Consider the following 72,089-nt stretch of genomic DNA (forward strand, 5'->3'; position numbering starts at 1 on the left):
TTTTCAAATATGCCGGCTTGTGCAGTATACGGATCTACACAGAGGAAGTATAATAACGGAATAACTTTTCATAGGTAGAGTAGTAATTTGTTATAAATCGTAATCAGTGTGTCATTTGGAGGGACTGGTTATAGGGACACCCTAGCACATGTTATATTCGTGCAAAAAAAATTCTCCTGGTAAAGGGCCACTAAGACAGACATCATGTTATGAGAATCCGGTCCTCAACATTCAGAGTTTCTATTTATTTAATTATTTATGACATTTATAGCCCCCATTAAACATGAATTAGGTGGAAACTTGAGAACATAAAATCTTTTATTTTTCCTGTGTCTAGATCAAAAGAAAAAGATTAGATGTGGGACCTTGAGTGGAGGAGTAGCCTAGTGGATAGTGAAGTGGACCTTGATCCTGGACAACTGAGTTTAATTCCCACTGCAGCTCCTTGTGCCTCTGGGCAAGTCACCTAACCCTCCATTGCCCTTGGTAAAAAATAAGTACCTAAATATATGTAAACCGCTTTGAATGTAGTTGCAAAAACCTCAGAAAGGTGGTATATCCCTTTCCCTTTTATTTTGTGGATTGCAGTGGTATATTATTTATTTATTTATTTATTTATTTTATTGCACTTGTATCCCACATTTTCCCACCTGTTTGCAGGCTCAATGTGGCTTACAGAGATCTGTTATGGCATCGTTGTAACAGAGAATAAATACAATTGGTGTTACAAAGGGATAAAGAAGACAAGAGGATCAGGTTATGCAGCTATACAGTGAGACATTCTGAATAAAGGAGTGTAAGGGGTTGTGTTCTAGTCGTTATGGATTCTCGTGGTAGGCTTTCTTAAAGAGATAGGTTTTCAAAGCTTTGCGGAAGCTGTTTAGTTGATTGTTTTCAAGTGAGTTGGTAGTGCGTTCCACATCTTCGTGCTCATGTAGGAGAAGCTGGACGTATATGTAAGTTTGTATTTGACCCCTTTACAGCTGGGGAAGTGTAGGTTGAGAAAGGTGCGGGAGGATTGTTTGGCATTTCTGGGTGGAAGGTCCACGAGATCTAGCATGTAGGTCGGGGCGTCTCCATAAATGATTTTATGAACAATCGTGCATATTTTGAACGTGATACGTTCTTTCAGTGGGAGCCAGTGTAGGTTCTTTCTTAGGGGTTTGCACTTTCATATTTTGTTTTTCCGAATATGAGTCTGGCTGCTGTCTGGAGTTTCTTGATGGTCTGTTCTTTACAGCCAGCGTAGAGTGAGTTGCAGTAGTCTAGGTGGCTTAGTACAAGGGATTGTATCAGGTTTCGGAAGATGGCCCTTGGGAAGAAAGGTTTAACTCTTTTGAGTTTCCATATGGAGTGGAACATCTTCTTCGTTGTATTCTTCATGTGGTTTTCGAGTGTAAGATTTCGGTCAATGGTGACTCCCAGAATTTTCATATTGTTTGAGATGGGGAGGGAGAAGTTAGAGGTGGTTATGGTGGTGAATTTATTTGTATTGTGTTGTGATGTGAGTATAAGACATTGTGTTTTTTCTGCATTGAGTTTTAGCTGGAATGCAGCTTTGGTTGATTTCATTGGTAATTTCCTTTAGGTCTTGTTTGAATGGGATGTAGATCGTGACATCATCTGCATATATGTATGGGTTAAGGTTTTGATTGTCTAATAGCTTGGCTAGAGGTATCATCATTAGGTTAAAGAGGGTTGCTGAGAGGGGGGATCCTTGGGGGACTCCGCATTCAGGTATCCATGGGTCTGATATCGCCATATTAGTTGTTACTTGGTATGATCTGGTTGTCAAGAATCCTCTAAACCAATTAAGAACATTACCTCCAACTCCAAAGTATTCCAGGATGTGTAGTAGTATTCCGTGGTTGACCATGTCAAAGGCACTGGACATATCAAATTGTAGGAGAAGTATGTTATTGCCAGTTGCAATTGTTTGTTTACATTTATTCATTAGGGTAACTAGTACTGTTTCTGTGCTGTAGTTCGATCGAAATCCTGATTGAGATTCGTGCAAGATTGAGTGTTTATTTAGGTGGTTAGTGAGTTGTTTCGTGACTGCACCTTCCATAAGTTTGGTTATTAACGGGATAGATGCTACTGCGCGATAGTTGGTTAGGTCATTTGTACTTTTCTTCATGTCTTTAGGTAGTGGAGTAAGTAAAATATTTTCTTTCTGCTTTGGGAAAAGGTTGTAGTATGTAATTCAAGTGATTCGTGAGATCTGCTATAAATTGTTGGGGGGGGGGGCGCTTCTTATCAGGTTACTAGGACAGATGTCTAGTTTGCAGTGTGATTTGGCGTATCTTTTGAGTAATTGGGTGATATTTTCGATCGATAGCGCATCAAAGTTGGTCCATGATCGGTCTGCTGGGTATTCCCCATGTATTGGGTCTAGACATTCAAGGAGGTTTGCATAGTTAATTGTGTTGCTGGGTATAGTAATTCGTAGTTTTATGATTTTCTCTTTGAAGTAGCTGGCCAGGTTGTTTGCTGATGGGGTGTCACTGTTGTTGGACGTAACCGGCGTGGTATTTAGTAGATTGCTTACGGGTTGGAAGAGTTTATGTGTATCCTTGTAGCCTGGACCGATTTTAGTTTTATAATATGATCTTTTGGTCTGTCTGATAGTGTATTTGTATTTTCTATGTAGTTGCTTTCAGGCGTGGAGTGTAGTGATATTTTTTATTACTATTATTACTATTATTTAAAAGACAGATATTGAATAATGAGGGCAGAGCTAACTTCATGCACAAATCCTCCAGAGTCAGTCTAAATGTGCCAACATTGTCCAGTTCAGCACATTATTAGCCCTCAAGTTTATTCAAAGGGCCCTGTTTACTAAGCTGCGCTAGAGGCACATTAGCGTTTTTAGCGCATGCTAAGCAGTGCACGCTAACCATGTAGACACCCATAATATTCCTATGGGCATCTACACAACGTGCACTCATTTTTAGCACACGCTAAAAATACTAGATCACCTTAGTAAACAGGGCCCAAAATAAATCTGTTGGCTCAGGCTGCTTGCTAAGTGGCTATTCCATCACTGTTTCATTATTGCTACCAAGTATTACATATTAAGGGCATTTTCTTTAAACTTTGTTTTAATTCATTTATCCAGTCCTTAAATGCACATGGTTTTGCTTTTTAAACCCAAAGGTCAATCCTAAGGGTGGTAGAACAATTAGGTATAGACTATGTTGTTTCTGACTACTTGCTTTGGGTCCTACTGATCTGAACATCTGCTGTCTGGAATTTTGGAAGATGGAAATGAGAAAAAAAAAACATAAGTTTTGGATGTATTCTGTAGAAGTTGTTGTTTACATAAGTGTTGCCATACTGTGACAGACCGAAGGTCCATCAAGCCCAGCATCCTGTTTCCAACAGTGGTCAATCCAGGTTACAAGTACCTGGCAAGATCCCAAAGCGGTACAATACATTTTGTGCTGCTTATCCATTTTAATAATGGCTTATGTACTTTTCTTTTAGGAAGCTATCCAACCCTTTTTTAAACCCCGCTAAGCTAACTGCTTTTACAACATTCTATGGCAATGAATTCCAGCATTTAATTACATGTTGAATGAAGAAATATTTTCTCAGATTTGTTTTAAATTTATTACTTTGTAGCTTCATTGTGTGCCCCCTAGTCCTAGTATTTTTAAAAAGAGTAAACAAGTGATTCACATCTACCCATTCCACTCCACTCATTATTTTATAGACCTCTCTCATATCCCCCCTCAGCCATCTTTTCTCCAAGCTGAAGAGTCCTAGCCGCTTTAGCCTTTTCTCATAGGTGTTATGATTGGGGTCAGAACCCCTCTCAAACTTACCTCTTTCCTGGGGGTCAGCTTCTTAGCTGGCTTCTGTTTCTTTTCTCTGTCCTTTCTGAGCTGGCTCTGTCTCTCTGTGCTGGCAGCTTCCAGCAGCATGGGGTTAATTGTTTTACTTTACTACAGCTGTGTGGGTAGACTGAGTTAGCTCTACCTCTCTTTGGGTGTACTGGCTTCAAGTGCTTCACGGTGTTGCATTGGTGTGGGTTGGGCCTCTCTGGGTCAGTGTGCTTTTGCCTAGGTCTAGGGAGTGTGACATCATCAGGGAGGGCCTTGATAAGGAAGTGGTGTTGTTTCCTTCAGGGCCTTGGCAACGGTGGTGTTTGCTTTAGGTAGGGTGGTGCAGTGTGCACTTCTGACTTTGTGTCTTGTTTCCCTGCTTGCTTTTGCTAAGGGCCAGGTTAGTGTTAGTGCAGTGTGCACTGGTGACTGTGTGTTTAGCTTTCCTGCTTTTCCCTCTTGGTTTTGGAAGCATTGCTATGTGTAGGGCTTTTGAAGCTCTGTTGTTGATAGAAGTACTTCAGGGTTTGGTGTTGTTAGGAACACTGCAGAGTTTGCTGTTAGAAGTACTTCTGGGTTTGTGCTATTGGGAGCATTGCAGTCTTTGCTGTTGGTGTTTGGTGATTTAGAATCACTTTTGGCTTATGTGTTAGCTTCCCTGCTTTTTCCTTGTGGCTCCCCTGTCTTCCCTTTTAGTGCTAGGAGCTCTTCTGGTTGCTTGCCAGAGTAGTGCTTAGGAAGCACCTTGTTAGTTGTATCTAGCTTGCTAGAGCAGTGCTTAGGTAGCTTGTTAGTTTTGTGTTTAGCTTATTAGTGTAGAGCTCTGCTTGTAGCTTGGTGCTTAGTAGGACCTGTGTTAGCTTTGTGTTTAGTTCCCTGCTCTGTTAGTTTAGGGATTAGGAAGTCCCTTTCTTGAGCAGGGCTTAGGAGCTCCTGTTTAGTATAGGACTTAGGAAGTCCTTTTGTCAGTTTACTGTTAGGAACACTCCTGCTGGTTTAGGGCTTGGGAGCACATAGATCAGTTTAGATTTAGGAGCACTTCTGTTTCCAGTCCTGGTCCCTGTGTCATCCGGTATCCAGTAAGTCCTGCCGGCTACTCGAACCCAGGAGCTCAACTCCTGGGGGGCTTAGTAGCTAAGTGCAGGTGAAGCTGTGTGGACCAGTCCGGTGTGCTCCAGTCCTGTGTCCTCCAGTCCGGGGGATTCCAGTCCAGTGTTCCAGTCCGGGGGGTTCCAGTCCTGTGTCCTCCAGTCTGGGGAATTCCAGTCCAGTGTTCCAGTCCATGTGTTCCGGCTCGCTGGGCGGTGCCTGCAGTCCCTGCCGGTGTCGGTGTGCTTGCCCAGCGTTGGTTGGTGGGTTTTGCCTGCTGCTGTCGCTCCTCGTCAGCAGCCCAAGGGCTCACGTTTGCTCCAGAGCCCGGCCCTGTGGGCTCTGAACCTGAGAACCTGACAATAGGGAAGTTGTCCCATCCCCTTTATCATTTTCATTGCCCTTCTCTGTACCTTTTCTAATTCATTATATCTTTTTTGAGATGCAGTGACCAGAACTGCACAAAGTATTCAAGGTGCAGTTGCATCATGGAGTGATACAAAGGCATTATAACATCCTCATTTTTGTTTTCCACTCCTTTCCTAATAATACCTAACATTCTATTTGCTTTCCTAGTCACCTCCATACACTGAGCAGAGGGTTTCAACATATCATCAAGGCAGATTACAACAACAGTGAAGATGAACTCATCAGGAAACAGGATATCCTCACAGAAATTTGGCCATCTGTATTGTATAGAACAGTGTAGAAAATTTAACACAAAATACTGAGTTTATAACTTTTTGCTACCAGTACCATAATTTTTGAAGATGTTTTAGTGATATTCAGTTTTTATTTCATGATATTTATATCTAGATATGGGAAGCTTTTATAAAGCTTTCCAATAAGTAAAAAAAAAAAAAAATCTTTTGTCCTCCACCTTTTAAGGCACTGCCTATCCAACTTGAACAGCTTTAGACTTATTATAGATGGGTTATGCATATGTAGTCCCTTATTTCTAATAATCTTTTGCTATTGTTTTCAATAGCATTTGATATTGTTGTGGTGTACTAAAACTGCAGCAAGCTTCACCTACTGCCAGCAAGCTCTGCTTACTGGCTTCAACTCATATAGGGCCCCTTTTACTAAGCTGCAGTAAGGGTTTAACGCATGGTTTGGTGTGCGTAAACAGTCACTGCAGGTGCACAATAGTTCCAGATGCGGTAAAAATGGGATTAGCATGCGCCAATGACGGTGGTACTGGATACTGTATGAATGGGCAGAGATGAGCGGAAGGTAGGTGTGCCATCAAATGAGTGACAGGACTCAGCGCTAATGGCGCACCTTACGGATGTTGTTGCAGATGTCAGTAATGCCAGGGTAAAGGCTGGTGTTAACAGATTTCAAGGGTATGTGAACCAGTGGCGTAGCTACGTGGGGCCAGGGGGCCTGGGTCCCCGTAGATTTGGCCCTGGACCCCCCTACCGACGACCCTCTCAACCCCCACTCCCACTGCCAACCCTCCCTCGCCATCACCGTGGGCTAGCTTTGCTGGCGGGGGACCCCAATTCCCGCCAGCCAAGGAGGTCCTCTTCTTCCCGCGAAGGCTTCGTTCTGTTTCTGACGTCCTGCACGTTGTACGTGCAGGATGTTAGACTCACAGAAACAGAATGAAGCCTTACAGATCCCCTGCCACCAAAGGTAGGCGACGGCGGGGGAGGGTTGGCGGCGGGATGGGGGATCGAGAGGGTCGCCGGCAGGGGTCGTCAAAGTTGGCTGCAGGTCAGCAATGGCAGGGGGAGTTGGGGTTGGTGGGGGGGTCGATAATGGCTGGGGGGGGGGGTCAACGGTGCCGGGGAGGGCTAAAATGTGCCCCCTCACCTCAGGCTCTGGACCACCCCCCCCCCCCCCCCGCCAAAGTCTGGCTACGCCTCTGATGTGAACGCATCTGAGAAGGGTATGTGAACGAATCTCTAGTCCCACCTACAAACATCTGTCACCCAATAAAAGGTCAGCATTATCCTAGCATGCTCATATGCTCAAAATGGCCTTTCTCTATGCCCCAGTGTGGGCAGATATTGGGGAAGAAGACCAGTTTCAGACTCAGCCTCAGCTGCAGCCACGGGGACAGCATGAAGCACAAGTTCAGGTTGTGCAGGTTGTTCCAGCACAGCAGGAACCTAAGCAGCAGCCGGGCCAGGGGCACCAATGTCCTAGAGACCAGAGGTACGGCAAAGGTGCCCATGCATTTTCCAAACCTGCACCATCTTGCTAGGGCAACCTGAGGACCCAGTGGTGAACCTGTACCGGCTGAGCTCAGCAGCCATTATGAGACTCTATGAAGAACTCAGGGCTGATGTTGACCCCTTCACAGACAGGTCCCACACTATAACTGGCCTCGTGAAACTGCTGAGCACATTACATTTTTTCACCTCCTGCTCATTCCAACCATTTATGGTCGCAGTTGGTGGGATAGGGTTGTCTTCCGCCTCCAGGTGCCTCCACAAGGTACAGCATGCCATGATGAAACGGGTTAAGAATTACATCACCTTCCCTAATGACAGGCAACAATGAGCAGTTGTGAAGGAACACTTCTATAACATCCATAGGCTACCACAAGTAATAGGTGCAATCGATTGCACCCATGTGGCACTCATTCCACCCAATGTTAGAGCACATGTCTATCGGAACCATAAGCACTTCCACTCCTTGAACGTCCAGGTGGTCTGTGATGCCCACATGCACATTATGAACGTGGTAGAGAGTTTCCCAGGCTGTGCCCACGACTCCTACATCCTATGTCACTGTCGCCTCTTCCGGTCCTTTGAGGGCATGGATGACTGCTGGGTAAGTACTGACTAGAAACAGGCATTTGTCCCATACGTACTCAGTTTCTGTTTTGTACTTCTGATACTGGCCATGTAGGCTATTGCCTTGTTCAGGGGGGAGGGGTGGGGGTGTTTTGTCTCAGTGTAAGTACAGAGCGGCTAAGTTCACTATCCCAGGAGGTAAAAGTGTGTTGCGGTCCAGGATCTTGGCCCACATCATCAAATTAACATTATGAGGTGCATTTTTCAAACCACTTAGGCTTACAAACTTGCTGATTCACCTATCGAACATTGTAAGGCTATGTGCTTGTCAAATGAGTCTCTATGCCATCCACAATACTCATCTGAAAGATTGAAAAAAAACTATAGTGGTTTGGGAAGTTATCTTCCAAACAGAAACAGCCTGAAATTCTTACTCCACGATTGCTGAATGTTTAATACCTGTATATAATGGAGAGATGACAAGTTACCCATTGGCAGGCTGTACATTGTAGCATAGTCCTGTTTTGCAAATAACATCTTAGAGCAGTGTGGGATTTGTAATGATTTATAATGGCTTTCACATCAGTGGTACAAGTTCCATAATGCTTACATCTTTCAAATAGAGATGCTTGGTGGTGAGACACAAGCAAATAGCTACACAGCAAGGGGTCAGGTCATTGCCTGTATATGTTAGGTCTCTCTCCACCATATAAGCGTGCCTATATCTCATTTGGGCAGAGTAGGTTGCAAGCAGCCTCCAGCTGATTTAACTGAGAGTGTATAAGGTCTGTTTAGACACCTCATGACTGTCATGTGTGTGTTCTACTAGGGTTTCATCACGTGTCTTACTCAAATGATGTGCGTGTGTGCTGTTCACACAGGCTAGGCAATCTATTTGCTTGTTTTGTGATATGGACACAGCCAGGTCAGGCCCCTAAGCATGGAGATGTCTATTTATGTTTGTATATGTGCTTCTCATATTACAATAAGTATTTGCTCATGTTGGGGGTTGATATTAGCTTTTCATTCCACTGTCAGTCTTGGGCTGGGGTCAGTAGGGTGTATGCATCAGAATGTCCACAAAGGCATCTTGCCCACTGTAATGATGATCAGTTCAAGGAGGAGGTTGATTGTAGTTTGCATGGCCTCACAGTCACCAAATATAAATTATACTAGGAAAAAATGCCCGTTTCTGAGTGCAATGAAACGGGCACTAGCAAGGGGCCCCCTCCCTCCGTCCCTCGGAGCTACTTGTGTTACTTGTTCGGGGTTCGCGTTCGCCTCGCATTTCGGCCATCGAGTGTTATAGCTCCGCCCTCGACATCATGACGTTTTGACGCGAGGGTGGTGCAGACACTCCAGGGCACACCGGATATCTCGGGCGCCTCAACTTCCGTGGAGGCTTCAGAACGTTGGGGTTGCCATTTATATAGAGAGATGATGACTATGCATAAAGGATCAGAAATGAGTTACAGAATGGGTGATCAGGCTTAATCTGCCTAGTGAGTCCATGTACATAGGTTGGGTTGTTTCACACATGGTAAGGGAAATGTGATTGGCTCCTCAGATAGCTAGTTTGGGTCCCAGGCATAAGGCAACTCTGAACTTGCATCACACTATGGATAGTGTCTGCCGATTCTAAGTGGAAGTGGCCAATTAGTACTGATGTCAGGTGGAGCACCTTACTTATTATCTGATGGTAACAATGTGCATCATTCATTTTTTAGGTGATGCAGGATATGGCTTTCGAGCCTGGCTTCTTTTGCCAGTACGTCATCCCGCAACACCTGCAGAACAGCAATATAATGAGGCACACATGGAGGAGCACTTTCGATATGACGTCTAAGTCTGAATTTGGATGTTTTACACAAAAGTCCAAATCCAGAACAGGAAAGAAGGTCATTTTTGAAAAAGAAAAACATCTTTTTTTTTTTTTCCGAAAATACTATGGACGTTTTGTGACATGGACGTTTTATTTTTTGGTCCATTTTCAATCAAACAACATCCAAAATAGAGGAGTGGCTTAATGGTTAGTGCAGTGGGCTTTGACCCTAGCAACAGGGGTTTGATTCCCACTGCAGCTCCTTGTGACCTTGTTGGGCAAGTCAAATGCACAAGGGGCATTTTTGGATATGACATCTGAATTTGGACATTTTTTGTAAAACGTCCAAAATCAGAAAAGGAAAGGTAATTTTCTAAAAAAAAAAAATGTCTATCTTTTCCTTTTGGAAATACTGCTTGGAAAAACATTTTGTGATGTGGATGTTTTATTTTTTGGTCCATTTTCAAACAAAAAACATCCAAATGCAACATGTACAAAATACACAAGAAAATCCACAATAGAGTGAAACCATTCACATGTTCTATGTGTGGTAAAAGCTTTGGTTGTAATGTAAATCTAAAAGTGCATCAGAAAGTCCACACGGGAGAGAAACCATTTGCATGTATAGAGTCTGGTAAAAGCTTTGGTCAGAAGATAAACCTCACAATACAGCAGAGAATACACACAGGAGTGAAACCATATACATGTCCTGAGTGTGGTAAAAGCTTTGGTTAGAAAGAAAGCCTCACACGGCATCAAAGAATCCACTCAGGGATGAAACCACTTACATGCACTGAGGACATAAAAGCTTCAGTTGCATTGGGACAGGTAATTAGGAAATGTACACTCTTGCTATGAAGTATGGAAAAATAGCACTCTGGTATTTAGATATATGTAATGAGACTTCCTTTTAATCTATGGATCTGAATTCAAAGCCCAAATCTAATGATAAACAATAGACACAAGGCTCAGGTGTTATTAAAAAATATATAGAAAGCTTGGCATCAGGTAAAATAGAGAAAAAGTGACATCCCAGGAAAGCAATATGGCATCCTTGGGGGCACTGCAGTGGACTTTATAAAATGCTCCCAGGTACACATCTCACCATTGCTCTCTTACCTTGTCTGCTGAGCCCCCCCCCCCCCCCCAAAACCCACTACCCCCAACGGTATACCACTATCATAGCCCTTACAGGTGAAGGGAGCACCAATATGCGGGTACAGTAGGTTTCTGGTGGGTTCACAATTTCCTCCACAAGTGCAACAAGTAGGGGGAGGTAGAAGTCTGGGTCCACCTATCTGCAGTGCACTGCACCACTACTAGACTACTCCAGGGACCTGCATGCTATTCTAATGGACCTAAGTATAACATCTGAGGCTAGCATAGAAGCTGGCAAGTAATATTTTTAATCACATTTTTTGGGGGGTGGGAGGGGGATAGTGACCACCGGGGCAGTAAGTGGTCATCTGGTCATTTGGGGCACCTCTTGTGTGGAGTAGAGGAGTAGCTTAGTAGTTAGTACAGCAGACCTTGATCCTGGGGAAGTGGGTTCAATTCCCACTGCAGCTATTTTTTTTTTATAAAAACAGGTCTTGCTCAAAACGTCTAAGTTTTAGTCCTGGACATTTTTGTTTTGTTCCATTGTGGTTGAAAAACATCTAAGTCTTAGGAACACCCCCTTGAGATTTGGACAGACTTCAGACAAAAACGTCTAAAAAGGTTTAAAAAAAATACTGATTTGGAAGTTTTTGTGAGAAAAACATCCAAATGGAGACTTTGAGGCTCATTTTCAAAGCACTTAGCCTCCCAAAGTTCCATAGAAACCTATGGAACATAGCCTCCCAAAGTGCTTTGAAAATATGCCTCTATATATCACTTTTTGGACGTTTTTCTCTTTTGAAAATGAGCCTTAAAGGTTATCAATAGAAATCAAACAAAATAAAACATGGAAAAGAAAATAAGATGATACCTTTTTTATTGGACATAACTTAATAAAAAATGTATAATCTTATTTTCTATTCCATGTTTTATTTTGTTTGATTTCTATTGATAACCTTTAAGAGTGGACTAACACGGCTACCACACCTCTTTACTGAAAATGAGCCTGATAGTCACTTGCTCCATCAAGTGCACCTTTGGCCTTTTAAAAAGTCACTTTAGGTGTCTGGATAGAACCGCTAGTGCCTTACAGTACGCCCAGGGACCATCGCTGAGATAGTGCTGGCCTGTTGCATGCTACACAATATTGCTCTCAGGCACGGTGTCTCAGTGGACATTAATCTGGATTTACCACCAGATCCACCCTGCAGGTACGCGGGAGAACACACAGGCTGGTACTCAGGTGCGGCGGTTATAATAAAAAGGATTTTAGAGATTGCTTTTCAACTCTATCTGCCTTGACCAACAAGTGCACTCGGGGTCTGTATTTGTGATTAGAAGTAATTCTGTTTAGGGTGGTTGAGGGAATTCAAGGAGCATGGAACGGAGAAGAGATCCTGATCAGATAGGGTATTAAGCACAGGGGTGTGTGTGTGTGTGGGGGGGGGGGGGGGGTAAAACATGTTAAAAGTATGATGACTGTCGGCAGTGCTGTGTTTTTGGTGTTGTTTGTTGTGATATTGCACTGATGTCATTGGGGTAAGTTGGATTTGTACCTTTTGTCGTGTCATTAAAAAAAACGTTGAAACTTTTGTTTAACTTTGTGTGAAAACGTTGGAATGTAGAAGACACAGCTCTAATTAATTTGGTTTGCAAAGAGGGGGATGGCGCTTGTTTTTGAGTTCAGACTTGCCACCTGCACTTGGAAACATGTGACCACTTTCCCACAGTATGGCTTATCTATTCTCAAGCATTCTGTAATTTTCCTTGGCTCTGAAAATAAGCTTTAGCTTAATAAAAAGGAAGGCTTGTTGCAGCAGAGCGCTGAGGCTCATCATCTGTGGGTGGACGCATCAGGCAGAAAAGGGGAAAGGGAAATGAAACTTGATATAACGCCTTTCTGAGGTTTTTGCTACATTCAAAGCGGTTTACATATATTCAGGTACTTATTTTGTAGTAGGGGCAAAAAGACTGTTCCTGGTCATAAAAAGACTTTGGGCCTTCGCTGCAACGGGCCTCCTGGCTGATAAGGGCCTGAAATTCCTGACCAGTGATGTATGTATAATATGTGTATATCTGTCTTATAGCTTTTAGTTAGATGATTGAATCATTAAGATATATACAATAATTCTAGATTTTAGAACCTCTAATAAAGGTCTTATTTACCTAATACGAATCCAAAAGAATCCACAGTAATTGCGTAGTCTGTGTTAATTAAGCAGGCTGTAAATCCATAGCAGTATATTTTGGCGACGAGCGTGTAGGATTCGTACAAAGAATGACACCTTTTTAAGAGGAATGCAGAGGAGAGTTGAATTCCAAGGGTGGAATGAGGTACTATATGTTATTATAGCCACTGAGTGGTCAAAATGGGAGGAATAGGATTCCGGTTTAAAGGAATCATTGCCTTTTGCTGTAAGTTTGCTGCAGGCAAAATGTTAAAACAGAAAGGGAGAAGGAATAGTCTCACATACTATATAATGTGAGTTTAGCTTGTTGGGCAGACTGTATGGAACGTACAGGTCTTTATCTGCTGTCATTTACTATGTTGCTATGCTATGTAACAGTATTGCTTATCTGAAAACCGGTTAGGGATAAACAGCATAGGAAAAGTACTGAATTGGAAAAAGTGTGTGATTTACAGTTAAAATTAGATGCTTGCCAGAATACTAAATGATAACTGAGCATGCCGTTGTGACACAGTATAAATATAAGAAACGAAGGGAAAATTAACAAAAAGTAAAATGTTTAGACTCACTTGGAATCATTAATTGCACATATTAAGGACAAGGGATGGGAGGTAAGATACAAGGACCGTCTCAGGCATGGAAACTTTAGGCATAGTAATGTTACTCACTCAGCTTTTGCAAGCAGTGCATATCAGGGGGGGGATATTTTTTAGGGAAATTAGACCTTTATTAGAGGTGCTAAAAGCTACAATGATTAAGATAGATGATTTAATCATTGTATATATAACCAAAAGAAAGCTGTAAGACAGATATATACATCACTGGTCAGGAATTTCAGGCACTTATCTCATCAGCTGGGAGGCCCGTTGCAGCGAAAGCCTGAAGTCTCTTTATGACCAGGAACAAGTCCTCTGTTCGATACGTCTGCCCACAGATGAGCTTCAAAACTGTGCTGCAACAAGCCCCCCCCCCCTTTTTTTTATAATCTTTTTTTTATTGACAAAATCATCATCACAGAGATATCACTTCATCATAACACAATTCACATATGAAATACAACTTTCAAACCATTTTTTCCTTCCCTATGTCAACGGTATTTCCCCCTTTTTCTCCCCCTATCCATCCAAGCCCTCCCCCCCCCCATACCGTCCCTTAACCCCAACTAATCCTACCCAACTCTTAAACACCTAAGCGTTCAGAATTTTGCTTCTTGCTATCGGAGTCAGTCTAGGGGCACATGGCCAGAGCTCTTATTGTCTCTCTAGCGTCAGAAGTTCAGTCGACACCTGCTAAAAGCAATGTACAACGCATCAGTCCAATCCTGAGCTGGTCTGGAGGAACGCTAAGGAATGAGTTTTATGCAGTACCATATGTACACCTACTGTACTAATTTGTTCAAGAACCAGAGGGTTTCCAGTTGCTGTTCTGCTGTCTTGAGGCATGGGGCTCTGTCTAGACTCAGTATTCTCAGTCTCCAGCAGGTGGAAGGAGGTGAGCTCATTAGTCTCTCTATTTCTTTAAACCCCCAGAAAACCTCTGTACCCAGGGAATTGAGAGGTGGGAGTAGATAAGAGTCTTTATTCCAGCCTCTGGGGTGCTGCAAGTTCATACTGACAGGAGAAGACAACCCAAAATGATGCTAATCATCTTGAGAATGATTGGGCCATGCTTGCTCTGTTTGCTCTGTTCACAGTGCCTGCTGTAGAATTGCTATGCCTGCTCTGTATTTGTACTCAAATTGCCTGCTATACAATTTTTTTCCATTGCCAGTTTGGCCTGTTTACATTTGATAAGACTGGTAGTAAGATTGGTTAAATGAGTTCTTACCTGCTAACTTCCTTTCCTTTAAGCACACCAGACCAGTCCAGTCACACCTGGATTTTCAGATCATCTTGACTAAGCAAACAATTCTAGGCATTTGTGATGCTATTCCTTATTTCCCTTCACTCCTGTAATGGATATCTTGTTTTACTAGGCCCCTTACAAGCGGTCAGAAGCCAGACTGCTTTTTAATTTTTAGTACCCACCTCTACAACAGTTTACCCTCACCCCCAAGCACTAAACCGTCATATTTAAAATTTAGATGTTTAAAGACTTTTCACAATAGCTCCTTTGGTGGCTAACTGGGTCATATCTACGGTACCATGCAAAAGAGAGAAAATAGGGCAAATATATCCAGCTCTATCATAATGGGGGAAACCAACACAATTAAGGTGGTTTTATAGAGAACTACTGAAGGGGGGAAAAACCCACATGGGAGAACAAAGGACAGATTACACAACCAATTCCCACTAACAGTCCCACTCAGCATTCACTGTTGGAATCCTCATACTCACGAAGGTAGTTATGTACAACAGATCCCCCCCCCCCCCCCTTCCCCCCAAAAAAGAACACACACTGGATACTTTACAATGCATTTACACAGGCATTTCAAACAAAAACTATTGAATTCAGGATTTGAGAACAAATTGTTTCCCCTTCTGCATTTCTTAAACATCAGGAACACCCAGTAAAGTACATTTGTTTTAATTACCTTTAAAAGTGGACTAAACCCCATCAACACTTTCATTGAGTAAATTGAATACAGAACAAAAAATGGAGACCTAATGCTGCATGGTTCACTTACGGGGTAAAGCACACAGGAAGTTTCTGTAGCCATCCGCCAGCAGACAGGCAAAACCTACAATTATGGGCTGTTTTGGTGAAGATATGTACTATTGTAGTGATCCCTCCTCTACCCTAAGATTGCCTCAGACTAACTTCTAAGAAATGGCATGTGCTCACAGACAGGATCCCAGAAGCTGGCTTTCATTCAATCTACTATGAAAAAAAAAAAAGCAAAGAACCAGTAGAAATAAATGGAGAAAGATCATAGCACCTTGGTTTCTTTTTCTTTTTTTTTATTTTATAGGTACAGCTCAGTTTGGTTTTGCTGTTGCCTGTAAAGCATGAGAAATTAAAACCATGAACTTTACTATTCATCACCATAATCCAATTTATTCATGTAATGGTACTAATACATTAGCTAATACTCATGCTGATTGGTACATGGCACATGATCTTCCTGCCTTCTAGTTTATTAATGCACCCACTAAACTCCCACCACACCCCAGGCCCGTCATTGCCACTTGAAAGCTTGCTGGGCATGTCTGACATTCCCTGCCCTGTGAACTGCTTCATGCCAAGGTGCAAAATAAATATGGGAACTGCTGTAGACGGCATGGAGTGGGGCTCTCCCAATGCAAGATGTACCACAGAATCTGTAAGGCGGAATTGTACTTCAGAAGCTGCTATGAAACACCAACAGAAGTCAGCTGCAGTTAAGTATCTGCTCACTGTCCCCCCCATTAGAATGACTGCTAATTTAGAGTCCAAATTGATTAAACTGATGAGGCTTTATTGATATGATTATAGTTTGTCAAGGAAGTTGTCCAATGCTGGGATGCCTTCTTTCAGCCCCTTTCGTTTGCGTGCTTCAGCCACCACCTGGCAAGGACGGCTAGTAGTATCAAAGGGGTCACCAGGAAGAATCTGCCAGTGGTCAAATACACACTGGGGGAAAGCCTGTCCACCGGTGTTGGATCTTAAGTCTGCTGTGAAACCTAAAGATCAAACAAGTCAGTCCATTAGCAAAGGACATTACTATTGCTTCCAGTTATGGGGATGGGGTACAACTGTGTAGTGTCCAACACCAACAGGATCCAGTGACCACAAGCACCAGCTTAAAGAAACTGGACTCATTACTCAGTGTGACACTGGAGCTGGAAGGACAGCAAGCTCCTTTAGTTAAAAAGGATACAATCAAGGCTTTACTACATACTTGCTAAGCTGCTCAGAAACCAGATCTTACAACAAATCTTAGTATGGCAATCAAGTGTTCCACCTCTGGATAAAAGCAGAAGCTATAGTTCAAAACAAAACCTGCAAGAGGTTTCTGCCCATAAAGTCAAATACTGAAAACCAGGAAGAGCAGAAGCCTGAAGCACAAGTGTACTTACCAAAAGATTCATTTACAGGCAGGTAAGCCTTAACTACAAACATGGGAGTGCCAGCCACCTGAGATTCCTCAAACACATGGCCTCGCTTCCTGTTCAAGACACCATAGATACCACCAACCACTTGCTCAGGACACTGCAACACAGAAAGCAGTTACAACATATTTAGAATACTTGGTGCCAGTTGGGGCACATTTGGCAATTTCCACATCACAAAAAAAAGTGGAGGTGACCACAAAGACCTATCCAGCCACATAGTATATCTACTGGATTTTGACATTTGAGAATCTGGGTCCAGCCACACAGCTGTGCATTGGATTCTGAGAACTGCATTTGTCAACTATTTATAAATGGCACTTTCCTGGAACAGACTGTCACCTCCACTCTGAATTTCCACATATGTCATACCTGGATCTCCACAAGGTAGATGGGCTCCATGAGCCTGGGCTGTGCTGTCAGTACACAGGCGTACAGGCACCGTCTGGCAGTGGGGATGATCTGTCCACCACCACGATGGATTGCATCAGCATGCAGAGTCACATCATGAACATCAAAGCGGACTCCACGCATGTTCTCCTCACAAAGAGCACCCTAGAAGGGAGATAAAACAAATAAACTACTGTATTTAAGATTCTCACCCTTCAGCTTTTGAAATTGAAGCCGGTGATGTAAGTTACAAATTGTAACTAAAGGTTGTAGACTAAATGCCTGAATTCAGAAAGATTTGGCTTCTTAAATTCATGCTCTACAACTAGTTCCAATATAGACACCAAAACCACATTTAAGGTAGTTTAGAGCAGTTCCCAAAATGATCCTAGGGAACCCCAAACAGGTTTGGAGATATTAATGAATCTACATGAAGTGGAAGTACAGCACATCCAGTGGCGTTCCTAGGGGGGGCTGACACCCAGGGCAGATTGCCGATGCCCCCCCACAAAAGACACCCCCCCAGGTGCACGCCGCTGGGGGGGGGGGGGGGGGGTGCCACGTGCGCCTGTCCTTCTGCCCCGGAACAGGTTACTTCCTGTTCCGGGGCAGAGGGAGCATGGAACGAACAAAGAACAGGCACATGCAGCACCCCCCCCCCCCCCCCCCAGGAACGCCACTGAGCACGTCTCATGAATGCTCACTTTGGGGACAGATTTAGAAGAGATCTCTTCTAAGATCAACTAGCTGGCCAGCACTGCAGGATCTTATATAACATATTTTTCAGGTTAACACTACTAGCCAGTCAACAGATTTTTTTAATGCATATTTTAGGCCTGTGGAAGTGGTGTGGCAGGATTTCAAGGGAAAATTTGTTTACTTCTGCTGGCCTGTCTTTTACCCTGAAAAAGGTTTGGAAGAAAGGGGGAGCTGTTTTTGAAGAAACCCTTCCCCTCAACCAGGTAAGGGGGGGGGGGGGGGGAGAGAAAAAAAAACCCCCGTTTACTCTAGAATGGTCTTTGAAAAAGTTGTCCCTTTAATCTCTTCTGTGGGACACCACTTATTTCCTTCAACTCAAACCTTTTGCTGTGATACAGCAGGACATTACCACCCCCCGAGACAGGTTACAGATTTGAAGCTCTAAGTAGGCTTATACCTCTAGAACCTGTCTGCCACTATTAAACTAGTATCACTCTAGAAGACAGCCTAGACATGGCTGTGTAATCCCAAAACTTCAGTATTATCATACCTCCTTGGTGGCCCACTGGAAGCCAGCCACAACACTGTCCTTGATTTCATTCAGGTACTGGACTCCTTTGGTGATGTCAGTGAGGATGTTGGGGCCAGTGCCATCAGGCCCAAAACACCAAATCTTTCGTGCTTCAGTGACATCCCATTCATATTTCTCAGCCAGGTAACGGGCACGCTGCTTCAGCTCTTGTCTAGCAGCAACATCACCTTTATCAATATCCTCAGCCAAGCCATCTGGGAAGGGGCGGGCCTTCATGTACAGACGGTTATGTTTGTTAGGGGACTTAGACAGGCAGAGCTGGCTGGATTCCTCAGCAACTGTCTCACGGTAGGACACAACTGGATCAGATTTCTAAAAAAAGGGAAAAAAAGTTTAGACATGCTGATTATAATTATAGAAAGTCATGGTAGTTGAGAACTGAAGGGCTGTCCAATCACTTGGATTGCAGTTGATTTTTTTTTTTTTTGGGGGGGGGGGGGGTTCACTTCTCAACCAGAAGTCGCGTATCAAGCTTAAGTTTCATTCATTTTTCTTCCACAAAATTTGATATTGCCGAGTCTACACTCATGGACTCTGCTCTAGAGCATTCTCTTCTGAAAAAAATATTTTTACATTTGTACCCCACGCTTTCCCATTCATGGCAGGCTCTATGCGGCTTACATCTAGCATAGGATCTAAATGTCTACAGGGGAAGGTGATAAGTCATTCATAGGTTGTCTAGTGCAGGCTGTGCACCATTTTAGTAGTTCTGTACTGCTTGACTCATCTACCCATTTGTTAAAACAAATATTGTTCACAGAAATCTAGGTATGGCTTCAGACATCCACAGGAGAATTTAGGTCTTGCCTGCTAACTTGCTTTCCTTTAGTCCCTCCAGACTGGCAGATGGGATTATGCACTGACCAGCAGGTAGAGACTGAACTTCTGACTGAGTTCAGCTATAGTCCTCCTGTGCAGTCCCCAGAAAATGAATAGCTAAGCAGAAAACACTAAGCCAGGATTCCCTTAGGTAACCACATGCTAGGCCTGATGAACCACTATACACAGCTGCTTCAACCATACCCCACTCGCTCAATCAGCAGCCTTGTGTGCAGCCTGAAGCTGAACTCCATAACAAGAGACAGGCTGTCCCTCATTTCATTTGTAAAGAGTCACTTATAAATTTGGCTTTTTTTTTTTGGTACCAGCAAGACAAGAGCACACTCCATAGTCAGTCACTCGCAGCACCTGAAAAACAGCCTAAGCAACAGCAGACCAGGGTGGGTCCTGTACCAGTCTGGAGGGACTAAAGGAAAGCAAGTTAGCAGGAAAGACCTAATTTCTCCTTCCATAGCATCCCTCCAGACCAGCACAGATGAAAAGTACCAAAGCAGTGACCATGAAGGGAGGGGAGGGATCCATGCAGTCCTGCTTCTAGGACTCTTGCCGCAAAAACTGCATCCCGACTAGACTGCATATCCACTTTACAGTGATGCACAGAAGAGAAAGGGAAGACCAGAAAGATTTGTATCAAACACCAGTGAGCTCCCCGCCCAGGAAGCCACCAGACCCCTGGTGAAATGTGCTTCTAGCTGTTTTCCCTTTACAGAGGTACACCAACACAACAGCCTCCTTAATCCATCTGGCAATAGTAGCCTGAGATACTGCTTCACCCTTCAGCACAAAACAATGCTGAAACTCACATGTCTGCCACAAGTACTCATGCAATACCTGCTGGGCATACAAACAGAATAACTGGTGTTCCACAGAGACCTTTGCTTCCCTGAGCACAGGCAAGAGACTAAAGTGAATGAAGTGACCTTGGGAAGTAAGGATGGAACTGTACGCAGGACTGCCTTTTTATTAAAGAATAGAAAGGCACTCTACAAGAAAGGGCCTGCATTTTGGAAATATGACATGCAGAAGAGATGGCAACGAAGAAAACTGTCTGAGGTAAGATCCTTCAAGGTAGTCTGCTAGAGGCTCAAAACAGGGCCAATAAGGACTGTCAAAACAAGATTAAGATCCCAAAAAAGAACCCGAGGCCTTAACGGATGTTGGCTCAAACAACTCCAAAGGACCTGGACAATGTCCTGATGGTGTAAATAATAGAGCACAATTGGGCACTCTGAAGCAGAGTGAAAGGGCACTTTGAAACAGGGCAAAAAGGCTAAGTATGTGGACCAGAGACCCCTGATCTGATAAGACATTCCTACGCGCAAGCTGGCGTGGGAAAGTTGCAATTATGGATGAACAGAAGAATGTGATGTAGCACTTAAGGGAAAATATATTGTGGGAACGGAGAACAGAGAACAGAATGATCCCCGAGGAAGATAGGGCTGGAGTAATGTGAAGCCTTGCTTAACATACAAGGTATATAAACAATTGTACCAGAGCATTATATTGGGAAGAGGCAGAGGTAGACCACATGTTTGGGTCCCCTGCGCTCCCCATGAGAAACTAGCATTTGTAATGTAACTTTCCCTTGGCCTTCCTAGTTTTTTATCTTCCTAAATTGTGGGTGGTTTGTAAGTACTAATTTGGGGAGGTGGTAAAAAGGCTAGTAATTTAAAATAGGAAGACAAGGTCTTACCTTTAACCAAGACTCTACACATACCAGAGCAGCAACCTGGACCTTGAGACCAGACCAACCCATTGCCCAACCCATCCTGAAGAAACTCCACAATCTGGGGTGCTGACCGCCATGGACTGACTTGCTCAGCCAGGAACACCAACCTTTGAAGATATGCCACACCCAGGCATAAGCTAAGGAAATAGAACACTTCCTAGAATGCAGCACAGTCCCTATCTCTACCACAATACCCCCTCTTAGCTAAGCATGCCTTTCCAAGAGCCAAGCCGTAAGACAAACGGAGCCGGGTCTGCCATTACTACTGGTCCCTGAACCAGCAGATCCTCCAATGCTGACAGGAGAAGAGGACATTACCTCCAGCAATCTGGAGCCAAACACCTTGCCATGGAACAGTCTAGGAAAGCAGGGAAAGGGACTATATACTGCCTTTGTGGTTTTTGCAACTACATTCAAAGCAGTTTACATAAAGAGCCTGCCCATGACTCCAGGTGGATAATCAACCACTGAGTCTCTTATGATGACCAGCAGCCCTGTGCCACACGGCCCAGACCATGAGCTCCTAGCCCTGGAGACGGTCATCTGTTGACACCATCATCCAAGAGAGTGGGTCCAATCTCCTGCCCCAGGAGAGGTGACAAGGCTGCAACCATCAAGCCAGGCTGTGCTGCGCCTTGCCATGCCCCCCCCCCCCCCCCCCACGGAGAAGTTGCACCTCCAGGGACAGAGTCTGTGGTAACCAGTTTGAAAGAAGAAGAGCTTGCTGTAGAGTCCACATGCAAGACATTGCCCACTGTACCACTTCCAGAGATGTGGCCATGAAGCCTAGAAACTGACCAATGGACATCTGAGACTAACTTCAGAATCTAGGCATCTGGAAGAAACACCCAAACTACTGAGGTTTTCCCCAAATACTCAAGTTCTTTGATGGACTCTGCCAACTCTTGGCTAGGTTGACCACCCAACCCAAGGACTGCAGCATCTGGACCACCTGGACTATAGCCTCCCTGGCTCTCCAGGAAGGTGTTTGACTTAAGTCAATCATCCAGATGTGGATGAACCAGGATTTCATCCTTCCAGAGCTGCAGCCACCACCACCTTTGAAAATGGTGCAAGCAGCTGTGGCTAGACCAAAGGGAAGTGCACAGAACAGCTAATGCCTCACCAAAACTGCAAAGTGAAGGAATCTGATGCCCCTGCTGAATCACAATATGGGAGATTAGCTTCCGTCAGATCCAGAGGAGTAAGAAATTCCCCTGGCCACATAGCGACAATGACCGAGCACAGAGTTAATGTGAAAGGAGGGCACCTTGAAATCCAGAACAGGGCGAAAGGAACCCTCCTCCTTTGGAACCATAAAATAGATTAAAACTGAACTGTGCCCTCTGTGCAAGGGACCAGAAGCACTTCACATAAATGGATTAACCTTTCCAGAGTTTCCTGGATGGCCCTTGCCTTTCACAGTGCTCAACAGGGAGACTTCACAAAAGGCATCTGGCAAGGGATGCTCTAAACGCCTGCTGGTTTGTTATTTCGGTCCACCTCTGGTGGTGGTGGGGGGGGGGGGGGGGGGGGGGGGTGAAGTCTCATATGCTCCCACAGCTACTGGAAGATGGACCCCCCCACACCTTCATTGAGAAAAACATCTTGGGGGGGGGGGGGGGGGGTAAGGACACAGTGAAAGGACTGTGCACTGAAAATATCTACTGTGCTGGCAGCCACCATCTCTGCCAGGCGATACTTCTGAGCCTCCTGAAAACAACCTTTACCTAAAGTTGCATCTGCCGACCAGCCATACAACCACAAGGACCTCCTGGTCTCCACTCAAGGCCACAGATTTGGCCGAGGCCCCTAAGACGACATCTCAAGCTCTATCTCCTGATCCAATAAGGCTAAATCTGAAGTCCTATCCAAAACATGCTCAGACCATCTAAAAGAAGCCATAGCAACCAGACCACTGTAGATAACCCCTTGAACCAAAGTAGAGACATCAAAATTCTGTTTGAGCAAGGCCTCCATCCTGGGGTTAATGAGGATCCTGCAATGCCATCCCACCATCACTGGCACTGCATTCTTTGGCGACTCTGGAAACCACCACATTTCACTGGGGAACAAGAGGACTTCCCTATCCTGGTCTGGGATAAGATACAAACAGATCATAGACCTCACCACCCAAAATGGCACATCGGGAAAATTCCACTGCTCCTGCACATCACAGATGTCCTGATGCATAGGAAAGGACCAAGAAGACTTGTAAGTCTCCTTCAGAAAAGGATCCACTGTACATGGAACAGACTTGGCATCTTCCTCAAATCGTAGAACCAAGATACTTGGCTGATGAGCTCCTGGAGTTCATCTATGGAAGACAGACAACTGACAAGTTTTCTCCCAGTGTTACATCCTCTATCCAAACATCCTCCTCTGGGCAATCAGGAGGTGGTTGAGAAGTTTCAGCCTCCCAACCCCTTCCCCCCCAAAAGGAGAGAGATTCCCCATCCAAAGACTCAACCCCAGTCCATCCATGGGTGCTTGGGAGACCCCCCCCCCCCCACAAAAAAAAAAAAAAAATCAAATTCATCTGGATCTCCTGCCACATGCAACACCTGCTGCATCATCAGGATGAACTCTAGGGAGAAGTAAATGGTAGGAAACCCTGGCCGACTCAACATGGAGACTGATTGGAAGGGGCCATGAGAGAAAACAGCAGTGGTTCCTGACTCAGCCATCTACTGTGAATCAGAAACACTGGCAGTGTCCCTATAGCCCCCCCCTTAGTATGCTCCAGGCCTGGAAACCCCTGCAGCCCGAATCCCCCATCACACAAGTGACAAAATTTGCAAATCCCTGCCACAGACCCTACAGTGGGAACAGACATAGCACTTAAAACGTATGCATTTATCACAGCCAACAACTGCAGAGCACCAGGACTTCTGGTGAGCTGTGAACACTGCCCTAAGAGCAGTTGCAAGGGAGAGGCAGAACAAAGGTAACTCACTTTCCATAATGATCCTTTAATTAGTGGCAAAGACATTGTGGGGTTTTTTTTTTTTTTAATCTGAAGCAGACCTTACTAGCACTCCAGGCTGTCTACCCCCAGGTAAACAGCTCAGCTGAGACAAACCATACTGGTCCCCTATGGGACTTGAGGGAGTGGTGGGGAAGGGACACCCTGCAGGTCTGAACCCTTGTCTAGCACTCAAACAGGCTGAGGGGGGGGGGGGGGGGGGGGGGAAACGACGACAGAGAATGCTTTCTAAATCTGATTTTAAAAAAGTTAAAAGGCCTACCACCCCAATAATACCTACCAGGACTGCAATTTTGCATGCTCACCATCTGCTGGAGACCGAGAACTGGCTTCTACCAAAACAAAGCGGAGGTAGTCCAGAGAAGGTGGTTCTAGTTTAGCCAAAAAGTGAACCTTTTTCTCCAGTCTACATCTGCTTTGTTTTGCTGCTTGTGGTGTGTTTGCAGAGTGTTTTGCTTCTATTTGTCATTCTGGGGACTGCACAGCAGGGTTACAGACTAACTGAAAAGTCAAAGTTCATTGTAGACTTGCACAGGGACAGAAATCCAACCTGTCCCTGCATGAAGTATCTCCTCCATCCCAGCTCCTGCCAGGCTGCAGTCAGAATCTTGCTTTGGGGGGAGGGGGGGGGGGGGGGGGGTAATCTATAAGTGGTAAAAAAAAACAAACAAAAAAAACACTAGTAAAAGTAAATAATTTTCTGCCATACTCTTAAGACAGCGGATGTACAGATCAGACCAGGACCCAAAGCAGTCAAAATTCCAAAACAAAGTCAGTTTATACCTAATTGTTCAACCACCCTTAGGATTCACTTTTGGGTTTAAAAAGCAAGACCATGTACATGCAAGGACTGGATAAATGAATTAACCAAGTTTAAAGCAAATGCTCATGTAATACTTGATGCAATATTCACACAGCAAGCAGCCCGAGGCAACAGATTTATTTTCTACTAACATTTAACTTTGTATGAACTTGGTGGCTATCATGTTCTGAACTGGACAATGGCACATTTAGATTGGTGCTGGACAAAAACTTCTGCATGAAGGAAGCCCTCTAATTATACAATACCTTTCTGTGAAAAAGTAGTAATTAAAAAAAGACAAGTGCATAATAAACCACTAATCCACAAAACAAAAGCAGCAAGTTCCCAGATGCCATCTTTTTATTTAGATGTAGGCATAGGAAAAAAAAAAATAAAAGATTTAAAATACTCCCAGGTTTCAACTTAATTCAAGTTTAATGTGGGATACAAGTTGTCATAAATAGAAATTAAATGTTGAGCACCTGAGTCTCATAAAATGTTTTCTGTTTTAGTGGCCCTTTACCAGGAGAGAAGAAAATCTCTGCACAAACATGCTACGGTGTCCCTATAACCAGCCCCTCCAAATAACACTGAATGATTTATAACAAATTAGAACTCTACCTATGAAAAGTTATTCCGTCATTACACCTCCTCTGTGTACATCTGTATGCTGCAGAAGCAGACGTTTGAAAATGTAAGGGAGATTAAAAATGCCACCAACAAGAACGTGGATGCAGAAGCTCATAGGTTAGCTCACTTTCAGTGTAGGGTGATGACAGCAATGCGAGGAAGGGGAAAGACTCACCCCTTTTAGCTTCCCAACTCCATCCATTCACCTCTCCTCCGACCCTGGGTGCCCTCCCGGAACATAGCTCGAGGCAGCCTGCTGGTCTAATGGCTTCTTTGGGGCAGGAAAGGTCCTCACTCTTTCCTGCCCAGCACCGCAGTGCCAATACTCTCCTGTCTGCTTTTTTAAAATGGCTGCCAAGACTTCCACGGAAGTCTTGCGAAGCTGCTGCTGGAAGTCTTGCGAGGCCGCTGCTGAAGTCTCGGCAGCCATTTTAAAAGAGCAGAGCAGAGGAGAGGATCAGCACCACGGCAACAGAGATCCTTCCTGCCCCAAAGAAGCCACTATAGCACCAGGCTGTCTTGAGGTATGTGCTGGGAGGGAAGGCACTAACCACAGGATCTACGTCTACACCCATGAGATTCCTGCAGCCCTGGATCCATCCCCACAGGATCCCTGCAGACACTGAGGGGATCCCCACGGGAATCCTGCTATTCCTGCTCCTGTGCAGCTCTCTAGTTCAGTCTCCACCTGCTGGTCAGAATGCATAGCCCATCTGTGCAAGTCTGGAGTAGATAGTTGTATAAGGACAGAATCTAACCTGTCCCCGCTCCTAGCTCACCCTACAGTCACTTTGATCCCCCTCCCAAGAAAGCCAGATTCTATAAGCAATAAATACTAGTAAAAAGTAAATCATTTTCTTCCGTACTCTGCTAAATACAAAGTTAGGATACACATATCCATGAGTAGCATGTTCCCCTCTCCTTTCTATCCCATGTGCTCTATTTCCCCCTTTCCCTTCCCCACTCCATGTACACTCCCCTTACCAATCTTCCCCCCCCCCCCTTTCCCTGCACCCACACTCCCTCCACCCTTTTTACCAAGCAGGTTCAGGGCAAACCTATCTAGCCCTTTGTATGGGCTGAAGCCAGTGGGCAGAGATCGCTGCCACACTGGTTCACCCAAATAGCAAAAGCAATTGAAAATAGCAAGATTAGAAATAAGGGACTTTTAAACATTTATATCTCACATTATCCAAAGCAAACCCAGGTTCAATGTAGCTTACGTTTGAAAATACGCAAGACAGAATAATACAATTCACTTATACCATGGGAGTAAAGGGAAAATTAGGTTCTTACCGTGATAATTTTCTTTCCTTTAGTCATAGCAGATGCAGCCATTACAGACGGGTTGTGTCTATCAACCAGCAGAGGGAGATAGAGAGCTCCACTGCCTCTCTTCAGTATTTGAAGCTTCCAAAGCAGTATGGCAAACTGCAATGGGAAGAACATGAGCTTTCCTCACAGCGAACGATACCCCTACAACAAAGGGCATTAACTCAGAATGGAGGGAATGAAACATCCTCCCGGAGGGCATAAACTCATCCTCCACTGAGACATAACTGGAGGGAATAAACTCATCCTCCAAAACATGAAACTGGAGGGAATTCAGTCATCCTCCTTTAATTGAACAAGAATCCTGAAGACTGTTTTCCGACTTTCTCCCAAGGACGGAATCTCCAGGAAACATGATAGCAATCAGACAGGGAGGGATCATGGCTGCATCTGCTATGACTAAAGGAAAGAAAATTATCACGGTAAGAACCTAATTTTCCCTTCCTTGTCATCAAGCAGATGCAGCCATTACAGATGGGATGTATCAAAGCAATCCCTAGATAGGGTGGGAACAAGCCACACCACGCGCCAGCACTTGCGCTCCAAAATGTGCGTCCCTCCTGGCAGTCACATCCAGCCTGTAATGTCGGGCAAAAGAGCTTAGAAGCCCATGTTGCTGCACTACAAATCTCTTGGAGTGCTCCAGTTTCAGCCCAAGAAGAGTAGGAGTGTGGTAGCCGTGTTAGTCCACTCTTAAGGTTATCAATATAAATCAAAAAATAAAACATGGAAAAGAAAATAAGATACCTTTTTTATTGGACATAACTTAATACATTTCTTGATTAGCTTTCGAAGGTTGCCCTTCTTCCTCAGATCGGAAATAAGCAAACGTGCTGACAGTGTATATAAAAGTGAAAACATTCAAGCATTACTATGACAGGGTGGGAGGAAGTATGCATGGGGACATCAATGATATGCTTTGATGTCCCCATGCATACTTCCTACCCACCCCCCTCCTCCCACCCTGTCATAGTAATGCTTGAATGTTTTCACTTATATACACTGTCAGCTAGCACATTTGCTTATTTCCGATCTGAGGAAGAAGGGCAACCTTCGAAAGCTAATCAAGAAATGTATTAAGTTATGTCCAATAAAAAAAGGTCTTATTTTCTTTTCCATGTTTTATTTTGTTTGATTTCTATTGATAGCCCAAGAAGAGGAAATTCCTCTAGTGGAATGCGCCTTAAAGGCATCAGGCGGAGGCTGGCCGGCAAGCAAATAAGCTGAAGAGATAGATTCTTTGAGCCAGCGGGCAATAGTGGCTTTAGACGCTGGAGACCCTCTGCGAGGACCTGATAGCAAAACAAACAGATGATCAGAGGTCCTGAAAGAGTTAGTACCTCGCAGATACTGCAGCAGAGTCCTGCGCACGTCCAACAGGTGCAATTGCCCAAAAGATTCTGGAAACTCCTCCTTGACAAAGGAGGGCAATAAAATAGGTTGGTTTAGGTGAAACGCTGAAACCACCTTAGGCAAGAAGGAAGGCACGGTCCGAACCGTGATCCCGGACTCTGAAAATTGAGGAAAAGGGTCTCTACAGGACAGCGCCCGGAGCTCTGACACCCGTCTCGCCAAAGTAATGGCCACTAAAAAGATGGCCTTCAGTGTCAAATCTGTCTCTGAAGCACGCTGAAACAGTTCAAAGGGAGCACCCTGAAGGGCTTTCAGCACTAGCCCCAGGTTCCAAGCTGGACAAGGTGCATGCACGGGAGGACGGAGCCGAAGCACCCCTCTAAGAAACCGTGCCACATCTGGATGAGCAGCTAAAGACACACCTTCAACCTTGCCACGCAGGGAGGCCAACGCTGCCACTTGCACCCGCAGGGAATTATAGGCCAAGCCTTTTTGTACACCATCCTGCAAAAAGTCCAGAATCGTCGAGACAGGAGCCTGCAGGGGTGTGATCTCTTTGGAAACACACCAGACTTCAAACTGGCGCCAAATCCTGGCATAAGCCACGGAAGTGGAACGCTTGCGGGCTTGCAGGAGAGTGGTAATTACTTTATTGGAATAGCCTTTGTCTCAATTGCGCCCTCTCAATCGCCAGGCCATAAGACCAAATCGGCCGGCGTCCTCCATGGTCACCGGACCCTGTGACAACAGGTTGGGAACCAGAGGTAACTGAAGGGGATCCTCTACGAGCATCTGTCAGAGGTCCGCATACCAAGGCCTCCTGGGCCAATCCGGGGTGACGAGAACCACTTCACCTGGATGCAGCCAAATCCGCAGGAGCACTCCCCCTATCAAGGGCCACAGAGGGAGCACATACAGTAGGCACGAAGGCCAGGGTTGAGCCAAGGCATCCAACCCCGCCGAGCGAGGATCTCTCCGTCTGCTGAAAAAGCACGGGACTTTGGCATTGATGCTTGTCGCCATTAGATCCATTACGGGCTTGCCCCACTTGGCACATATCTGCAGGAATACTTCGTCTGCAAGTTCCCACTCCGCTGGATCGATCTGATGCCTGCTTAATCGGCTTGCACGTTGCTCTGACCTGCAATGTGAGCTGCCGACAAACTGTAGATGCAGCTCAGCCCAGTGGCAAATTTGTTCGGCCTGCGCAGCTAGAGCTCTGCACTGAGTGCCGCCTTGTCGATTTATGTAGGCCACTGCTGTCGTGTTGTCCGACATCACTGACAGTCAATCCTTCCAGGGTCACTTGAAAAGCCAGAAACGCCTGAAACTCTAGGCGGTTGATGGACCACTCCGACTCCTCGGGTGTCCATAGACCCTGGGCATGCTTTCCCTTGCAATGTGCGCCCCAGCCTTTCAGGCTGGCATCTGTCACCACTAGGCACCAATCGGGGAGCGCCAGCGGCATTCCTTGCCACAGCATGCTGTCTGAGAGCCACCACTGAGTCGGGCCGCAGGGAGCCAAGAAAGTCTGCATTGATAATCCTGAGATACTGGAGACCATCTTTGGAGTAGAGCATACTGTAGAGGTCTCAGGTGCGCTCTCACCCAGGGCACCAGTTCCATGGTGGCTGTCATCGATCCAACTGGACAATGTCCCAAGCTCGCGGGCGGGGCATCCTCAGGAGCAGACGGACCTGATTCTGAAGCTTGCACCGCCTTTGCTCGGGTAGGTACAGATACCCCGAGGCTGTGTTGAACCTGGCCCCCAAATATTCTAGAGACTGCGAGGGGGTCAAGTGACTTTTGGCCAAATTGACGACCCAGCCCAGAGATTGAAGTACTGAAACCACTCTGGCTGTTACATGCTGACTCTCTGCAGCAGAGTTTGCTCGAATGAGCCAGTCGTCCAGGTACGGGTGAACCCAAATACTCTCTCGCCTTAGAAAGGCAGCTACCACCACCATAACCTTCGAAAAGGTGCGGGGAGCTGTGGCGAGGCCAAAAGGCAAGGCCCGGAACTGGAAATGCTTTCCCATCACCGCAAACCTCAGAAACTTCTGGTGTGGGGGCCAAATTGGTATGTGCAAGTAAGCTTCTTTCAGGTCCAGAGACATGAGAAACTCTCCTGGCTGTACCGCCGCAATGACGGAGCGCAGGGTTTCATTTGAAAATGCCACACTCCCAGGGACTTGTTTAATTCTTTTAAGCCCAGAATAGGGCGAAAAGTACCCTCCTTTTCTCGGCACCACAAAGTAGATGGAGTAGCAGCCGTGCTCGGCAGGAGGTACTGGGGACACGGCCCCTATCTGAATCAGACCTTGCAAAGTCTCCTCTACCGCCACCCGTTTGGCAGCAGAACCGCATCGGGACTCCACAAACACGTCTCTTACAGGGGCGTCGAATTCTATTCTGAAACTGTCTCTGATCAGGTCCAAGACCCACTGATCTGAGGAAATGTTGGCCCACTCCTCGGCAAAGAGGGAAAGACGTCCTCCGATGACAGGACTCGAGGAGAGGGCCGGTGCACCATCATTGAGAGGGTTGCCCCTGAACTCCAGGCCTTGAGCCAGTGGCTGTGGAACGTTTGTCCGAGCGAAAGGAGTTCCTCTGCTGAAAACAGGCACGAGAAGTGAAACCAGAACGCCCCGGGCAGTACCTTCGAGCTTCACGGAAGCGAGGTCTGTAAGAGGAGTGGACCGCCGCACCCTTAGAGGAAGGCCGAGGCCTATCTTCGGGTAAGCGCTGGGGTTTAGCCTCACCCAGGCCCTTCACAATTTTCTCCAACTCCTCACCAAACAGGAGAAGACCTTGAAAGGGCAAGAATCGCTTGCCATGCTCGGGCCAGCTCTAACGTCTGTACAGCACGATTTACAGAGCCCTGCTGCTGATCTGCGCTTGCCACACTTGGAACAGCGCTTTACTGTCTCCGCAGCCATCGCCAAAAATGGCGGTAAAATTCAAAATGGCGGTTCGCGCCAAAATCGCCCCGATCGCGGGCCCACCCCGGAGGAGTCGGAAAACTCTTACTTCACTGGACCGAGTATCACAGCTCCGGTCCCACAGAAAAAGGCAAGGAAAAACCTCTGTTCCTTTTTTTTTTTTTTTTTTTTAACGCTGTGAGGAAAACAGAGGTAAATAGAACTCCGGAGGATCAGGTGAGTGAAAAAAGGCAGGGAAAGGGCGAACCTATGTGCCTGCATCCACTGTTGGTGGGGAAGGACAGGGAAAGCTAAGCAATGTGTCCACATCCACGGAGGTATGGGTAAGGCAGGGAAAGGGCAAACCTATGTGCCTTTAAAGTGAAGCTGCTATAGCCTCCAACACCCCTGCTAACAACTGGCAAAAGCACAGGAGCAACCTCCAGGCAGATTTTAGATGGAGCTCGAAGAAGCTGCAGCCACTTTGCTAGGGAAGATAGAGAATACTGAAGAGAGGCAGTGGAGCAAGCTGGTATGAGGCACTGAAAAAAGTGTGCTCTCTATCTCCCTCTGCTGGTTGATGGACACAACCCATCTGTAATGGCTGCATCTGCTTGATAACAAGGAATAGATGGATATGTCAAACATTTAACAAACTTGAAGATTAGAATATATACCCAACTGGGCATTTAAAAAATGTATTTTTATAATATACCACTGCAATGCACAAAACAAAAAAAGGAGCAAGTTCCCACATGCCATCTTTTTCTTTTGATGTAGGCTCAGAGGGAAAAAAACATTTTTTTAATGCTCCCAGGTTTAAACCTAATTCATGTTTAACGTGGGATATAAATGTCATAAGTAAATAAATAGAAACTATTTTGAGTACCTGAACATAATGTCTGTTAGTGGCCCTTTAACAGGAGAAAAAAAAACTCTGCAGGAACATAACAGTGGCTAGGGTGTCCCTTTTCACCAGCCCCTCCAAAAACATACCGATTACAACTTATAATTACTACTCTACCTATGAAAAGTTATTCCGTTATTATACTTCCTCTGTGTACATCCGTATGCACAAGCCAGCACGTTTGAAAATGAGAGATTAAATAAAAATGAAAATAAAGACATGGTTGTAGCAGCTCATAGGTTTGCTTGCATTGAGTGTATTGCGATGACAGTTGTGCAAGGGGAAACAGATACTAACCTTGCTTTTTTTTTTTTTTTTTAAACAGTTCATTCCCTCCTTCCCACATATTCTCCAGATCACCCCTCCAGCCCTGGGTGCCCTCCCGGCACATACCTCAAGCCACCCTGGTGATCTAGTGGCTTCATCAGGGAAGGAAAGATCCCCAAGTCTTTCCTGCCCGCTGCTAGAAGTCTCTACAGCCATTTTTAAAAAGCAGCAAAAAGCAAAAGGATCAGCAGCAGCGGCCAGTAGCAGGAAAAAATCCACTAGACTACCAGGGTACTTTGAGGTATGTGCCAGGAAGGGAGGCAAAGCTATCGCCATATATTTCAGTGGGGACCCCCACAAGACTTGGTTCCATTCCTGCAGACCTGGAGGGGATAAACCCACCATCCTCTTTCCCGTGCAGCTCTCTAGTCTAGAGGGATGCTATGAAAGGGCAATTTACTTTGGTTTCGCTCCCAATCCTGTTAGTTGAAGCTAAGAAAATGGTCAGAAGTGTTGAGAACCCAGTTTCCCTTTGGCCTTTAAGTTTTCATGCCACAAGTTACACAGCCAACTACAGCCTAAAGTGTCAGACAAGTGCTTATTCGAGTTAGTGAAGGCAGAGATGCTGCTTCTGCCTTGACTCTTAGCATAAGGAGAGCCGTGTTTGCACTTGTCTGGATGAACTATGTTATCAGGGATGGTCTTTACAACTAGTAGCCTTCACCCCCATTACCCTGGTTACTCTGTCATTTACCTCCTCCAGCCTCCTTCCCACCCCCAAATTGGCCAATCCTATAAAGCTAGCTAGTAGATTAAAAAAAAAAAAAATCAATGCCCCCAACTAAGATCAGTAAGGTTGACTAGCTAACTTCTCTCCTAAAGGTTTCCACAGCTGCCAGAACAGGAGCTTCCTGCACTGCCCAGGTCAAAATCAGATTGCAGCAATACAGGAGGTAGGTACTGAATGCCATGGATCAACTTCCCACAGCCAGACACTGACCTTGATTGGAATACATGCATGGTCCTCCTCAAGATCCTTCAGGCAGATTTCCAAATGCAGTTCACCAGCACCAGCTATGATGTGTTCTCCAGACTCCTCAATGATACACTAAGCCAGGGGAAAAAAATGAGTAGGTTGTTGCACAGCAGAATTGTTATAACTACAAATATATCAGAAAGTTATGCTAAACTAGGAGTCACTCCCTGCTCTTGACCCTGGGAGTCTTGAGCTCCTATGAAGTCAAAGGTCCTTACCTGTACCATAGGGTCAGACTTGGCCAGACGCTTCAGGCCTTCCACAAGTTTGGGCAGGTCAGCAGGGTTCTTTGCCTCTACAGCCACTCGCACAACAGGGCTGACACTGAACTTCATCACCCTCATGTTGTGAGCATGCTCAAAGGTGGTGATGGTACCAGTCTTCACCAGGAACTGGTCTACACCAACCAATCCAACTATGTTACCACAAGGCACATCCTCAATAGGCTCCACATAGCGGCCCATCATAAGAATGGTCCTGGGGGGGGGGGGAAGAGATAAAAAAGAAAGTTATAGCTGAAGTGTTGCAGCTATCAAGTTTACAATTGAGAGTCACAAGAGCAGCGTCTTAATTATCAGGATTCCAAAAGTCTTAAAATGGTGCGAGATCACAAGACAAAATTTAACTTGTCAAAACAAATAAGTTTGCTAGGCAGTTTTTCCAAGTTGTAGTATTTTCATACAAGGTTAATTTCAATTCATGTCCAAGAAAATGGGTGAAGTACCTCTGAAGAGACCGATGTACTGGTGGAATGGAAAGCTACAGGCTCTCTAAAATAGTAGGACTCAAGGCAGGGGTGTGCTGGTAAATTTTTAACAGGCTCTTTCTCCGGACGTAGCCAGCTCTACAGTTGGAAGGGCCAGGGGTGGCCGGGGGGGTGGGAGCAACACTTGCCTCTCTCTCCTCCCTCCCTTCGTGCAGGCACGCTAGGCATACCTTTGCTGGCAGCCAATAAACGGACTGCCACCACTCCCTACGTCTTGCTCTGAGCAGCATGCTGGAACTTCTCTCATGCTCAAGAAGTCCCAGCCTGCTGCTCAGAGCTGGAAACAAGGAGTGGGGAGCAGCAGCAGTCTATTTACTTGGCTGGCAGGGCTCAGCATCCCCACCAGCAAAGTAAAAGAGAATTCAGCAGGGGGCCCAAGCCCACATTTTGGGAGCCAGTTGTTAAAGTAGCCATGGAGGGCCCTACTTTAACCGGCTCCCAAAATTCTTAAAAACTTAACCGGCTATTGCGAGCCTGTGAGAGCCTGCTCCAGCACACCACTGACTCAAGGTATCCTGAGATAAGGAACCTTAGGTCAGAAGTGAACACAGAAGCAAGATCTAGTGACCATAGGCCATAAGGTACATGGGTTGTTACCAACAGGCTCCAGCTTACAAGAATCTAGCCAGGACTTCACACATTCTCAGACCATGTGCAAGAAATCCCAGCATGCTGCTCAGAGCTGGAAACAAGCCGTGGACAGCAGCAACAGTTTATTTGGCTGGTAGGTATCAGCATCCCTTCCAGCAAGTAAAATGGAGTTCAGGAGGGGACCCCAAGACCAAATTTTGGGAGCCAGTTAAAGTAGCCATGGGGAAAGGGGCGCTACTTTAACCAGCTTCAGCACACTACTGCAGTGCACTCAACTAAATTGTAATACATATTGAGAGACTAAATGGCCTATGAAAACAGTGATGGCTTTCTACCATGGCAAATACCTAGGTAGCATCAGTACACACCTCTGAATTGGTTTCAGGTATAAATCTTCTTTTTTGCCTGGAGTGTAGTTTGGTCCCATGATTCTGACCTTCAAACCAGTAGATACAACACCAGAGAAGACACGGCCAAAAGCATAGAAACGGCCCTTGTCTGTTGTGGGCACCATTTTAGAGATGTACATCATCAGGGGACCTTTGGGGTCACAACTCTTAACAGCTAAGAAAAAAAAGTTTAGTTGAAATAAGACACTGACAGGATAAGGCTGAGCAATTGTTAGGAAGTTTGCAATATATACCTTTTCCTAAAACGCTGGCTGGCTAGAGATCCGTTACCTTACTAGCACGGGAGAACTAGGATTATATGAATTGATGCTGTTTGAGAAGCCAGAAGTGGCATTCTCCCTCTCTCCCCAATCTCCCAGGGCTCAGAGTCAAACACCTTGAGCCTTGATGGATTAAACAGGCCCCCAGCAAGAACAGGTGCTTTAGCTTGGGTACAGAATAGTTGAGTGGGTAGGGGAGATCTGATTACAGCCATGTTTTATATTCATGATGCAAGAGGTCATAAGAGCAAAGGCTTCTTGTATCATTTGATCTGGATATCTATTGTATTGAAATGACGGGGAGGGATAACCTCAGAACATGTGACAATACAAGTTAACCCTAGTTGAATTTATTAGGGCTGCATTTTAATTAATATTTTAAACCACAATTAATGGTATGTTATTCATTCTCCTCCCCCCCCCCCCCCCCCCGCAGCTCCTTGTGACTCTGGGCAATGGAGGATTTAGGGTTTAGTGACTTGACCAGAATCACAGGGAACTGCAGTGGGAGAAATATACTTTTAATCATGGGATTGTGATTAGATTTAAAATCAAACTGCAGCCCTAAATAAAAGTGAAAATACACATTGACAAAATTACACAAGAAACTAAAACAGCATGCAGATTAACTATAGACAGCCTTACAATTACACAAGTACATAAGTGTTGCCATACTGGGACAGAACTGAAGGTCCATCAAGCCTGGCATCTAGTTTCCAACAGTGGTCAAACCAGGCTAAAAGTACCTGTCAAGATCCCAAAACAGTACAATGTTTTATGCTGCTTAGCCTAGAAATAAGCAGTGGATTTTCCCAAGTCCAATGTAATAATGGCTTACGGACTTTTTAGGAAGCTATCCAAACCTTTTAAACCCCGCTAACTGCTTTTATCACATTCTCTGGCAACAAATCCCAGAGTTTAAATTACATGTGGAGTGAAGAAATATTAGATTTAGTTTAAATGTACTACTTCGTAGCTTGTGTGCCCCCTAGCCCTAGTATTTTTGAGTAAACAAGCAATTATGTCTACCCATTCCACTCCGTATTTTATAGCCCTCCATCATATCTCCCCTTAGCAGTCTTTTCTCCAAGCTATATAGAATCTAGGGACTATTTTTCTTAATCTATAAACAATTTCCATGTTGGCTACCTGGCAATCAGTTCAGAAGTTGCTTTGAAAATCTACCCAAAGTAAAAAAAAACAAAAAAAAACAGTGGAATCATTTACAAAAAAACAAAAAAAAAAAAAGAGGAGTCTGGGTGAAACCCATGGAGGGCACTCTACAGAAGCAGCTAGTGGGCAAAGGAAGGAAAGAAAGCCATGGGCAGGATGGAAAATGGTTCCGTTTTAAGTAGCTATTTGGATACATGCATGTGGCTCTTGTGTTTCTAAAACATCCTCTTACTTAATTCATCCTTAAGCATTGTTGTAATGGCAGGGTAATAAACTACTCATATCTGTGGGTTTTTGTTTTCAACTGGATCCTTTCCACACTGAGTTTTACTGGCATCCATAAAAACTGTCACATTTACAGCCTACTTCAGAAACTCAGACCTAGATTTTATATATATGCTGAGTTTGACTGTAGGTATTTTTAGTAAAATCAACAATAAAAAATGTTCTAATAAAAAAAGGGAACAGGTGTGAAATGCGTTGTCATTTCCCCTACAGCAACCAATGACCTTTCAGCCTGCTCAGGTTTATTATAATCAGCTAGCCCATCACATCCCTCCCCCTAAGAGGATTGCTACATCCTCAGCATTTGAAGAAGCTGTGCTCAGAAGTACCTATGGCAGCCTCATCATCTGGGGGTCCTTCATAGAGCAGCTCACAGCGGTACTTCTGAGCAGTTACTGGAGAAGGTAGGTGAATGGTTATCATTTGCAGGAGGGCATCCCCAGCTGGCAGCCAGCGTCTCATTACAGCCTGGGAAAAGCAAGAACAGGATATTAAAAAAGTAAACTCCATCAAAGAGCATCCTGTATAGCTTTACACTGTGTATTAAACTCTCAATGTGGGTTCTGAGTCAGTTTTTAGTGTTGGCTTGTTACCTTCAGCAGGGGTTTCCCTTCTTTGTCCTTGTCCTCACTGTCCAACTTAATATCTAGTTTCTCAATGAGTTTAGCCGTCTCCTCTTTCTTGAAATTCATGATGGCATCAAACACCTACAGAAGGTGATGTCTCAGGTTAGCAGTAGACACTCGAGACTGAGCAATTCAAACTTTACAGCCAGACCAGTATTGGATAACAGCATTTTACTGCCTGAACATGTAAACATGTTTTCACTTCTGAGGCAGTGTCAGACAATTAAATTTCTTCAATAACAGATCAGGTCAAAGTGAAGAAATATTTAGTCATCACGTACACCACGTAGTTGCCTCAAACAGAATCAGAACACCCCAATTAAACCAGACCAGTAAAGTCCACTACTCTTCATGCCACTAGACTGTACACAGATGCAGTGTGGCAGTTAAACAGCTTACTGCTAAGCATCTCTGCTGTAAGTCTTAAAAACCCATCATTTATGGTACTGAAAGCTAGCTGCTAGAGATTATAAACTGTCCCCATACTGAGCAATTTAGGCATCCTTACCTTAAAAATGGGATCCAAGATCAGTTGGCAGAAAGTCCGGGGCAGTTTCTTCCCATCAGGGCCTATAGCAGACTTGCTGAACTTGCCAGTGGCAGGATCGAAATACCTTATAACAAAAAAAAAGTCCAGATTTGGCAATCTTATGTCACCTTCTTTTGGACTCAGATTAGTACAGCATTGGTAAACATGGAGCATTAGTTTTCCTTTAGAAACAAGTTGAGCCTGTACAAATACTAGAAAAATCCCATTTTATTTTTTTCCCAGATTTACAAATGAACTTATGGCTGAATTCAAAAATAGTGAAAGCAAAAAAGGTTGTTCAGTTAATATCTGTTGCCTCTGATGCAATACCAGACAACGTCAATACAATCTAGCATCACATGATACATCATACTAAACCCATCCAAACCTGGCAAGCTTAAGGCTCATTTCTTATGTGGCAGTATGCCATTTCAAAATCATGGCTAGAAAAAGCTGCTCTTTAACTTAACATTTATTGTAGGATTTAAAAAAAAAAAAAAAAAAAGCCAAACACCTTAACTCTCTCCCAGGCTGATACCAGCTCAGCTTACCAGAAAGGGCAATTCTACCAACACCTAAAAAGGTGTGAATTTTTAAAACAGCTTTTCTGGCTTCTTGTGTGGGGGTGTAAGACTAGCACTAACCTGGCAGGTATTACCCACATACAGCCATGCTGCTACTTTGGAGCTTTCATAAGTCTTTCCAGTTAAGGTTACGCGTGGAATAAACTTCCTGAGCCCCTACATCTTGCCCCATCCTTGGCCACCTTTAAATCTAGACTGAAAGCCCACCTCTTTAAGATTGCTCTTTTGACTCGTAACCACTCACCTCCACCTGCCCTCCTCTCCTCCTTCCTGTACACATTAATTGATTTGATTTGCTTACTTTGTCTATTAGATTGTAAGCTATTTGAGCAGGGACTGTCTTTCTTCTATGTTGTGCAGCGCTGCGTACGCCTTGTAGCGTTATAAAAATGCTAAATAGTAGTAGTACTAGTACTGCACTTGACTACTGGGTCACCATCTATTCCTAACAACTCCTGAACAGAATTAATAAAAAGTTACAGGACACTCCACATTACCCCAATCCAGAGACTGAATACACAAAACCTCCCCCCCCCCCCCCCAGATTCAAAATTCACATTGCATGCACACAGATCAGCTCCATAAAATGAGGGGGGGGGGAATTGTCAGCATAGAGATGCATTAAAAACAATCCCCAGTGGGGGAGCTGATCCAAGGCTAAGAGTACATATAATAGGTCTCATGAGTGGGACAGATTTTACATTAAACTATGATTTAGCAAAGCTTCAGTAAAATTGGTAGATTACTAAAAACAGTACTGTTCCACTACCAGACTCAAATCATAGTTGGACAGGTCAGTAACACTTAACAGAATTTTTTGATCCACCATGACCATAATCTTGGACAAAAAGGCTAGGTTTAATTGCCTTCCCATATCTAAGTCAACAGTGGTTCCTCACTTATGCCTTTCCATTAGAGTATTATCAAGGGCTATAAACTCACCTGTCTCCCCATAATTTCTTCATCATATCCTCCACCTTCTTGGCACGTTCAGGAGGGCCCAGCTGAGCATCACCCTTAGCAGCAAACTTAGCTACATACATCTCGGCAAACTGCTTCAGTGAGAAAGCCCAGCCATGCAATCCAGAACCAAAGCCAACAGTTCCAAGGACTGGATCAATCTTTAAAAAAAAAAAAAAGTCTTCAGTAGCCTAAAAGGGTACTCTACACAAGCTTTTTTTTTTTTATTTCATATTACTAAAAACGCATTCAAAAATATATACCAAAAAACACATCTTGTGGTATATACATTCTTCTTCTGAAATTGTTCATTAGTGGAGGAGTGGCCTAGTGGTTAGAGAAGTCTTGAAATCCAGAGGTCACCGGTTCAAATCCCACTGCTGCTCCTTTTGATCTTGGGCAAGTCACTTACCCCTCCATTGCCTCAGGTACAAACTTATTGTGAGCCCTCCTGGGACAGAGAAATATCCAGTATACCTGAATGCAACTCCTCACCTTGAGCTACTACTGAAAAAGGTGTGAGCAAAAATCTAAAATAATTAAGTCACTAGTATTTTCTCAAACCCAAAAACCTGAACTTTTTGCTGGAGCAGCAGCATATTACATAAGAGATTTATCCCACACACACATCTTGTTTTACTGCTTTAGTCACTGACAAGCATATACTTGATACCATAGACAGTTTAAGCTTTTCTTATAAAAAGTTGCACAAACATTCATCTGAATTATCTCCCTCACCATGATGTTTCCCATGGGGCCAGTTTCCCCCTCGCCATAGGTGGAAATGATAACGTTAACATTTTCCACAATGCGCTGGAAGGTCTGATACAGCTCCTCTGGCACAAGCTGCAGCTCCAACAGGGCACGGTCCATCTTGTTCATCATCAATACAGGTCGAATTCTTTCAGCAATAGCCTGGCGCAACACAGTCTCTGTCTGGACACACACCCCTGTGGGAAATAAAGGGTAGAAGTGAACGAAGGCCATTCCAAGCCAGTAGCACAAGTTAACCCAATACGTCCTGTGACTCACCAGAGACACAATCAACCACCACCAAGGCACCATCTGTTACACGGAGTGCAGCAGTTACTTCAGAAGAAAAGTCCACATGCCCAGGGGAGTCAATCAAGTTGATAAGGAAACCAGAGCCATCTTTACTCTGTTTGATGAAGGCCAAGTCATTATTGGAGAGCTCATAGAACAGAGAAATGGCACTGCAGAAGAGAAAAAAATCTAGCTCAGCAAAAGATCAAGTTGAAGCCACCACTGCAAGTTTCAAAACCTTTTGACATCCCTGATCTTCTGCACCATTTGACTGCTAACCTGTGACATCACCTAACTAATGCATTTTGGGAACTTACCAGGAAAGTGTTGCAATAAGTATGTATTCTTGACAAGCACACCAACTTGTATTTACAAAAGTAAGCTCCTCATTTTGCTTACTAAATACCTCTAGGCCATATCCTCAATAACCAGATCTACAACCAGTGACAAAGCCCAATGGAAAAAAATGTTCAGCAGTTCTGGTTGCTATAGCAACCCAGACACCAGCAGGCCCATCAATAGAAAAACATTGCAACACTTAAGCCCCGGAAAAGGCAGCACCTACGTAGATTTGATGGTGATACATCTTTCTTGTTCATCTTTTCTCGTGTCAGTGAAACGGGTCTCACCAGCACGGGCAGAGGCTATGATACCAGCTTTGCAGACAAGGGAATCTGTTAAGGTTGATTTCCCATGATCCACATGTGCGATCACAGACATGTTTCGGATGTTAGCCTTTTTGTCCATAATGGCCCGAATCTGATCTACTGTGAAGTTCACCTAGAAAAAAAGGGGGGGAGGGGGAGAAAAGGACAAAAGTTAACTACTTTTCAACTTACTATTCCTATAAGCACATTTTTTCACATTAAAAATCTAATTTACCCAATATAGAAGATAACCTTATAGACAATGGCAAACTACCAGTGTACCTGCATCTTCAAAAATATGATACATACATTTTGAAGGAAATTAAAAGTGAAAGATAAAAGATTGTCCTTATGGTAAGTTCATTGCGCAAAATTAAAAAATTATAACTAAGCTACCTAGTTTCCCTAAGCAGAATAGCAAATTAATGTGCTTCACGGAACTACAATAGGATTAGCTAGCTTCAGCCAGTGTTTGGTTTTCACCCTCCCTCAAGGCCTGTTTAGCGAGTTCAAAGATAATCCTTCTCAAGGCTTCCAAGGACACTTAGACAGGGTTTCCTATTGCAGTCCAGACACCACTACCAGCAGCACAGGGAGAATTTACGGATCCTCCAACACAGACACAGTACCTGTGGCTATCAGAGAGGCCCCGGCAACCAGTGCATTTCGCCAAGAGAACCCCATCCAAGGCCCACTCCACTTAAGCTTCTCTTCCCATTATCACCACCACCCAAGCGAGTATAGAACTCCCAGGGCCGCTCCCCCAGTGCCATTCCAAACAACAACCACCACTCTCCCGTTTTTCTGCCAACTTAACGCAAAAAAAGCTGCTCCCCTCCCCCAACATCCCGCGAATAAAATGGCCTCCGCCGCTTCCTATTGTCTGCGCGACCCGACGCTCAATATGACAATTATAACCCCACGTCTCCCCCGTAGGACAGTTAGATAAAACCCCCAGGACCAGAGAAGGGCCACCAGTGCGCCTTCCGTTCTTACCATTTTGGCGGATGGCGGCGGATTCTACTCGCAAGCGCGCAAATGGTGAAACGCAACCAGGAAGCCGGTGGCTGCTGCCTGCCTCCTTCGCTGGACAGACAGGCGCAAGAGACCGATGACGTCAACACGTCCCTATATATAGGCAAACGCCGGGTGCGTCAGCAGCCTCGTTCTCTTGGACAGAAGGGGCTGGACGATCAGGAAGGAAATGCTCATACTAGTGGGCGCGCCTTTAAACTTCCTTGGGCCGCAGGGCGCCAGAGACACTCTGTACGCTCCGCGCAGAGTTTATGGTTGGTTGACGTTGGCCTTTAAAGCGATAGTGTCGCACTGTTAAATGTATACGTGTTGTTTACGATGCTTTAGACTTTGTTTATCCCTGTTTCTTGTAATTAATTTTATTTTTTTATTTGTTTAGTTGTTTTTAATGATTGCAAAGTCATCTCTGATTCCCTGTAATTAATATTTTAGTTTGTTAAAGTACCCATATAGTTCCTATTCTAATCCTGAAGAAAATTGGCGTGTTGAGGCCGGATGTTACAAAAGATTTCTCTCTTTTTTGGTCTATATTAGGTTTCTTTTTGGGTTTTACGTATTGTAAAAGTCAATCACAAAAAAAAATAATGTTACTTGAACTATGGCATTGATTTTTATTCCTCCCTTTTAGCAGCAATGAAGGAGTGGAACGCCGGATACTGTTCGAATACTATGAATACTACTGAGCAACAGGACAACCTCATGTTTTGTGCCTATTGATGGACTTATACTTATGCACTCTACCTCTGCTTTTGGCTGTTTAGCCACACCCTATTACTGCACTGGACATTTGTGCCTTATCCAGTTCTACTGTTTACTAACAAAAGAAGTTTGCTGTTTACTAATGTACAGACAGAATGCAGGGCTATTAGACATATAGCTTGTGACAGTAGTTTGCAAGGCCTATACAAGACCAGCTTGCATGTAGCAACGCCATCTGAATAGACGACCTTGGTGGGTGCTGACACCCCGCCCTGCATTCCTGAGCCGAACGAACCTTATCTCCTGTGCTAGAAAGGAGCATTGTGTGTGTGAAGAATAAGCTGCTAAGTTTCGTTTTTCTTGCCAGTATCATTTCAGTGTTATGACGTGTGTACGTACTGGGACTACAATTTTGTACTGTAAGAACTACAAATGTTTACTGCGCATGTCGGTTGTGACGTGTAAAGGGCCAAATGCGCAGGCCCAGTAGGGAAGTATAAATGTAAGTGTCAGATGGTTTATGACACACAGTGTCCCGAGACTACTCGGTGCTGTTCACTTGCTAGCAATAAAGTTGCCTTGTTTGGAACCAAAAATTTGCCTTTCGTCTTCTGATTTCCCACCTGTTTCATTGGCGACCCAGATGGGACGGAAGTAGAAAGGGGAATCGGATTATATTCTTCCCCTCCCCCACTGCGGTCGGACCGGGTCATCGACCCCCACTCGCGAAGGTGGTGAGTGGCCACCGCTGATTTCAGCGTCCATCTCCCGGAGGAGGGCCGATCAACTCCGCCTGACTGTGGAGGGGGCTGTGTGGTTACGACAAGGCACCTTTTTTTCCATTTCAGAGAGAAGCGTACGACGACGCGGCCTGCGACCCCGGCGGACAGGCGAGTATACTCTACGTAGTGACCGGCCCAGTAAGGACCGAAGAAGAGGCGTGATCACCCTCTTTTAGCCAGTGACTAATACGGACTATTGGTATCCGACTAGGTCCCGAAACTCACTAGGCTCCGACGACGAAACCGAGCAGCGAACGGGAGGGTTTCTTGTGGCGTATGAAAGTGTGTGAATGGGCTTGCAGTTCCAGGCCGGGCGACCGCGTCCTGGTCAGGCCGAGTGTTGACCCTTCTGTGTCTGGTGGAACGAGACCCCTTACTCCTCCACCGCCCCTTTCCCCCTTTGTCCGTCACCTGTCCTTTGGCACTCAGGTTAGGATGGGCGGGGGTGGGTCTTCACCGTTAGATTTAATGACGGAACACTTTAGCGAAGTGTTCGACCTAGATAAATGTAGCAGGGCCGGGATGATACAGAGATGTCAATTTATGTGGCCGGGGCTAGGAATTGCTGGATGGCCCCCAGAAGGGTCATTCGAGTATGCAAAAGTGGCGGCGGTCATGAATATTGTTATAATTGAGGGAAACCCAGGCTGTCCCGAGGACATTCCATACATAGAAGCGTGGTTGGATGTAGTCCGGGATCCGCCGGCTTGGGCCCAACGGAAGGTAGAAAAGGCCGCCCTCATGTTGGTAAAGCAGAGAAAAGGCCGGAAAACTAAACTTAGAACCCTGCCGACTCATGCCTTCGCTCTCCAAAGCTCGGCAACCGCTGCCGTCCCGAAGGCCGCAGGGACCGCCCCCATACGGCCTACCGCCCCTAGCACTGAAGCCACTGAGACCACGCCCCCTGCTACCATAGTCAAGGCAGGAACCACGCCCAGTACTACCAACACACCTTCTAGAAAGAAACCCCCAAAGAAAACCGCAGGGAAAGTTCAGGGTTCGCCCGAGAAGAAGACTCCAAAAGCCCCGATACTTGCTACGGCGGAAGCATACGAAGACGACATTGCGCCGCCGCCATATGCCCCTATATACCCTGACCTTACGGGCCTAGCAGAAGGCCCCGCTGACGCCGAGACTTCCGGGTCAGAGTCAGATGCCGGGGAGACGTCCCACCCAGCCTCACCTGAGTCACCTGGCCCCGCAACCACACGGAAGAGTAAACGGGTTGTGAAGAACATTACTCGGTTCCCCCAATCGAGTCCGCATCAGGCCCTCCCGTCCGGCCGAAAAGGGGGAACCTCCCACTTATTCCCAGTTCGACAGTCTACCACCTATACCCCTAACCCGGCGGAAGGGGGGGGCCAGCCCATTGAATCAACAGTTTATAGCCACGTTCCCTTCTCAAGTGCCGATTTGTATAACTGGAAATTCCATGGGCCGTCCTACGACCAGAAACCCGAGCAGTTGGTAGAGCTGGTGGAAGGCATTATATACAGTTATAATCCGACTTGGGCAGACCTTAGGCAGTTGAGCGCCCACATCCTGACCACTGAAGAACGCCGCCTTTTACAACAAAATATGGAGCAAGCCATCCGGGATGCTAATCCGGCCCATGCCAACTTACAGAACCTAATAGAAACGGAGGCGCCCATCGCTGCCCCTACGTGGGACTACCGAACCGCTGAAGGCCAAACCTTTATCCGCCGATACCAGCAGGCGTACCTGGCCGCTTTAAAGAAGGGAAAGCAGAAGGTTACCAACATGGGGAAAATCCACAGTGTGGTCCAACAAAAGGACGAGAGTCCAGGGGACTTCCTTGAACGACTTATGGAAGCATTCAGGAGGCACAGCCCGATAAATCCCGAAGACCCTAAGAACCTCCCAACCGTGGTTATGAGTTTTGTTAGCCAGTCAGCACCGGATATACGAAGAAAGCTACAGAGAACGGAGGGGTTCGAAGGGATGAGCCTCAGCCAACTGAAAGCTATAGCTGATCGCGTATTCGGATATCGCGACCAGGAGGAGAAGGTGGAGGCCCAGAAGTAATCGACCAGACGGATGCGGGAGAAGGCAGATGTGTTGGCCACGGTGCTGGAAGAACGAATGAGGTCTAGACCAAAAGGGAGGGGCAGGAGAACAAGAGGAACGCGGTCCCCCATAGGGCGTAACCAGTGTGCAAATTGCCGACAAGAAGGACACTGGTGGGCTGATTGTCCAGAGGAGATACGGGACAGCCCGAGAGAAGAGGAATCATGGGACCGGCAGAGAGAGGAGGAGACAGGCGACCGTACGGGGGCCCCCAGGCGAGGCCGGGGAAGGGGCCGAAGAGAGAGAGGACGGGATGACCGGAGGGAATGGCAGATGGCTGTGGACGCTACCCGAGACAGCACAGCATGAAGAAACCGGGAGGGCAGAGTCCCCACTGACCCTCTGGTGGAAATTCGGGTGGGGACAGAATCTATGAAGGCCTTACTAGACACGGGGGCCCAGCGATCTGTTATCACCACCGCCATAGCCCCAGCCACGAAAGAAACTATACCAATTGTGGGAGCCTCCGGGAAATCCCTTGCGGCCCCCCTCCTCAAAGAGCGCCAAGTCCAGATCGGAGGGACGATGGTGTCCCATCAGTTCATACACATCCCTGGATGCCCAGTCCCCTTGATTGGTCGAGACCTACTCTGTAAGCTCCAGGCCACCTTGAAGTTCAAGACTACGGGTGAAGTGGAAGCTCGCTTTGAAGACCGGCCAGTGACACTTATCTGTCCAGTAAGAGAAGAATGGAGGCTACACGTTCCCCCAACTGTAGGACCCGGCGACTGCCGTTACGACCAGAACACCCCTTTCGCCCAGCAGAGGCGAGCCATAATGGATGAAGTGCCTGATGTATGGGCAGAATTGAACCCCGGCGGACTGGCCGTTAACGCTATCCCCATCTGGATTGAGCTCAAACCGAATGCTCAAGTTGTCAACCAAGGACAATACCACATCCCCTATGCAGCCCGGCATAGTATGCACACTCATATACAGAAACTCCTGCAGCAGGGGGTTCTTAAACCGATCAGATCCGCATGGAATACCCCATTGCTGCCCGTTAAGAAGCCAGGAACATCCGAATACAGACCAGTCCAGGACTTGAGGAAAGTTAACAACCAGGTAGCCGACATAGTCGCCCTCGTGCCAAACCCCTACTCCATTTTAGCCCAAGTGCCATCCCAGACCAAGTGGTATAGTGTCATTGATCTGAAGGACGCCTTCTTCTCCATTCCCCTTGCTGCCGACAGCCAGAAGTTGTTTGCCTTCACGTGGGAAGACTTACAGACGGGAACCAAACAGCAATATACATGGACCCGGCTTCCTCAGGGGTTCAAGAACTCCCCCACCCTCTTTGGTGACCAGCTTGCCCAGGACCTGAAAACGTACCAAGACGAGTACGGGCCGGTCGTCCAATACGTGGATGACCTGTTGGTGGCCCGTGAAACATACACGGACTGTGCAGAAGCTACCCTTTACCTCTTGAAAACCCTGGAAGCCCAGGGGTACCGGGCCAGCCGCAAGAAGGCCCAGATATGCGAGATCGAAGTCGAATACCTGGGTTTCCGCCTCCGAGAAGGAACCCGAAGGCTCGGTACCCCCCGAACCCAAGCTATCCGCAACCAACCCACTCCTGCAAATAAGAAGGAATTACGGGCACTCCTCGGAGCCGCTGGATATTGCCGCATTTGGATCATCAATTTCGCTGTCCTGACCCATGATCTGTATGCCAAGCTAAAAGGACCTGAACTCGAGGGCCAAAATCTCCAGTGGGAGAAACACGAACTGAAAGCCCTTCAGGACCTCAAGGAGGCCCTTGTGGCCCCACCTGCGCTCGGACTGCCAGATGTGACTAAGCCGTTCCACTTGTTCATCGACGAAAAGAAGGGATTGGCACTTGGAGTCCTCACCCAACTGGTCGGCACCTGGCAACGCCCTGTGGCATACCTCTCCAAGAGTATGGACAATGTGGCACGAGGATGGCCGGGCTGCCTACGAAGCATTGCGGCAGCCTGTCTGTTGATACACGAGGCCAATAAGCTTACCTTCGGCCAAACACTTTTTGTGACCACACCCCACGCCATCCGCGGCCTACTCGAGAGCCACGGACCTAGATGGATGACCAACTCCCGATTGGTTAAATACCAGGCCCTCCTGTGCGAAAATCCGGAGGTACGGATCCTGGACACAACTAACCTTAATCCCGCTACTCTCCTTCCGGCCCCTGAACCACCACTCCACGACTGTGAGGAGGTAATGGCCACTGTGCACTCGAGTAGACCTGACCTGAAGGACCAACCATGGCAAGGAGGCATTACCCTTTTTACCGATGGAAGCAGCCAGGTGGTAGAGGGAATTCGAAGAGCTGGCTATGCTGTCGTGTCGGAGGACCACGTGATCGAGGCTATGGCTCTGCCGCCCGGAACGTCAGCCCAGAAGGCGGAACTGATAGCTCTCACCAGAGCCCTCCGGTGGGCTGAAGGAAAAGTTGTTAACATCTACACAGATTCCAAATACGCTTTTCTCACCCTCCAGGTGCATGGGGCTTTGTACAAGGAGAGGGGATTTCTGACAGCTGAGGGGAAAGGACTTGCAAATGCCGCTGAGATCTGCCAATTACTCGAGTCAGTATGGAAGCCGAAGAAGGTGGCTGTGATGCACTGTAGGGCCCACACTGGAAGAACGGACCCTATCGCCCGGGGAAATCAGCGGGCAGACGACGCTGCAAAAAGGGCAAGTCAGCTCCCCCACTCCTCTCACCCTTCTGACCCCGTACTCGTCGTCCAGCTCCCTACGGAGACCCCTATCTACACCCCCCAAGAAACGGAGTGGGCCCAACAAGAGGGTCTACAGTCACGCAATGGCTGGTGGATACTGCAGGATGGGCGCATATGGATACCCGAAGCCTTGGCCTGGACGGTGGCCAAGGAGGCTCACGACCGCACCCACCTGGGAAGGGACGCCCTGGGGCGCTTACTTGAGAAGACCTACTACATCAACAAACTATCCCTGTGGACAAAAAACGCTTCCAGCCGATGCGCGACTTGTGCCCGGAACAACCCTCGAACGGGGCCCGGCCCTATGCCAGGACATGTTCTTCGAGGCACCAGCCCTTTCCACGTGTGCCAGATTGACTTCACACACATGCCCCCGGCGCGAGGCTACAAAGCTATCCTCGTCGCCGTGTGTACCTACACCGGATGGATTGAAGCCCAGCCCACTAGAACGGAAATGGCTAAAGAAGTCACCTCCCTACTGCTTCATCAAATCCTACCCAGATACGGTCTCCCCAAGCAAATAAACTCTGACAACGGTCCCGCCTTCGCTAGCGAAGTAACACAACAGCTCAGTACCAGACTGGGCCTCGATTGGAAGTTGCATTGTGCCTGGAGACCCCAAAGCAGTGGAGTAGTGGAGAGGGCTAACCGATCCCTGAAGAACCAGCTAGCCAAGCTATGCCAAGAAGCAAAAGCCAAATGGCCCGACCTGCTTCCACTGGCCTTGCTGCATCTCAGGTGTACCCCCAAGGCTACCGGCCTTACTCCTTACGAGATGATGTATGCTAGGCCACCACCACTACCCTCCTTTCCCGACTCTTTGCAGATACAGGGTGAGAGTTCCTTAGTGAAACAGATGAGAGCCTTACACCAGGTAGTGCAAGACATCCAGCAATACACTGAAAGAGTAGCTCCCTTGGTCCTCACCAGTCCTACGCACAGGTTCAGGGTGGGAGACGAGGTCTGGGTAAAAGAGTGGGATGAATCTGACTGCCTAAAGCCCAAATGGAAGGGGCCCTCCCTTGTTCTTCTAACGACCTCAACCGCTGTTAAAATTGCAGGAAGCCCAGTGTGGATACATTGGACCCGACTGAAACCTGCTGCTCCCACTAGCAGCACCCTGAAGCGTTGGACTGCGCACCAACATCCTGACGCTCCATTACGGCTGACTCTGAGAAAGACGTGAACCACCAGATTCATGCCTGCCCAACAACAGGAAATCAGCTTCTGGACCCACTGCGTTTTTGGCTCTCTGTTTATCGCAGCCTTTATCGTGGGCCTCATTATCTTCTTGCTGCAAAAGCTCGGATACCTCCCACCACATATATAATGCTGACCATCTTCCTTCTCCTGTGTGCAGTCCCGAGCTATCCTGCCACTCTGAGCCTGAATTGCACTGAATGCTTGCGCCTCGTGCGCCACCGTATAGAGGGAGGATATCACCTAGTCACCACCCTCATTCACCAGACGCAGCCCCCGGAAGGCGATTGCCGGCTTCTCCCGACTTGTGCCCTCATCACTCCGAATGGCCTTCAACAGTTCCACAGGTGCCTCCAAGGAAATCTCACTATCTGCCACAGCCCTACCAAACCAAGATACTACAATGTCACCCTCAGCGTAGGACTCCCTGCGTATGTGGCCGGACCTCCGGGAGTCGAGGGAGATGGCATTCTGTATTACATTAATTCCACTCGCATCCTTGTCGGTGGCATCCAAACTGTAGCAACCCTAACCTTCGACGTCTGTGCCGCCATGGACAAACACCCTTGGTCTCGCAAGTGTGGCAGCCAGAGTTGGCGTGAGGCATACGTTAACGACCACAAGTATGTCTGCCCTTTCAGTCCAGACATGAGATGCTGCTCCCCGTGGGTTTGGCTCCCATGCGCCGGCGACACTCGAGCCTCGGGCTGGGACCGAGTATGCGCTTATACAGGAGGAGGATATGCCGGATGCACCGGCCTGGGCGAGTTTCGTCGAGGTTCTGGTAACTATGTGTCCCTAGACTGGCCCATTCGAGGACACGACATGCCCTGGAGAGGGACGTGGGGCCTCGGCATTGACGGCAGAGGAATGGATCCGTTGACATATATTACCATATATCAGAGTCTCGAAACGAAGCCTCCTACGCACTACCAGACTACTGTTGTCGGCTACCAAGACGTATTCGATGAAATTGCTCGTGCTGAGCAGACCGAGACTAAATTCCCCATTTCCCCAGAAGCCCGGAATATGTTCCTCAACTTGGCTGAAAACATCGCCCTCTCCCTCGGAATTGCCAACTGTTTCGTCTGTGGAGGAACCGACATGGGTGAACAATGGCCCTGGGAAGCGAGAGAGATCCGACAGCAAACATGGGATGCACTCAACACCACTAACATTACCTTTCCCCAACGGCCGAAGCCGTACGAATGGGCCCTGAGAACAAATATTATAGGTACCCTCTGCGCTAGTCGAGCGCCATCGAAGCGGTACTCTGTACCAGTGGGAGATTCTGCTTGCACGGGGGTCCTTCAGTATAATGGAAGCCGGACGACCTGGTGGCAAACGGATAACCTGCCCGCCCCGGAGCCTATCTGGACAGAACCCACCTTGAACACGACATGGACATACGGAGGTAACGCCTCCCTCAAGTGGGTAGCCCCGGAGGGCTACTACTATATCTGCGGGCGCAGGGCCTACGAACAGCTCCCGGCCCGCTGGTACGGTACCTGTCTCTTGGGCACTGTTCGACCTAGCTTTTTCCTTTTGCCCCTGCGAGTTGGCGAAACTTTGGGTATCCCCCTATACGTGGAAAAGGGGCCAGATAACCCGGCCAGACGTAAACGGTCCTTCCTAGATACCAGGCCCAAAGTCCAAATTGGAGACTGGAAAGACAACGAGTGGCCGCCTGAACGCATCATTCATTACTATGGACCGGCCACATGGGCTGAAGATGGTACATACGGGTACCATACCCCTATCTATATGCTGAATCGCATTATTCGCCTACAGGCCGTACTCGAAATCCTTACTAACGATTCGGCCCTTGCCCTCAATATCCTAGCTCGACAGAACACTAAGCTCATTACCGCCGTTTACCAAAATCGCTTGGCTCTCGACTACCTCTTAGCCCAGGAGGGGGGGGTGTGTGGCAAGTTTAACCTCAGTAATTGCTGCTTACAAATTGATGACCAGAGCCATGTCATCAGAGAAATAACTGACCGGATGGTCAAACTAGCCCACGTCCCCGTCCAGACCTGGAACAGTGCGTGGGATTGGACTTCCTCCCTAACCAGCTGGTTGCCAACCTCCGGGAGCCTGCAAGGCCTCCTTGTCATGGGTGGCCTGTTTTTGTTGTCCTGTTTACTAATTCCTTTATCTCTTCCCTTTGTTTTCAGGTGTTTCCGCTCCACCATGGAGAGCATCGCTGACCGCCGGGCTGCTGCCCAGCTCATGGCCCTCCAGATGTACTCCCCCATTCCCCAGTCTGATGAAGCTTACGACGAAGCACCTTGTGGCTGATGTGCACTTTGAACCCCCTGAGTCACTTAAGGGGCCATTACCCTTGTGTCAGCACAAGACCGGATACAAAGGGGGGGGGATTCCACTAGGGGCCCTCCGTCTCAACCCCGGCGAAGCAACCAACGGCTGCGCAAGGGCTTAGGGCTCACTTGTTGCCTCCCTCGCTGACTATCCTTGTCCTTTCTTTCCTTTTCAGGGTTCATGGAGGTGATACTCTCCACCAGAATGGATGTTCAAGTATCAAAAGGGGGGAATGAAGGAGTGGAACGCCGGATACTGTTCGAATACTATGAATACTACTGAGCAACAGGACAACCTCATGTTTTGTGCCTATTGATGGACTTATACTTATGCACTCTACCTCTGCTTTTGGCTGTTTAGCCACACCCTATTACTGCACTGGACATTTGTGCCTTATCCAGTTCTACTGTTTACTAACAAAAGAAGTTTGCTGTTTACTAATGTACAGACAGAATGCAGGGCTATTAGACATATAGCTTGTGACAGTAGTTTGCAAGGCCTATACAAGACCAGCTTGCATGTAGCAACGCCATCTGAATAGACGACCTTGGTGGGTGCTGACACCCCGCCCTGCATTCTGAGCCGAACGAACCTTATCTCCTGTGCTAGAAAGGAGCATTGTGTGTGTGAAGAATAAGCTGCTAAGTTTCGTTTTTCTTGCCAGTATCATTTCAGTGTTATGACGTGTGTACGTACTGGGACTACAATTTTGTACTGTAAGAACTACAAATGTTTACTGCGCATGTCGGTTGTGACGTGTAAAGGGCCAAATGTGCAGGCCCAGTAGGGAAGTATAAATGTAAGTGTCAGATGGTTTATGACACACAGTGTCCCGAGACTACTCGGTGCTGTTCACTTGCTAGCAATAAAGTTGCCTTGTTTGGAACCAAAAATTTGCCTTTCGTCTTCTGATTTCCCACCTGTTTCAGCAAGACAGGCAAGGTAGATTTAAAAAAAATAAAAATTAAAAAGCCTTTACATTTAAAGCCAAACAAAATATTCTTAAAATCTAGTTTTTATTTTACATGATGTCTTATGTTAATTTAACTGTTAATTCACAATCAACAGCAAAGATAATGAGGTATACAGTATGAGCTTTCTAGTCCCACACGTCCACAGATTCTATATAACGCACTGAAAAATTCCACATGGAAATATCAGCATAAGCTATGTAATGCGCGTAACCTAACTGAACAAGCCAATCAGCGCCACTATTAGTGATACTAATTTCTATTATTTTGAAGTTAACAGTACCCCAAGCATATTCTATGACGCAGTCCACGTAAATGCAACCAAAGGAGGCATTCCGAACTATCTCAAATGGGCATTAAAGGGCATTCCTGCATTCTTTGTGTGTGGTTATAGAATTTGCTGATCTGTGCAGAAATTTGGACACAGGTATTTACACCAAGTTCTCAGTGTAAATGGCTGTGTCTCATGGAACAGCGTGCATCCAGATTTTAAGCGTATTTTAATCATACCACCTTGGACCTATACCTTTTTTTGGAACAGACTGGCTTTCCTATGGACTAATGTGTTTCAGTAAGTTGGACTTCTGCCGTATTAACCTTTTGGCCCAATCCATATACACGTTTGTCTCACTTGATGGGAAGAGCTGGGTGTTGCACTCTGTTTTGGGGAAGGGGGGCCTGGGTACAGCTGACCAGACAATCCTTACATTAATGACAGCTGTCCCCTCACTAATACACTTAAAAGCAGTCTCTGTAAATGTGGTCCAATGGGTAGCACACTGCTCTTTGCTACTACAGACTGGGGTTCAAGCAGAGCTGCCAAGGGGTACAGATTTTTGAGAGAGAGATTTTAGTACATGCCCCCAGCCACACCCCACCCTGCCTTGGCTCCAACCACTCTACCTCATGGATCTGCCCTCTGGCACACCTCAATCGAACTGCCATTCCTGAAAATATTTTATTTACACCAGTGACAGCAGGAATGGGCAAGAGGGAGTGTTTCAGTTCACTCTATTACACCTCTCTATACAGTACCTATTCCCCACAGGGCTTAAGTGCACTCCAAAATTGCGGCACTGGTTAAATCACTGGCAGAGATGCCCAAGCCCCGCTAGCTGAAGAGGTTCACTACATGAGCCCCCTACCATGCTAGTTGAGCAATGCAGCAGTCGGAACTGTGCTTTAGCTGCTGATGCCAGTCCTCCTGCATATGCTCAGTTCAGGCACTTGAAAATGGAAAATAAAGTGGTACCCGTTTTCTGTTTCTGTTGATGGCTCTCTCATTCTCCCTGTCTCCTCAGCTCGAAACCTTGGGGTCATTTTTGACTCTTCTCTCTCCTTCTCTGCTCATATCCAGCAGATTGCCAAGACCTGTCGTTTCTTTCTTTACAACATCCGTAAAATCCGCCCCTTTCTTTCCGAGCACTCTACCAAAACCCTCATCCACACCCTTGTCACCTCTCGTTTAGACTACTGCAATCTGCTTCTTCCATATCATCAAGCTGATCAATCCATAGACTGGTGGGTTGTGTCCATCTACCAGCAGGTGGAGATAGAGAGCAAACTTTTGCCTCCCTATATGTGGTCATGTGCTGCCGGAAACTCCTCAGTATGTTCTCTATCTCAGCAGGTGGTGGTCACACACAGCAGCAGCTCTGGCTAGGCCTCCAAGCCTAATTTTTAGGTTTTGTTGAGTGCCTGGGGTTGAGGGCTCTTTTGAGCAAGTGCAAACCTGGTGGTGCCAGGTCCCTCCTTTTCTCCCCCCTCCCGCTGGCTCCGTTAAAAAAAAAAAAAAAAAAATTTTTGAACGTCCTTAAAGGCGTTTATTTCGACGTTTATTTAAGCGTCTATTGCAGCTACTCACTGGGACACCAGGTCGTTACAACTCGGAGCGGACAGCAGGTAATTTTTACCTTTTTATAGCGGGCAGGGGGTTCCCCGATTCTTCTCCTCGTGGCATATGGCGTCGGAGGGCGAGGGCGCAAAGGGTCGCTCCCCGGGTAGCTTGAGCGCTTCTAGAGGGGATGCGGGGGTCTTAAGGCCTGATTCGCCCTTGTTGGGTGACAGTTTCATGACCGATGAATGTCCCGGTCCTTCCTCCGGCGTGGCGGTTTTTCCCGCCATAAACGCCCATCCCCCGCTCCTCGCCTCCGCCATCTTGGCCGGCCACGCGGCTCGGACGGCTTCTTCTTGGGCCGCCCTTGAGGTTGGAGACATTAATGCTATGAACGCCCTTAATTTGGGCGACGGCACAGAAGCGGCTAAAGTTAAGAGCCGTTCTTCCCGCGCGGCTCCTTCGCAGAGTGTCGCGCCGGACGCCATTTTGGATGCGCAGCATGTCTCTCCCCCGCTATTGCGAGCGCCGGTTGAGGGTGCGTCTAGGGCTGTTGCCCAGGCTGCGGAAGGGCACAGTCTGGGGGGTTTCTCCCCCGAGTTTGTTTTGCTGCTGCATCAGGCCTTCCTCATGCACAACGCTGCCCCTGCTCCCTCGTCTGGTAAAGAGGTTGAGGTTCCCAGAGGTAAACGCCCTCGGGTTGATTCCCAGGCCTTGGAGGAATTTGTCTCCTCCGATGTAGATGAGGGCAGCGTGTCTGAGGTCTCCCAACGGTCCTTGGAGGAGACGGATCCCCGCTCGGATGGGGCGGATGACCCCTCTGCAGCGCGGCTTTTTAGCCCAGAGGATTTGCCCAACCTGTTGTTACAGGCCATGGACACTTTGAAGATTTCCTCTCCGGAGGACGTCTCTCCCTCAGCCCCTGTTGGCTCTGCCATTATGCTGGGGACGAAGCGCCCGCCTAGAACCTTCCACGTGCATGATGCCATGCACACCTTAATTTCGGCTCAATGGGATGTCCCGGAAGCGAGCCTTAAAGTGGCTAGGGCTATGTCCCGCCTCTATCCTTTGGCTGTGAGTGGCCTTTCTGTGGCCTACCGTGGATTCTTTAATCACTGCGGTGACTAAGAAAACGGCGTTGCCGGTGGAAGGTGGCACGGCCCTAAAGGACGCCCAAGACAGAAGATTGGAGGCGGCCTTAAGGTCGTCCTTTGAGGCGGCTGCTTTAAGTTTGCAGGCCTCAGTTTGCGGCTCCTATGTGGCCAGGGCGTGCCTGACTATGGTGCAGCGGGCTTCCCCCTCAGATCATTCCTTGAGGGCTGATTGGCCGGCCCTGGAATCGGGCTTAGCCTATTTGGCAGACTTGCTGTATGATGTCTTGAGGGCCTCAGCGAAAGGCATGGCTCAGACAATCTCTGCGCGGCGGTGGCTTTGGCTGAAACATTGGTCTGCGGACCACGCCTCTAAATCCCGCCTGGCTAGGTTGCCTTTTAAAGGCAAGCTGCTCTTTGGGGTCGAGCTGGACAAAATCGTGACCGATCTCGGCACGTCTAAGGGCAAGAAATTACCAGAGGTCAGGGCTCGGGCTAGTACTCGTCCCGGTACCTCCAGAGGACGGTTGCAGGAAGCCCGTCGGTACCGCCCGGGCAAGTCGGGTTCCTCTGCCCCCTCTTCCTTCAAGAGGAATTTCTCCCCCAAGCAGCATTCCTTTCGCAGAGACCGCCGTCCCGGAGGTGCTCCCTCCGGTCCTCCCCCAGGGTCTCGTACCCAATGACGGGGTCTTGGTCCACGCCCCAGTGCAGATTGGAGGACGGCTGTCCTCGTTTCTGGGCGAGTGGACCACAATAACTTCAGACGCGTGGGTGCTGGAAGTCATCAGAGACGGCTACAAACTAGAGTTCTGCCGACCCTTAAAAGACGGGTTTGTACTCTCTCCCTGCAAGTCTCCGGTCAAAGCTGTGGCAGTGCAGCAGACCTTGGACAATCTGATCCGCCTGGGCGCGGTCGTTCCGGTGCCAGAAAGTCAGCTTGGCAAGGGACGTTACTCCATTTACTTTGTGGTACCAAAGAAAGGAGGTTCTGTCCGGCCTATCCTCGACCTCAAAGGGGTCAATCGGGCCTTGAAAGTGCGGCACTTTCGCATGGAGACTCTCCGCTCTGTTATAGCGGCAGTGAAGGCAGGAGAGTTCCTGGCATCCTTGGACATCAAGGAAGCGTACCTGCATATTCCCATCTGGCCTCCTCATCAACGCTTTCTGCGTTTTGCAGTCCTGAGACGACACTTCCAGTTCAGAGCCCTCCCTTTCGGGTTGGCTACTGCTCCGCGGACCTTTTCCAAAGTAATGGTGGTCATCGCAGCCTTCCTACGAAAGGAAGGGGTACAAGTCCATCCTTATCTGGACGACTGGTTGATCCGAGCCCCCTCTTATGCAGAGTGCGGCAAAGCTGTGGACCGGGTAGTTGCTCTTTTGAGCTCCCTGGGATGGATCATCAACTGGGAGAAAAGCCAGCTGCGCCCGACTCAGTCCCTGGAGTACCTGGGAGTTCGATTCGACACCCAAGTGGGCAGAGTGTTCCTGCCAGACAATCGGATTGTCAAACTTCAGGCTCAGGTGGACCAGTTCCTAGTAGCCTCTCCCCTTCGGGCTTGGGACTATGTGCAGCTGTTGGGCTCTATGACGGCCACGATGGAAGTTGTGCCCTGGGCCAGGGCTCATATGAGACCACTTCAACACTCTTTGCTGCAGCGCTGGACTCCGATGTCGGAGGATTATGCTGTGCGCCTTCCCTTGGACCCAGCAGTGCGCAAGGCGCTGAGCTGGTGGATGCAGACAGACAAGTTGTCTGCGGGAATGCCTCTGGTGACCCCAGAGTGGATTGTCGTCACGACGGACGCCTCGTTGTCGGGCTGGGGAGCCCACTGCTTGGGAAGGACAGCGCAGGGGCTCTGGTCTCCTGCAGAGGCAAAGTGGTCTATCAACCTCCTGGAACTCAGAGCCATTCGGTTGGCGCTTTTGGAGTTCATCCCGGTACTGGTGTTGAAGCCTGTACGGGTCCTGTCGGACAATGCCACGGCTGTGGCCTATGTCAACCGCCAGGGAGGTACCAAGAGCGCCCCTCTAGCCAAGGAGGCTATGAATCTTTGCCAGTGGGCGGAAGCGAACCTGGAGCAGCTTTCAGCGGCCCACATTGCCGGAGTCATGAATGTCAAGGCGGACTTTCTCAGTCGCCATACCTTGGAGCCCGGAGAGTGGCAGCTATCTGCTCAGGCGTTCTTGGACATCACGAAGCGCTGGGGCCAGCCGAGCCTAGATCTGATGGCGTCATCGGCCAATTGCCAAGTGCCGCGCTTTTTCAGCAGAGGACGGGACCCTCGATCCCTGGGAGTAGATGCTCTTCTCCAACAGTGGCCGACACAAGAGCTTCTCTATGTGTTCCCGCCCTGGCCCATGTTGGGCAGGGTGCTAGACCGGGTGGCAAAGCATCCCGGCAGGGTAATCCTGGTGGGTCCGGATTGGCCCAGGCGTCCCTGGTATGCGGACTTGATCAGGCTCTCAGTCGACGATCCTCTGCGGCTGCCAGTGGAGCAGGGCCTGTTACATCAGGGTCCCGTGGTGATGGAGGATCCCTCCCCCTTTGGTCTTACGGCCTGGCTATTGAGCGGCAGCGTCTGAGGAAGAAGGGCTTCTCAGACAAGGTCATCGCCACTATGCTGAGAGCGAGGAAGCGCTCTACTTCTACTGCTTACGCCAGGGTTTGGCGTATCTTTGCAGCGTGGTGTGAAGCAGGCTCACTTTCTCCCTTCACTGCTCCAATTTCTTCAGTGTTGGCGTTCCTGCAAGAAGGTCTGGAGAAAGGCCTGTCGCTCAGTTCCCTTAAAGTCCAGGTAGCGGCTCTGGCTTGCTTCAGGGGCCGCCTGAAGGGTGCTTCCCTGGCTTCGCAGCCAGATGTGGTGCGCTTTCTCAAGGGAGTTAATCACCTGCGCCCTCCTCTGCACTCAGTGGTGCCTGCGTGGAATCTCAACCTGGTACTAAGAGCATTGCAGAAGCCGCCTTTTGAACCCTTGTCGAGGGCATCTCTGAAAGACCTGACGTTGAAAGCAGTCTTTTTGGTGGCTATCACTTCAGCCAGAAGAGTTTCCGAGCTCCAGGCGCTCTCATGTCGAGAGCCTTTTCTGCAGTTCACTGAGGCAGGAGTGACTATTCGCACAGTGCCTTCCTTCCTGCCCAAGATTGTTTCTCGCTTCCATGTGAATCAGCAGCTCTGTCTCCCTTCCTTTCGTAGGGAGGACTACCCAGAGGAGTACTCTGCTCTTAAATATCTGGATGTGAGACGAGTCATCATCAGATACTTGGAAGTGACCAATGATTTCCGGAAATCGGATCATCTGTTTGTCCTGTTTGCAGGTCCTCGTAAGGGTCTGCAGGCTGCTAAGCCTACAGTGGCAAGATGGGTCAAGGAAGCCATTGCAGAGGCTTATGTGGCCGCGGGGAAGGTGCCGCCTATCCAGCTGAAGGCTCACTCCACGAGAGCTCAGGCGGCCTCGATGGCAGAGGCCGGATCCGTCTCCTTGGAAGAGATATGCAAGGCGGCAACTTGGGCTTCGGCTCATACATTCTCCCAGCATTACCGTTTGACTGTGGCTGCACGGGCGGAGGCCCGGTTTGGAGCTTCAGTGTTGAGGTCAGGGATTTCAATGTCCCGCCCTGGGTGAGTACTGCTTCGGTACATCCCACCAGTCTATGGATTGATCAGCTTGATGATATGGAAGGTAAAATTATGTATAATCATACCTGATAATTTTCTTTCCATTAATCATAGCTGATCAATCCATAGCCCCTCCCAGATATCTGTACTGTTTTTATTCTGGTTGCATTTCAGGTTCAAGTTTAGTCTTCAGTTACTTCAGAAAGACTTCGTGTTCAAGTTTTTTCACTTGGATTCTTCAAGAGTTAAGACGAGTTTGTGTTACAGTGAGCTGCTGCATTCCTCTCCCCTCCGTTTTACGGGGCTGGATTGAGACTTAAAATTCTGCCGGCACTCCCTCCCGCTTCGTGCGGCTGTAGGGCAGCTTTGTACCCCTCCCGCTTCGGTGGTGTTAGGGTCAGTCAGCTCCTCCCGCGGTTGCGGTTGCAGGATAAGCCAGATCCCCCCGCATCGGCGGGTGTGGTGTCCCTCCCCCGCTCCGCGGGGATGAGCTGGACGGATTCCCCTCCCCCACTTGTGTGGGGATGAGCTGGGTTAATTCCCCTCCCCCGTTTCGGCGGTGGTGAGCTGGGCAGAGTGTCCCTTCGTGGGTGTAATTCTCTAAGTGCTGAGTCCTGCGGATGGAGCTTTGATATCGACATACTGAGGAGTTTCCGGCAGCACATGACCACATATAGGGAGGCAAAAGTTTGCTCTCTATCTCCACCTGCTGGTAGATGGACACAACCCACCAGTCTATGGATTGATCAGCTATGATTAATGGAAAGAAAATTATCAGGTATGATTATACATAATTTTACCTTGCTGGCCTCCCACTTAGTCACCTCTCCCCTCTCCAGTCGGTTCAAAACTCTGCTGCCCGTCTCGTCTTCCACCAGGGTCGCTTTACTCATACTACCCCTCTCCTCAAGACCCTTCACTGGCTCCCTATCCGTTTTCGCATCCTGTTCAAACTTCTTCTAACCTATAAATGTACTCACTCTGCTGCTCCCCAGTATCTCTCCACACTCGTCCTTCCCTACACCCCTTCCCGTGCACTCCGCTCCATGGATAAATCCTTCTTATCTGTTCCCTTCTCCACTACTGCCAACTCCAGACTTTGCGCCTTCTGTCTCGCTGCACCCTACGCCTGGAATAAACTTCCTGAGCCCCTACGTCTTGCCCCATCCTTGGCCACCTTTAAATCTAGACTGAAAGCCCACCTCTTTAACATTGCTTTTGACTCGTAACCACTTGTAACCACTCGCCTCCACCTACCCTCCTCTCTTCCTTCCCGTTCACATTAATTGATTTGATTTGCTTACTTTATTTTTTTTTTTTTGTCTATTAGATTGTAAGCTCTTTGAGCAGGGACTGTCTTTCTTCTATGTTTGTGCAGCGCTGCGTACGCCTTGTAGCACTATAGAAATGCTAAATAGTAGTAGGACTAGCCTAATACCTTTTTCAACTAGTTTACAGAGGCCAAACTGCCTGCCTCAGGTCAGGTCATGACAGTATACTGCTGTTATGGTATCCTTTCCTGACCTCAGGAAGGAAATGTTTATCTCTGAAGGCTAATGAAAAATGTATTAAAATCAGTCCAATATAAAGGTATCACTTTATTTTCTATTTTGTGTTTTATTTGCATTTATTAACCTTTATTAACACAGGTACCACATTACTTTATCCTAAATTTAACAAAAATAACATTATTTTCTGTACCTTTGTTGTCTGGCCATTTACTTTTTCTTATTGTGTTGGCCCCAGTTTCTTGATTCTGCTTTCCTTTGTCTTCTCTTAATTCTTGCCAGGGTTTCCTGTCCATTTGTCATTTTTCTCTCTCCTTTTTCTTTGTTTTCTGCCTCTCTGTTCAGATTTAATTCATTCTTACTATCCAGTCTTTTATTTCCCTCTTTTTACTTCATCCACCTATAGCTTTTTATCTTTTCCTCACTATTGTTCTTCCCATACCCTTTCCTCTTGTTCTCCATTCCAGCAACTCCCCTCTTTTTCTTCTTACCCTGCCATCCAGCGTCTTCCCTCTTTCTCTCCCCCTTCTTCCTTCCACCCATCTACCCTCTCTCCTGGTCCTTCCATCCAGTGTTTTTCTCTCCCCTTCCTTCTATCCAGTGTCTCTCTCTACCCTTTTCCATTCAGCTTGTTCACTCTCTCTCCCCATCCTTCCAGTATCTCCTCTTTTCTCTCTGTACCCTTCCACTCAGCGTCTCCCCTCTTTCTCTCCCTACCCTTCCATCCAGCGTCTTCCCTTTTTATTTCCCCAACCTTTCATCCATCTACCCTCTCTCCTGCTTTCATCCAGTCTCTCTCTCTCTCTCCCCTTCCTTCCATCTAGTGTTGCTCTCACTGCCCTCGCTCCTGATCCTTCCATCCATGTCTCTCTCTCTCTATCCTTTTCCATTCATCCTGTCCTCTCTCTCTCTCCATCCTTCCAGTGTCTCTCCTGTTTCTCTCCCTACTCTTACATCCAGAATCTTCCCTCTTTCTGCTCCCATCCTTCCAGCGTCTTCCCTATTTCTCTCCCTCCTTTCATCCAGGATCTCCCCTCTTTCTCTCTCCATCTGTCCAGCCAGGGTCTCCCCCATCCTCCCCAGCAGTTTCTCTCTCTTCAGCCCTTCTTCATGTCCTCTCTTTCTCTCGCCATCTTTTCACTCATTTCTCTCTCTCTCTGTAACCCTCTTCCATCCATCGTCTCCTCTCCACTATCATTTTCCTCCCCTCTGCTCTCTCCATTCAGCACCACCTGCCTCCCGCTCCCTCTCCCCCTTGGTATCTGTTTCCTGACCACCTCTGCTTCTCCCAAATGAGTAGCAGCAGCCACGACAAAACAACAAAAAACAAGCGTGGGCCCACAGCAGCCTTCAGATATGCGCTGTTGGGTGTGCTGGTCCTCTACCTCCTGCTGACGTCAACTTTCCATTCCGGGGACAAAGGACCAGCAGACCCAACAGCACGTGCATGAAGGCTGCTGCAGCCCCGCGTTTTTGTTGTTTTGTCACCGCTGCTGCTCATCGGAAGAAGCAGCAGCAGTGATGCTACTGTGGGAAAAAATTATCCCCTGACATGGTGTCTCAGCAGGAGACTTTCCTGCTTTAGCAGGAGTGCGAGAGATGACCCACCAAAGCAGGAGCCTCCCACTGCTCCTACTGAATGCGGGAGATTGGCAGGTCTGGTTCAAGTCCCACTATAGTGGCTGGGCAGCAGACACATGTTAACAAAGTCAGCTGGCTCAAGTCATGGAGAGAGAGATTTTGCTTGTGAAAACAGAGCCAGCCAGGGGCGGACTAAGAGTGAGCTGGGCCCCTCACCACCTACCAAAATAGGAAGACGCTCCATTGAAGCTGTGGGCAAGTGGGTCCCCCTACTGCAGTGACGCCTCGAGTGCTGCTCTTTTGTCTCAATGGTAAGTGTTCCCATGGAGTAGTATGGTTTTGAAACCCCAGACTGCTTACTATGAGGCATATTTTCAAAGCACTTTGGGAGGCTAAGTTCCATAGGTTTCTATGGAACTTTGGGAGGCTAAGTGCTTTGAAAATAAGCCTCAAAGTCTCCTAGGATTCGGAGCAGTCCTGTGAGAGGTCACTAAGAGAGCCGTCTGTGCTCGGGTGTGCCATACTGAAGTCTTGGGTTTTTATAGTTTTGAGGTGTGGGTTTTTTATGGTTTCAACGGGGGGGGGGGGGGGGGGGGGATCAGTGGGAGAGGGAGTTGCTGTTGGTGGATAGTGACAGATGCCTACCAGATTTGTTTGGAATGTTAAAGAAACTAGGCCTGACAAAAAAACAAACAAAAGAATTGGAGTCTGCAATAGGAAGGATAACAGGATCTTTGAGGTCCCCCCCCCCCCCATATAAGCGTGTGAAGCTACCCCAATTCTATAAACTTCAACCTGCTGGTCTGATGAGATATGGCTTCCCAATGTAAAAGAAGCTTAAAGCATAGATGACCAGTTCAACAGGGACAGAGATCAAGACAAAATAGCCTCAAGATCATTACTTTAACCAGAACAATCAGATTCAGTGCTGGAAAGATCAAATAACACAAGCCCCACCATTAGGGTTACCATATTTGGTCCCCCCAAAAAGAGGACACATGTCCTGCCCCACCACACCCCACCCCGCATCACATATCGCCCCACCCCTTTCACCACCCCACCCCCCATCACACACTCCTAAGGGTGTCCTCCTCTCTCCTTACTCTACTGCCCTGGTGGTCTAGTGACCTCTTCAGGGCAGGAAAGAGCTCCCTCTTTCCTGCCCAGAGCGCTGCCCTGCATCCTGTTCCCCTTGCAATGCTGAGTGCTGACGGTCCGGGCGCTGATTCAAAATGGCCGCCGAGAGTTGATGCGGCGAGACTTCAACTCTCGACGGCTATTTTGAATCGGCGCCGAGACCATCAGCACTCAGCATTGCAAGGGGAACAGGATGCAGGGCAGTGCTCCAGGCAGAAAAGAGGGGGCTCTTTCCTGCCCCGAAGCGGTCACTAGACCACCAGGGCAGTAGAGTAAGTAAGGGGAGGGGAGGTTAGGATAGGACACCATTAGGCCCGCCCGCCAGACTGCCCATTTGTCCTGAAATCCGGACAAACGGTCAGGCTGGCAAAACCCGCCTGGTTGCCCGGCCATGTCCTCAAAAAGAGGACATGTCCGGGTAAAACCGGACGTATGATAACCCTACCCACCATAGCAGTTGTAGTGGTGTAAAGGTTAAAACACTTATCTTATAATTCAGTGGTAGCAGGTTCAAATCCTACCTAGAACACCCCCTCTCCTGGTCCAAGATAAACAATCCTCTATTATTATTTTTTACTCTGCACAGATTTTCAGCTCTAATCTCAGGCTCAGTTTGGTGAACACAATGACGTTTAATTACTGCACCAGTCCTTGCAGGTGCTATAATTAGTGCTGAGATGGATGCCATTTTGTCTTTAGCACTCTGGAGTGTGTGTTTGAATGCTCTTCTGTGATTTTGGTGTTACTTGGTGATATTTATTGATTTTGCTGTGTGCTGTGACCTAAACTTACACCCATTTCATCTCCAGTTTCCTTCTTTCTCATCAGGGTCGGTGCCAGGGTCTCTGGTGCTCCCCTACAAACTATCAGTTGGTCCCCCCCCCCCCCCCCCCGGTCCAGCATCTCCTTTATCTCTTCTCCCTCCCCACCCCCTTTTTCAGCCCAGTGCCTTAAAAGGTGAAGAACAAAAGTTTTTTTTTTATTTTCTACTGAACAGTTTTTTTTATTTATTTGAAAGTTTCCCATATGTAGATATAAATATCAAAATAAAATTGAATATCACTAAAACTACTTAAAAAATGATTGTACCCGGTGAAAACACTAATAAAGGCTGTAGACGGCAGATGAAATTTAATGCTGACAAATGCAAGGTAATGCACGTTGGAAAGAATAATCCAAATCATAGTTAACTGATTCTAAGGTCCACCTTGGAGGTCAGCACTCGAAAAAGATCTAGGTGTCGTTGTAGATAATACGCTGAAATCTTTTGCTCAGTGTACGGCGGCAGCCAAAAAAGCAAACAGGATGCTAGGAATTATTAGGAAAGGGATGGTGAATAAGACCGAAACTACTATAATGCCTTAGTATCGCTCCATGATGCGACCGCATCTTGAGTACCGCGTTCAGTTCTGGTCGCTGTATCTCAAAAAAGATATAGTGGAATTAGAAAAGGTTAAAGGAAGAGCAACCAAAATGATAAAGGGAATGGAACTCCTCTTCTATAAGGAAAGGCTAAAGAGGTTAGGGCTCTTCAGCTGGGAAAAGAGATGGATGAGGGGAGATATGATTGAGGTCTACAAAATCCCAAGTAGTGTAGAAGTAAATTGATTTTTTACTCATTCCAAAAGTACAAAGACTAGGGGGCACTTGAGGAAGTTACATGGAAATACTTTTAAAACAAATAGGAGGAAATGTTTATTCATTCAACGAATAGTTAAGCTCTGGAACTCTTTGCTGGAGAATATAGTAACTGCAGTTAGTGTATCTGAGTTTTAAAAAGGTTTGGACACATTTCTGGAGGAAACGTTCATAGTCTGCTATTGAGACAGCAACTGCTTGCCCCAGGATTGGTAGCATGGAATGTTGCTGCTAATTGGGTTTCTGCCAGGTACTTGTGACTAGAGAGTTGCACTGGAATGGGGATAGCGGGAATCAGTGGCGTTCCTGGCCTGGATGGCACTCGGGGCGGATCACCGATGCGCCCCCACCCCCCGGGTGCAGCGCACCCCCCCGCTAAATGAGACCTCCCCCCTCCAGTGAAATGACACCCCCCCCAGGTACACGCTGATGGGGGGGGTGCCGCGGCGCGCGCCTGCTCCGAGTTCGCTAACTTTGCTCGTTCGCTGCAGCTCCCTCTGCCCTGGAACAGGAACCTGTTCCGGGGCAGAGGGAGCTGCAGCGAACGAGCGAAGTTAGCGAACTCAGAGCAGGCGCGTGCCGCGGCACCCCCCAGCGGCGTGCACCCGGGGTGGACCGCCGCCACCGCCCCCCCCTTGGTATGCCACTGGTGGGAATCCCGTGGGGATCCCGTGGGGATGAACCGAGGTCCACGGGAATCCTGTGGGGATGGACCCGGGCCTGGCGTGGTTCCTGCGGAATTATAAAACTCTCTCGCCGCTGCCGCTTGTTTAAAATGGCCACCGAGACTTCAAGCGGCAGTCTCACAAGTTGCCTCAGGCTGCTTGCTATATGAATATTCTATCATTGTTGCTACCAAGTATTACATATTAAAGGCATTTGCTTTAAACTCCACTTTGTTTATCCAGTCCTTACATGCACATGGTTTTGCTTTTTAAACACAAAGGTGAATCCTAAGGGCGGTTGAACAATTAAGTATAAACTGTGTTGTTTCTGACTTTACTTGTTTTGGATTGCTTTGAGTCCTGCTAATCTGTACATCTGCTGTCTTAGCAGAGTACAGAAGAAAATGGTTTATGTTACTTTTACTAGAATTTTTACTGCTTGTAAAATCTGGCTTTTTTGAGGGGGGTCAAGGTGAGTGCGGCACAGCAAGGGCTGGGTGGGCTTGGAGCTGGGATGGAGGAGATTACTTGCGGCAGGGACGGTCGGGGATGGGTTAGATTCCACACGGGGATGGGCGGGGACGGGTTAGATTTCTGTCCCCGTGCAACTCTCTACATGTGACCTGGCTTGGCCACTGTTTGGAATACAGGATACTGGGCTAGATGGACCATTGGTTTGACCCAGTATGGCTAATCTTATGTTCTTAATTTGTGCTCCTTTTTCTACACTGTTCTATACAATACAGTAATACATGGACAAATTTCAGTGAGGATATCCTGATTACTGATGGGTTCTGTTGGATTATTTGTAGTAAATAATTAGCAGATCTTAGTACACACAGCTTCAGCTTTAGAAATGTTAATTTCTTTCTTCATCTCTCTCTCATTCACCCCTGAATAATTCACTGCTGAGTCACTTTAAAGTTGAAGTAACAAAACATCTGTTTACTCACAGTTTGCAGTTAGATTATAATCAGACAGGCTTATATATACATATTACTATACATTTGTATTATCAGCTCCTTCCATGTGCTTAGATGGTAATGGATGCTCACACCACCATAGATCCTCTCAGGTTAGGAGAGATCATGAGCTCCATGTGCTCCATGTGCTGTGTCTGTTGAGTCTAACCCCCACAGGAAGTTGCATAGCTATGTGACCTCTCTAAGTAATTCACATCAGAGGTCACAGAGTAATCACAGAGAAAAGATTGCTGACAGGCAATGCATGTAAAATACAATTACATTCCAACAAACCCCTTCTCATGCATAACTGTCATGCAATTATTTATTCATACAAAGTCCAAGCTTTATACGCAGATTCACAAAATGTTCTCTGGGTAACGGTTTGGTCATGATGTCAGCTGTCATCTCACTGGTGTGACAATAGTGTAGACTGATGACCCCTTCTTTTGCCAACTCTCGCACGTTGTGGTATTTCGTTGCGATGTGCTTGGTGCGTGACTGAACCTTGTCATTCTGTGACAGTCGGATGCAGCTCTGATTATCTTCCATTATCTGGATTGGTCTCTGTTCAGCTATTCCGAAATCCAGCAAAAGTTTTTCAATCCACATCAGTTCTCTGCACGCTTCCGATACGGCCACATATTCAGCTTCTGTAGAAGACAAACTCACAATACTTTGTTTATGACTGGCCCATGAAATTTGTACATTTCCATACATAAACACATATCCACTTGTGGACTTATAATCAGAATGATCCCCTGCCCAATCTGAATCACAGTAACATATTAGTTTTGGATTACTATTGGCTGAAATCTTTAATTTACAATCAATGGTACCCTTTAAATACCTTACCATCCTTTTAACTGCAGTCCAATCTGATTTGGTAGGTGAGCTGACCCTTCTGCTCAAAATTCCTACTGCATTTGCTATATCAGCCCTGTATGTGGTAGCTAGATATAAAAGCTTACCTATGGCTGATCTATATTGGATGTTATCTGGTAAAGGTTCTCTTACTGTTTCATCCTTCAGAAAATCAGTGATCATGGGAGTGCTTACAACTTGGGCATCTTGCATACCTAAACTTTCAATAAGCTCATTTATTTTCTGCTTCTGGCTTAGAAGATAAGAACCATCATTTTGTTTCTCAATTTCTATACCAAGATAGTATGACACATTACCAAGTTCTTTTATCTCAACATTGAGGTTTAAACACTTTACAATGTCCTTGTACTCTTGCTCACTTTTGCTTGCAATGAGCAGATCATCAACAAAAGCTAAAATGTATGCATATTGTCCATTTGTGCACCTAGTGTACAAGCATTTATCTGCTTCACCTTGCTTAAATCCTAAATTTGTCAATATTTCATGCAATTTTTCATTCCAACATTCTGCACTTTGCTTTAATCCACAAAGACCTTTGTTTAATTTACACACTAGCTGTCTTTGTTTTGTATTTATGAAACCTGTTGGCTGTTCCATGTACAAGTCTTCAGTTATATCTCCGTGAAGAAACGCTGTTTTCACATCAATGTGTTTGACTTGCATGCCTTTTGAGACTGCAATGCTCAGAAGTGTTCTAATTGTCGTGTGTTTCACTACAGGTGCAAACACTTCATCAAAATCTTCTCCATATTTTTGAAGATATCCCTTTGCCACTAATCTGGCTTTATACCTTTCCACTTTTCCTTGTGCATTCCTTTTTAACTTGAATACCCATTTGCATCCTATAGCTTTCTTGCCAGGAGGTAATTTTGTAAGAATCCAAGTATTATTTTTATCCAATGCATCAATTTCTTCTTGTGCAGCTTTATGCCATTCAGCAGCTTCTTCTGCTGGCATTTTCTCAATCTCATCCCATGTTAAGGGCTCTTGAGCTTCTGCTGACTTTGTTAAGTTACACAGTCTTGGGGGTGGAACACCTTTGTTTTCCCTGGATGAGCGTCTGACAACAGGTTGGTCTGACCTTTCCGCATCCTCTAAATCTGAGAGTTCTTCTCCAATTGATTCCCCTTCTCCAACTGTACTGTCTTCTTCAATGATCCTTTCTGTGTCTGCTTCCTCTGCCTGTTCCTCGTTAGATACAGGTGAGTTACTTTCAGACATCTGCCTTGGTATGGCATTTATATACACTGGCATGTCTATTATGGTTCTAGTTTCATATTCTGGATGATAAGGCTCATCTGGGATAATCCAGCCTTTATCAACCCTTTTGTTTTCATCAAAATATGTAACATGTCTTATGCCAACAATGCCAGTTTTCAGATTCAAAATTCTATATCCTTTGTGTCCTGGAGTATAGCCAACTAAAATGCCCCTTTCTGTTGTGGAATCCAGCTTATGCCTTCTTTGCTTTGGTACATGAGCATATGCTGTACTTCCAAATGTTCTTATGTGTGACAGGTTTGGCTTCCTACCATGCCATGTCTCATGTGGTGTGCGCTCAGCGCCTTTAGTTGGCATTCTATTTTGTAGGTACACTGCTGTGAGAATGGCTTCCCCCCATAGTCTTTTAGGGAGATTGCTATCTGACAGCATACATCTGGTCATTTCCACAAGTGACCTAAATTTTCTCTCTGCAACAGAATTTTGTTCTGGTGTATAAGCTACTGTTGTGATATGCTGAATGCCTTCTTGTTCTAGAAATGTGTGCATGCTTTGTGAAGTGAACTCACCACCATTGTCGGTCTGAAGAACCTTTGGTTTTCTTTCAAATTTATTGCTCACCATGGCTACGTATTTCTTCAGCATGTCTGTGACTTGACTTTTTTCTTTCAGCAAATAGGCCACACAATATCTAGAGAAATCATCCAAGAATATTAGCACAAATCTGTTATTTCCCAATGATGGGATATTAAACGGTCCACATAAGTCACTGTGTATTAAGTCCAGCACTTTATTACTCCTATTTCCTGTGTATGCAGGAAATGAGGGTCTCACACCTTTTTGAGTAACACAGTCTATGCATTTCTCAATTTTACCAGCATCTGCATTTATCTGAATGCCGGTGGCCAGTTGCTTACTGTAAAGATCCTGGATCACCTTAGAATCACGATGTCCCAGGCGGCGGTGCCAGATTTCCAGACTACATTTACCATCATTCTTCCTTACTTGCGCCATATGTGAGGCTTCACCTGAAATGCTCAGTTTATAAACATCATTATGCATAAAAGCTTCAGCATACACTTCATCATTTTTAGAGATTGTGCACTTACTGTTTTCAAAATGAATCACAAATCCCTTCTTATCTAATGTAGATACACTAAGCATATTGCAAACTGCTTGGGGAATATACAAGACATCACTTACAGGAATTTCTTTAACTTCATTAGACACTTTGCATTTTAAGAATCCAATACCTTTTGCTTGGATCTTAGCAGTCCCTGCGTTTGCAGTTTTAAGAATACCTTCCTCTGGACACATTTCCTGAAAGAAATCTTTACAATTGGTTAAATGGCATGTGCTCCCCGAATCTAAAATCCAAGTACTTTCATTTGAATTATTATTTACCATAGTCAAAGATTTTTCTGCCATTAGAAAGCCCTTGTGTTTATCTTTGTCCTTCATACATTTCCTGGTTTGAAAATTCTTTAGTTCCATTGGCTTAGGTGAGCTAGAGGGAGTGTTTTGTGTTTCCTTACACCATTTAGATACATGTCCCTCCTTTCCACATGAGTAGCAAATCAGCTTGCCCTTGGGTGGAGTTTTCCCATAGCTCCGCCTTCCTCTGTTCTTTGCCAAGAAATTTGTTTCATTTCTCTCTGACTTGCTTTGAGAACACATCTCCTCAGAATCATTTATTATGCATTCCTGCCTTAGTTTTGATGTTGTCTGTTCAAAAGATTGCCCTTCAATGGCCTCATTTACAGACCTAAAAACATCAAACTTCTTTGATAGTGAGGTAAAAAGAAATGCTCTTTTCAATGCATCACACATGGGAATTCCAGAAAGTTCTAACTTTTGAAATGAAGACATAAGATGCATAATGTGATCATTACATTTACTTTTATCCCTTAATTTGGTTTCATTCAACTCTGCCAGCCAAATTGGTTGCTGCTTTGCATATGTAGTTGCATACATAGTTCTCAGTTTATATAAAATGTCCTTTGGTGTATCTTTTCCCTCCACTAATATGGCTTGTTTCTCTGAGAGAGCTTCCAAAAGCATGCACTTCACATAATAGTTTGCATTGTCCCATTCAGCCATATTTTCAGCTGTTCTGTCTTGGTCTAAGCATATATTTAATCTTTTTGCTCGAAGGAGACATATGAATCTTAGTTCCCACTGCTGATAATTAAACTCAGTTAATTTTGGCACCTTGAGAGAATAGAACAATGGTGAATTTCTTCCCTCAGCCATTTTCTTAGCCTTCTGTCTGCTGTGTGGGGGGAGAGAGAGACAGACTGAATCTTTCTTTTAAAACTTAAGAGAAAAATGTGGCCTTTTTTTTCTGCCTGGTAATATTTCTCTTCTTTTTCAATTCCTGGACCCTGGGCCCATAACCCTTTTTGTTGGATTATTTGTAGTAAATAATTAGCAGATCTTAGTACACACAGCTTCAGCTTTAGAAATGTTAATTTCTTTCTTCATCTCTCTCTCATTCACCCCTGAATAATTCACTGCTGAGTCACTTTAAAGTTGAAGTAACAAAACATCTGTTTACTCACAGTTTGCAGTTAGATTATAATCAGACAGGCTTATATATACATATTACTATACATTTGTATTATCAGCTCCTTCCATGTGCTTAGATGGTAATGGATGCTCACACCACCATAGATCCTCTCAGGTTAGGAGAGATCATGAGCTCCATGTGCTCCATGTGCTGTGTCTGTTGAGTCTAACCCCCACAGGAAGTTGCATAGCTATGTGACCTCTCTAAGTAATTCACATCAGAGGTCACAGAGTAATCACAGAGAAAAGATTGCTGACAGGCAATGCATGTAAAATACAATTACATTCCAACAGGTTCATCTTAAGTGCTGTTGCAATTTGTTTTGGGAAGCCTGGTGTTATAAAGATTGGAAGTAAAATTAAACTCTCCTTTCATTGGGGCACATGGAATCACATCT

The 72,089-nt window shown here is 46.6% G+C and overlaps 1 protein-coding gene and 1 non-coding gene across 2 annotated transcripts; both read right to left on the reverse strand.

Annotated features, from left to right (window-relative positions):
- Positions 1 to 15,657: 15,657 nt before the first annotated feature.
- Positions 15,658 to 42,281, reverse strand: EEF2 (eukaryotic translation elongation factor 2). The gene is made up of 15 exons (XM_030219486.1): positions 42,165 to 42,281; positions 41,087 to 41,301; positions 40,510 to 40,691; positions 40,216 to 40,427; positions 39,460 to 39,638; positions 37,913 to 38,018; positions 37,372 to 37,485; positions 37,108 to 37,246; positions 35,019 to 35,214; positions 33,512 to 33,770; positions 33,258 to 33,365; positions 18,449 to 18,802; positions 17,182 to 17,364; positions 16,777 to 16,909; positions 15,658 to 16,380 (listed from the first exon to the last, which is right to left on the reverse strand). The coding sequence occupies exons 1-15, from the start codon at positions 42,165 to 42,167 to the stop codon at positions 16,187 to 16,189; spliced, it is 2,577 nt and encodes an 858-aa protein (XP_030075346.1). The 5' UTR covers positions 42,168 to 42,281; the 3' UTR covers positions 15,658 to 16,186.
- Positions 37,618 to 37,685, reverse strand: LOC115481287. The gene has a single exon (XR_003943942.1). It is a non-coding gene; the product is annotated as a small nucleolar RNA SNORD37 (small nucleolar RNA).
- Positions 42,282 to 72,089: the final 29,808 nt, after the last annotated feature.

This window comes from Microcaecilia unicolor, chromosome 11 (assembly GCF_901765095.1).
Source record: "Microcaecilia unicolor chromosome 11, aMicUni1.1, whole genome shotgun sequence".
NCBI classification, from domain to species: Eukaryota; Metazoa; Chordata; class Amphibia; order Gymnophiona; family Siphonopidae; genus Microcaecilia; species Microcaecilia unicolor.

Coding starts and splice junctions, on each gene's coding strand:
- EEF2 (XM_030219486.1), bottom strand. Junction 33,366..33,511: donor AGTCTGACCCTATGGTACAG/GTAAGGACCTTT, acceptor CCCCTGGCTTAG/TGTATCATTGAGGAGTCTGG. Junction 18,803..33,257: donor ATGCATGTATTCCAATCAAG/GTCAGTGTCTGG, acceptor CCCTTTTTTTAG/AAATCTGATCCAGTTGTGTC.